The 72089-nt window shown below is 34.4% G+C and overlaps 2 protein-coding genes, 2 long non-coding RNA genes and 2 pseudogenes across 5 annotated transcripts; 2 read left to right on the top strand and 4 right to left on the bottom strand.

Annotated features, from left to right (window-relative positions):
* Positions 1 to 28413: 28413 nt before the first annotated feature.
* Positions 28414 to 29401, bottom strand: LOC120121925 (annotated as a pseudogene).
* Positions 29402 to 30715: 1314 nt separating this feature from the next.
* On the bottom strand, positions 30716 to 33372 carry LOC120121872 (pyruvate kinase isozyme A, chloroplastic-like). Its single transcript, XM_039141164.1, has 7 exons — positions 32763 to 33372; positions 32566 to 32653; positions 32285 to 32475; positions 31959 to 32077; positions 31621 to 31864; positions 31271 to 31505; positions 30716 to 31149 (listed from the first exon to the last, which is right to left on the bottom strand). The coding sequence occupies exons 1-7, from the start codon at positions 33291 to 33293 to the stop codon at positions 30818 to 30820; spliced, it is 1740 nt and encodes a 579-aa protein (XP_038997095.1). The 5' UTR covers positions 33294 to 33372; the 3' UTR covers positions 30716 to 30817.
* Positions 33373 to 34090: 718 nt separating this feature from the next.
* LOC120121833 (pseudouridine kinase-like) lies at positions 34091 to 36715 on the bottom strand. Of its 2 annotated transcripts, none has more exons than XM_039141132.1 (8): positions 36381 to 36715; positions 36206 to 36308; positions 35888 to 35935; positions 35528 to 35625; positions 35297 to 35411; positions 35102 to 35184; positions 34421 to 34973; positions 34091 to 34338 (listed from the first exon to the last, which is right to left on the bottom strand). In XM_039141132.1, the coding sequence occupies exons 1-8, from the start codon at positions 36492 to 36494 to the stop codon at positions 34172 to 34174; spliced, it is 1281 nt and encodes a 426-aa protein (XP_038997063.1). In that variant the 5' UTR covers positions 36495 to 36715; the 3' UTR covers positions 34091 to 34171. The 2 variants fall into 2 exon arrangements, with proteins under 2 accessions (XP_038997063.1, XP_038997064.1); XM_039141133.1 differs by having other exon boundaries at positions 34196 to 34315; positions 36381 to 36712.
* A 7352-nt stretch (positions 36716 to 44067) lies between these two features.
* Positions 44068 to 44750, bottom strand: LOC120121862. Its single transcript, XR_005516023.1, has 3 exons — positions 44679 to 44750; positions 44230 to 44354; positions 44068 to 44111 (listed from the first exon to the last, which is right to left on the bottom strand). It is a non-coding gene; the product is annotated as an uncharacterized LOC120121862 (long non-coding RNA).
* Positions 44751 to 46839: 2089 nt separating this feature from the next.
* On the top strand, positions 46840 to 54914 carry LOC120121923 (annotated as a pseudogene).
* Positions 54915 to 55371: 457 nt separating this feature from the next.
* Positions 55372 to 55913, top strand: LOC120121891. Its single transcript, XR_005516025.1, has 3 exons — positions 55372 to 55479; positions 55703 to 55774; positions 55890 to 55913. It is a non-coding gene; the product is annotated as an uncharacterized LOC120121891 (long non-coding RNA).
* The last annotated feature ends 16176 nt before the right edge of the window (positions 55914 to 72089 follow it).

Here is a 72089-nt window from a genome sequence, read left to right as displayed (position 1 = left end):
TGAGGTTTGATGCTTTCTCTTTGATTCTCTCTTGATTCTAGTTGCTTGATGTTTCTTATTCTTGATCAATGGCTTCTAAGCTTGCTTAAATACACCTTGAATCACTTCTGAACATTGGAGATCATTAATGAAGATAATATAGCCGTTTTAGTGTGAAATCAATTAATAAAACAGCTTGGAGCGTGGGAGGAATATATACCCCATAGGGGGAATCAGTTCCCTAAGTGTAAAATTCAAATATTTTGACCGTTGAACAGTGGGGGAATCGGTACCCCTTGGGGGGAATCGGTTCCTTCCGAGCATATTGGAATTCTCGGAGCCAAACCATTCAGGGGGAATCGGTACCCCCTTGGGGGGGAATCAGTTCCCTCTGAGCAATCTGGAATTTTTGGCTTTGAAATGGTTCGAAATATTTTGTAAAATTGTTTTGAAATTATTTTAAGATTAAAACTTAATTTTACACTTGAGTAAGGATTAAAAATGACATTTGAAAGATTTGGAGTAATATTTTGATATTCGAATAATTATATCTAATATACTTAGAAAATCTTTTTGGAAAATCTTAAAATTCATTTAACTTAATTTGTTATATCGAAATATAAAAATGTTTTCAACAATCTCCCCCTTTTTGATATAACAAAACATTTTAGCAATTTTAAGATTTTGAAATCAAAAACGACGTTTTTGAAAAACATTACTCACCCTTACTTTAACACTTCTCCCATTTAAAACATTTAACACCTTCCCCCTTTTTTTTAAATCAAAAAGACTCGTAAAAGATTTTAAACAAGGTTTTTTTTAAATCATTTAGCCAATTTGATTATAGTTGAAGCTGCTAAGATCACAATCAAGAGAAACGTTAGTCATTAGTTTCATAATCAATATTCATAAACAATGTGATATGACAAAATTGGTCATATATCTAACATGATGTAAATGATGCAATAAATTTAACTAAACCAAATATATAAATCCAAACAAATCCAAAGTCTAACAATCCACAAAATCAAACATTCCAAAATATTCAAAATGTTGAAACAATAATCTTTTAGTTCAAAGTTCTAAAGCTAAACACAGAATCAAACATCCGGATCAGGAGGAGAAAAACGAGCTCTCATAGCGGCCATCTCATGTGAGAGTGCATCAATACGTTCATTCATCGAAGCGTTGTTTGTGCGCATCTCTCGGAGGATTTCTAATTGTTGAGCTCCCATTGTGGATAAATGGGACTCTATAGAAGTAAAGCGTGAATCCATGGTAGCATATCAGAAATCGAATGTCTCCATAAAAGATTAAAAATATGGAGGCATTTGATGCATTTTTTGTGCTTGCTCCTCGGGCTGCTCAGGCTCATCTTCGGCTTCATCGATGTCTCGCATTAATTGTTCAAGCTTGGGATCATCATCACCTTCTGGTGGAGCTCGTGAAGAACTAGCTCCCTGAGTATTTTCAGATGATCGAACCCATTCACCGGTTTCCTTATACTTTATCCATTCAGCTCTCGTTAAGGAAAGAAGATTAATTTGTTTCTTTAGAGGAAAGGAGGCATCTAGACCAACTCTAAGCCCGGCTTTAGTAAAAAGATTACTCAAAATGCAACCGTAAACTAGAGATGAACAGAGTTTCTTGTTAGGAACAAGATTTACGGTTTCAACAATTTCAGCAAAAATGATCTGAGGTAGGTTTATTTTAATACTGTTTTCGAAACAATGTAACCACCAAAGATCCAAGGCTCTAAGAGTAGAATAACGACCTCCGGATGGTCGAAACCACCAAAAAATCATTAGGTGAAGAAAACGTTCATGAAGGTCTAAGACACTCGCACTATCCCTTCTTTTATAACGAGAACCTAAAATTTGTTTTTTCATTTGAAATACCATCGTTATCTAATCCTAATGCCTTGGCTATGTAAGCCGAGTTAATATGTAAGAATTGTCCTAGGAGGTAGGAACGAAATTCTATGGTCTCAGCTTGAGCTCGGTTTTTGACACAAACGACATTAGAATAAAAGATTCGAACAAGTTGATTGTAAACTATAGGTTCAAGGTCACAAAGTTTATCGAATTTCCACTCTTGTAAAAGAGGAATATATTTAAAATTAATATCTAACATAGCTTGACGAGAAGGGATACGTTCTTCTCTAATTTTGTAAGAGTCAAAATATTGATAATACCAAAAACGATGATTTCTGGGACCAGGATGATTGAAGCATGAATTTTGGATAGTTAAATTGGGATCAACTGGATTAGGATTAGGAATTGGAATTTCAGGAATAGGAGGAGGATTTGGAGGTGGATTTGGTTGACGGTGTGAGCGACTAGATGATGACCTAGCACGTTTAGGATTGGACATGGTTTAGGAAATCGGAATAGAATTGATAACCTGCAATTTAGAAAACACATGTATGCAATTCAATCAATCCCAAAACTCAATTGAGTCCTCAATATTTCAAGGTTCTCTAAATCAATCCTAATGGGCAAAGTTTTTGAAAACTATTGAAAAATAAGATTTTGAAAAACAATATATTTATAGTTTTCATAACAACAACATAATTCAATTAAAACACAATAATTTGACAAACACTTTTTTTTATTTCAAAAATTTCAAAATTTTTGGAAAAAATTCTTGTGTTTTTGACGAAATTAGTTGTAATATATAGTTTCTAATCACTAAACAATCAATGCCTTATCACTATTTCTATCTAGAACTAATTAAAACTAGTTCTATGTTCAAAATCAATGAAATAGAAAAGTTTAGAAAAATTTACCTTGAAAGATGAGATTGAGTGGATTTTGATGTTGTTTGCACGATTTTAATGATGCTATCAAGTTTAGAAGATGATATTTGAAGTGAATTCTGATTAAAATCGTTGATTCGAGGCAAAATGGAGATTTGAGAGAGTAGAGGGGAAGAACGGCGACAATGAGAGAAAGAAGAGGGTTTTAGGATTTTTGGGTGTTTTGATCGTGTTAAATTCCAGAACCCCAGGGGGTATCGATTCCCCTAGGGGGAATCGGTTCCCCTTCAAAGGGGGAATCGGTTCCCTAATGGGGGTATCGATTCCCTCTGCACCAAAATGCTAAAATCCGATTTTAAACACACAAAATGCTAAATTAATTTTCTCTAGTGGTATTGGCAACTCATATATTGAGAATTAATCGGGCAATGAAAAATTAATCATGTTCAAACAATCAAATTAATCTTTAAACTATATTTGAACATAAAGTTAATTTTCATCAAGAATCATAAACTCTCCCTAACTAATAGCAATGAATGCAATCAAAAAATTACTATTCTAAGCATTTTTCATTTAGTCTAAAAAATGCTAAAATTATTTTAAACACTAAGTGAAGATAGATTGGTCAAACCTAATTCTCTCCTAAGTGTCCAAAATCTTTCCTTGTCTAAAGGTTTTGTAAAGATATCCGCTAATTGGTGCAAAGTATCAACAAATTCTAGAACTACATCTTCCTTAGTGACATGGTCTCTAATGAAGTGATGTCTTATTTCTATGTGCTTAGTTCTAGAGTGTTGGATGGGATTTTTAGTGAGACAAATAGAACTAGTAATGTCACACTTGATAGGAATGGTACCTACTTCAATTTTATAATCAAAAAGTTGTTGTTTCATCCATAAAACTTGTGCACAACAACTACCAGCTGAATTGTATTCAGCTTTAGTGGTAGATAATGCAACACAATTTTGTTTCTTTGAAAACCAAGAAATCAGCATATTTCCAAGGAATTGGCAAGTACCGGATGTGCTTTTCCTATCTAATTTGCATCCTCCATAATCCGCATCAGAAAAGGCATGCAAGATAAAGTTAAAGTCTCTAGGATACCAAAGAAACTAGGAGTGTCCTTAAGGTATCTAAAGATTCTCTTAACAGCTAGTAAATGTGATTCCTTAGGACATGATTGAAATCTATCACATAAGCAAACACTAAACATAATGTCCGGTCTACTTGCAGTTAGATAAAGCAAAGAGCCAATCATTGACCTATATAATTTAACATCTACACATTTACCTCCTTCATCTAAGTCAAGCTTTGTTGAAGAGCTCATTGGAGTGTCATGAGGTTTCCCATTTTCCAGTCCAAACTTCTTGAGCATATCTTTGACGTACTTAGCTTGATTGATGAAGATGCCATCTTTTCTTTGCTTGATTTGGAGTCCCAAGAAAAATGAGATCTCCCCCATCATGCTCATCTCAAACTCACTTTGCATTAGCTTAGAAAATTCTTGGCAAATAACATCATTAGTAGAACCAAATATTATATCATCAACATAAATTTGAACTACTAATAAATCTTTACCTTTATGCTTTAAAAACAATGTAGTGTCAACCTTCCCTTTTGAAAAACCTTTTTCAATTAAAAAGTTTGACAATCTTTCATACCAAGCTCTTGGAGCTTGTTTTAAACCATAAAGTGCTTTTATCAATTTAAGAACATGATCCGGAAATTTTGAATCTTCAAAACCTAGAGGTTGTTCCACATACACTTATTCTTTTATAAAACCATTTAAAAATGCACTTTTAACATCCATTTGATATAATTTAAATTCATGAAAACATGCAAATGCTAATAACATTCTAATTGCTTCCATCCTAGCTACGGGAGCGTATGTTTCATCATAGTCTATGCCCTCTTCTTGAGTATACCCTTGAGCAACAAGTCTAGCCTTGTTTCTCACTATATTACCACTCTCATCAAGCTTATTCCTAAATACCCATCTAGTACCTACAATAGATTTATTACTAGGTCTTTCAACTAATGTCCATACTTTACTTCTCTCAAATTGATTTAATTCTTCTTGCATAGCCATAATCCAATGTTCATCTTTTAAAGCTTCTTTAATGTTCTTAGGCTCTATGTATGAAATAAAGGAAACATAATTACAAATATTTCTAAGAGAAGATCGAGTTGTTACCCCTTTGGATGGATCACCTATAATCTCACCATCATTGACATAGTTGTACTCTCTTGGATAAGATACTTCCCTTTCTTCAATGGTTGGATTCTCAAGAGGATCATGAGTTACCTCATCTTTTGTTTCTTCCTTTGATGATGGTTCTTTAACGTAATGTCTAACTTCATTTGTATTTATAATACCTACATCATCATTCACACAAGAATCCTTCCTCGGAAGGGAATTATCATCGAAAACAACATGTATAGACTCTTCTACAACTAAAGTTCTTTTATTAAATACTCGATAAGCTTTAGAATTTAAGGAATAACCCAGAAAAATTCCTTTATCACTTTTAGCATCAAATTTGCCAAGATTTTCTTTACCGTTGTTTAAAACAAAACATTTATATCCAAAAGGATGAAAATAGATAATGTTATGCTTTTTATTTTTGAAAATTTCATATGGAGTTTTCTTTAAAATTGGCTTAATCATTACTCGATTTACAACATAACAAGTGGTATTGTGACTTCCGCCAAAAATATTTTGGCAAAATTATTTTCACAAAGCATGGTTCTAGCCATTTCTTCTAAAGTTCGATTTTTCCTCTCAACAACTCCATTTTGTTGAGGAGTTCTAGGTGCTGAAAAATTGTGATTAATACCATTAGAATTACAAAACTCAGTAAATCCAAGATTTTCATATTCAGTGCCATGATCACTCCTAACACTAGTTATAGAGTAACCTTTATCGTTTTGGATTACTTTTGAAAATGTCATGAATTTTTCTAATGCTTCATCTTTAGTACTTAAGAATAGAACCCAAGTATATCTAGAATAGTCATCTACCAAGACAAATACATATTGTTTTCTACCCAAGCTAGTAGTCCTAGTTGGCCCAAAAAGATCTATATGGATCAATTGTAATACTCTACTAGTTGATATGTCATTAATGGATTTAAAAGAAACTCGCTTTTGTTTTCCTTTAGCACAAGCATCACAGATTTTATCATTATCAAATTTAAGCTTAGGCAACCCTCGAACTAAATCACCTTGAATTAGCCGTTGCAAAACACTCATACTAGCATGTCCTAGTCTCCTATGCCATAACCAACTATCATGTTCATCCTTAGCAACTAGGCACAAATTAGTCATATCAATAGAATCTAAATGCACCATGTATATGTTTCATATTCTATGACCAACAAGCATAATCCGATTAGATGCAATGTCAATGACTTTACAACCATTAATATCAAAGATGACATTGAATCCCTTATCACAAAATTGACTAATACTCAATAGATTATGCTTTAATCCATTCACATATAAAACATTCTTAATTTGAATGGAAGAAGTATTACCAATAGTACCAATACCTTCAATGTGGCCTTTTGAATCATCACCAAAAGTAACTTCTCCCCAATTTTTTGGCGTTAAGCTCAATTAACCGGTTTTTGTCTCCAGTCATGTGTCTTGAGCATCCACTATCAAGGTACCATGAATTTGGATTTGTTTCCCGTGCCTTTTAGCAATGCTCCTTTTCCTACAAACATAGATTAATTTCTAATTTTTTGTACCCAAATTCTTTTGGGTCCATATTCATTAGTTTCCAAAATCCTAGTCCCCTTAGGTATCTATTTGTGTAGGATATCCTTATCTTTAGTAGTAACGAGCTCTTTAGGAATCCATATACTTCTAATGATTTTTCCATTAGAGGTTCTTTGGGGACCTCTATGATTGTAGTTTTTAAAACTTTTTCTAACGAAGTTGGATTTTGAATTTTCTCCATTTTCAAAACGTTTTGTTCCAACTTTATCAAAAAAAGTTTTAAGATCATCAATTTTCTTTTGATGATCATCATTGACCTTTGAAAGTAAATTTTGCAAATCCAAAATTTTCTTTTCAAACTCTTCTAATTTGATTTGCAAATCTTTGATTTTACTTTCAAGATCGTTGTTGGTTTTGGATATGAGTTTATTTTCATTTTTCAATTTTGAAACATCATTTTTATATTTTAAAAATAATTTCTCATAATCCGAAGCCAACCCATTATATTCCTCTAATAACTCATCATAGGATAAATCATCAAAATCAGATGAGTTAGAGGTTACCTTAGAATCTTCCCCGAATGCCATCAAGCACAAGTTTGCTACTTCTTGTTCCTCTTCATCGAAACCTTCTTCATCGCTCCATGTAGCCACATGAGCCTTGTGCTTATTCTTTGATTGACCTTTTCTCTTCAATTATGGGCAATCATATTTGACATGCCTCGGCTTTTTGCATTCATAGCAAATAATCGTGTCCTTTTATTTTGGTTCATTTTTGAGGCCTTCATTTCGTTTGAATGTTCTTCCTCGGTAAGGTCTCATCATTTTTCTGAACCGTTTGGCAAACAATTCCATTTCCTCGTCATTGTCATCTTCATCCGAATCACTCTCATTTTTTGTGGATTTGAGAGCAATTCCAATGTTTTTCTTATTCTCCTTCTCCTTTGGTGTCTCTTCAATCTTATCAAGGTCCACCTCATCTTCAAGCAGCATTTCATGAGTGATGAGTGAACCAATTAGCTCTTCAAGAGTTAAGGACGTTATATCCTTAGACTCGATGATTGCCGTCTTCTTTGATTGCCACGATTTTGGGAGGGAGTAGACTAACTTCCTCACAAGCTTTTCATTTAAAATGATCTCTCCATATGATTTGAGACCATTGACAATCGTTGAGAATCTATCCGTCATAGCTTTGATATCTTTCATTTGGTTTCATCCTGAAATTTTCATAGCTATGCGTTAGAATACTAATTTTAGATTTCTTTACCTCATCGGTACCTTCATGAGTGACTTGAAGTTTGTCCCATATTTCTTTGGCGGTTGTACAAGATGAAAATCTTCCGTATTCATCTGGTCCAAGAGCACAAAATATGATATGGATGGCTTTGGAGTTGAGCTGAAACATTTTTGTCTCTCCTTCACTCCATAATCTTGGATGAGTGAGAGGCTTGAAGTATCCTTCTTCTACGACATTCCATGCTCCCATGTCACTTGGTTGAATGAAGTACATCATCCTATTTTTCCAATAGGCATAATTAGCCCCATTGAAGAAATGAGGCTTGTTGACGGGGCATCGAATCGAGACCGGAGTCGAAGTTTGAAGTAGAGGCCATTGATGACTTGGATTATCGATGTAACTCTTCCCGAATCGACTCAAGAGGCGATTAAACCTTCAAATGAGTTAGGCTTTGATGCCAATTATTGAGTTAATCGATTGACGGAATCGGCCAAGAGGGGGGTTAATTGGCAATAAAAATTTTGGTGGAAGCTTTTGCAGAAAATTGAAAGAAATTGCACAGCGATTTAGAGTGGTTCGACTTTCTCAACCAAAGTCTACGTCCACTACCTTAGCTATCCACACTAAGGATTTTCCACAAATTCACTAATTTGTCTTTCTTTTGAGGACAAAGAGTAACCTTACAAACCCTCAAGAATTATACCCCAAATTCTTGAGAACACTCTCTCCCAAAAAGAACAATACAAATTTGCAAACTTACAAGGAAATCCTCACAAGGTAGATTGTTTGCACAATTCTAGAACAAAGAAAAGAACACTCAGGAATGAATACAATTGAGCACAATAAGTGTTCTTGAAAACAAAATGAATATTGAATGAAAAATAGGCTTGAAATGCTCAAACTTGAGGTTTGATGCTTTCTCTTTGATTCTCTCTTGATTCTAGTTGCTTGATGTTTCTTATTCTTGATCAATGGCTTCTAAGCTTGCTTAAATACACCTTGAATCACTTCTGAACGTTGGGGATCATTAATGAAGATAATATAGCCGTTTTAGTGTGAAATCAATTAATAAAACAACTTGGAGCGTGGCGGGAATCGATACCCCATAGGGGGAATCAGTTCCCTAAGTGTAAAATTCAAATATTTCGACCGTTGAACAGTGGGGGGAATCAGTTCCCTCCGAGCATATTGGAATTCTCGGAGCCAAACCATTCAGGGGAGAATCGGTACCCCCTTGGGGGGGAATTGGTTCCCTCTGAGCAATCTAGAATTTTTGGCTTTGAAGTGATTCGAAATATTTTGTAAAATTGTTTTGAAATTATTTTAAGATTAAAACTTAATTTTACACTTGAGTAAGGATTAAAAATGACATTTGAAAGATTTGGAGTAATATTTTGATATTCGAATAATTATATCGAATATACTTTGAAAATCTTAAAATTAATTTAACTTAATTTGTTATATCGAAATATCAAAATGTTTTCAACAAAAACAACGCCTTATAGTCAATGGATCATTTTTAATTTTTAATAATCAAGAGACTCAACGAAGGAACAACTTATAGTCGAGGGACCATTTGTTTACTTTACCTTAAGAAAAAAATACTAATTTATATTACATAATACAAATTCAGAAACTAATGTAATAAAAAAACTCAAAAACCAATGTAAAAATATAGTTAAATTGAAGTACCAAATCAAGCTTTTTTCTCCTTTTATTTAAACAAATATTGACAAATTATGAACAATATCTCAAAGATCCTCAATGAAGGAAATTCAATATAAAATAAACAAAAATGATAAATAAAATCAAGCTCGTTTATAAGCTATCCATTAGTTGTTCGATACAATCATGATTGGATTCAATCATCTATTACACATAAGATTCGTTTTGCAGGGATAAGGGCAGGATTATGACTAGGGCTGTAAATGAGACGAGACAGATCGTGAGCTATTTGAGATCGACTCGATTAAGGCTCGATAAATACTCGGATCGAATGGACTCGACTCGAGCTCGACTCGAATTCTTAACGAGCCTAAACGAGCTACTCGATACTCGACTTGAAAAGCTCGTGAGCAGCTCAAAAAAATGTTATATTATAATTTTAGATTTTTTAAAATTACATTATTAAAAATACACTATTGATAATTATAAAATTTTAAAAATATATTAAAAATTCTATAATACAACTACCCTTAAATTTTAATTTTTTTAATTAACCACCCCTAGTCCAATTGTTACATTGTACTTACCTCATAAATCGATACCAAGTCGATTAATTAATGTCTTTGCAATGAACCTTAAACCCTAAACCCTAAACCACAAACTCTAAACCTCAAGCCCTAAGCCATAAACCCTAAACCCTAAACCCTAAACTTTAAACCCTAAACCCTTAATTTGATTATGCGATAAGGTTAAGTTATGCACATGAAGGTAACATACAAATTATGCAAAATGATGTTATGTGACTCCTAAATAAATCATTCACATACTTATACATAAACATATCAACATGCAAAATAAATATACACAACTAATTAAAAAAACAATCCTAAACATAGATTAAATTAAGAGAAACCTAAATGTGATGACTAATTTAAGCTCACCTGGAATGACTTCACTTCCAAAATCATTGGCACCTGGAAACTTATTTGAAAGAAGATCCAACATCACGTTTTTACTCACAACATTTATGCCCACACTAGCAATGAAAGGCATTTATTTTGCTTTCTTATCATCAAGTCCTAAAATTGTCGTGTCAACCTAAACACAACGCCATAAAAAATGAAAACCAGAAGCTATGAGCATAACCCAGGATACTGACCATGTGAAAATCTCATCATTCTACCTGCATAGTTTTCAGCTGATCCCCTTTGGGTTTCTCACAGAACTCAATTATACGTGTCAACACACCTTTTTCGTCCTACTAGGATTCAAACTCTCAAAAATAGGATATAATTCTGCTAGGATTCAACTCCTAAAAATAGGATAGAATTTTGCTATGTTTTAAACTCCTAAAGATAGGATCCACAAGCACTATAAATAGTCATTGTAGCTCACTATTGTAACACACGATGGGCATACGAAATTACCAGAAAAAAAATACGAGCAAATAGATTGTTTTGAAATTATTGTAAACAATTCAGGAGCAATAAAAGGTGAAAGCTTTTACCTTTCGCATTCTTTTTTCACTTGCATGTATTGTTATTCGTCTTTGTGCTTGAAAAAAAAATAGTTTTGGCCGAGGAAAAAGGGTTGTCGTTCGAAACTTTTCTTTAGATCTACACAACCCCGAGGCCGTTTTGGAAAAATACTAGAATATTTAAAACGAGGGAAGGAAAAGATTTTAAAAATCAATTTTTTTTCGAGGTTTGCCGCCAATGAACGGTCCCTTATGTATTATTTTCATATTTTTATTTATTTATTTTTGATAATTCGTATTATTAAGTATATATATATTAATTATTTTTATTCTAATATATTTTAATGTTTTTTAAAGTTATCATATATATATATTTATAACTATTATATTTATTATTATTTTACTATTAACGTATATAATATATTTTTCTCTTTTGCTACTATTATTATCATTATATGTATATTTTTTATTGTATTTATTTTTTATTTTACTTTTTTTAAACATATGCATATATATACATTTAATTATATTTTTATATTTTATACTTCTTTATTTTTTTGTTTTCATGTATTTATATTATATTACATTATTATTATTTTACTTTATTAAATTATTTTTTTCGTTATTATATTTAGAGAAAATCGCCTCAGTGACCAAAAAAAAGTTATAATATACGATTTTAACCAACTTTTTTTGGATTTGCCAAAATGACCAACAAAATCGCAACGCGAAATAAAAATCGCAACGCGATCCCCAGAATCGCAAATCAGTTTCCAAAATCGCAACGCGATTCTTGAAAATCGCAATGCGATAGTACAAATTCGCATTGCGATTTTCCAAAATCGCAACGCGAATATGAAAATCGCAACGCGAACACATAAATCGCAACGCGTATCCGTAAATCGCAACGTGTATCCGTATATCGCAACGCGTATCCGTAAATCGCAACGATAATACATAAAATCGCAACGCGTATCCGTAAATCGCAACGCGATATTTAAAGCGCCATTATAATCGCTACACGTATTTTATTTTCAAATTACAAAAACCAATATTAAGACAAAATCCCGTAATCGCAACTCATAACCTAAAACCTAAAATCACAACTCAGTCCCATCTCCATCTCTCACTCTCTACGGCGAAGAAATCCGTCCCCATCTCCGAAGATTTCTGTCCCCATCTCCGGCGAAATCCCTCACAACCATTCACGGTCAGAAATCCCTCACAATATTCAGAAATGGAAAATCAACCTCCGAGGGTTAGTTTTTTAATTATTTTTATTTTGAAATGTTTGCATTATTGTAGGTTTTTCATATTGAAACTGATGATAAGTTTACTGGTCATTTCAATAATAGATTAACCATTTCACTTAGATTTCATTTCGCGTTACGATTCTGTCGTTGCGATTTTCATTTCGCGTTGCTATTCTCTCGTTGCGATTTTCAAGTTAGTATTTGTCTTTGTCTTTGTTCTGTCTTTTGGTTGAAGTAATGCAATCCATTCAAGTTTCAATTTGCAGAAGAGTCGCAACGAGATAAATGAAAATCGCAACGAGAGAATGACTGTCGCAACGAGAGAAATGAAAATCGCAACGAGAGAATCGCAACGCGAAATGAAAATCGCAACGAGAGAATCGCAACGCGAAACCAAAATCGCATGCGATTTTCATTTCGCGTTGCGATTCTCTCGTTGCGATTTTCATTTCGCGTTGCGATTCTCTCGTTGCGATTGTCATTTCGCGTTGCGATTCTCTCGTTGCGATTTTCATTTCAACCAAAAGACAAAACAGTGTTGCAAATTTTAGTTTCAAGAATAAACTACTACTTTTTATGTTTATTGTTTTTGGTATATCTTCACAGTGTAGTTTTTGGTATATCTAACTTGGTATGTTTATTGTTTTTGTAGAAATTTTTTTCGGCTCAATTGACCTTGAGAAATAAAGTCAGCCTGGCCACTACAATTGCTTCGAAGCTTTCACCTGCTCAAAGACAATTGTTTGAGGAAACCTGCTTCGGGCCATGGTTGAGAGTACAGCATCCGGGTGGAGATGCTAATTTGACCCATTTGTGGCTTCAGACCATGACATCAAATCTACCCGACAGTATACAACGTGGTGAGGAAGAGATATGGTTTCATTTTCCACCAGCGTATACTTGTTTTGGGCGGAAGGAGTTCTGCTTAATCACTGGTCTACGATTTCGGACACGATGATGTAGGCCGGTACACTCGTCATATCGCCCGCCCATCATGGTTATCCCGGGTTTTTCCGGATGAGTCAATGGAGAAGCCGAACCTACATGTCGACGACCTGAAGAAATTGTTTAATAAGAAAGCTGGTTTCACTCGGATGGATGACGTCGATGTTGTCCGAGTATGCCTTCTACTACTTGTGTATGCCGGCTTTTTAGGCAGAGAGGCCAGACAACCTATTCATCGGGAGCTAATAATATTGGTAGAGGACCTGAATGCATGGAATCTGTTTCCGTGGGGTTCGTATATATGGAAAGCTACCTGGACTAAGTTGTCGTCTGCCTTTGATGACCGCAAAAGTTTGCGGGGCGATGGGTCCAAATACACTTTGTCAGGCTTTGTTTGGGCCTTTAAGGTAAGAATTTCTATATAATGTTTCTAAAATTATAATTAATTATTTAACAATTACTAATTTTGTTATTATATTGTTTGTAGATTTGGATATTCGAGGCTTTCCCCAGCATGCGTACATATGCAATAAAAACGTCAAATGATATTCCCAGGGCTATTTCCTGGAAGAGGAAAACTCTGTTGGATTGGGAAGACTTAATACCATATGCGACAATAAATAATGTAAGTTAACACAAATACTTTCATATAATATATAAACAAGTTATTATAGAAGACGTTTAACTTTGTTTGAGTTTTTATATTTAGGAGGCCAACATTCCATTACAAAGACTGACACCCACGGAGGAAGAGCTTGCCACTGATTGGTGGCAAGCTAGTCAGAGTTTTTTTGATGGCACGGATGATGAGCAGCATCCACTTCCTCCAATTCGAGAGCCATCACCTCACCTAGAGCCATCACCCGATCGACCCGACTATACACCTCTAGAACGAGAGCCATCACCTATCCCGTCACATCATCGAGCCTCTTCTCCACCATCACCTCATGATAGGCGACCGGCAAAGATGCCACGACTCTTATCTCCCTGTTCTCCACCTCCACCTCAACGGGATGAGTCAAGGGAGTTACGTGATGAGGTCAATGCCTTGCGTGAGGAGATCGGTACTCTACGCGATAACGATGGTGCATGGCGTGTGGAGGTGTCAACTTTACGTGGTGAGGTTGCCGCTCTACGTGAGATGATAGTATCGTTGCAGAATGAGTTCATACTCTACGCAACGAGGTAAGTTTAAGATTTTCCATATTTAACTTAATGAAAATTTACTCGTAATTTCACTTAGATTAGCCATTTTACTTAGATTGCTTAGTAAATTTGTTCGGTTGCTGCCAATTCTGCTAAACTGTGTATTCTTTAACACTGTGAAATAGTATTTGTCTTTGTTTTGTCTTTTGGTTGAAAGTAAATTTGTTCGGTTGCTGCCAATTCTGCTAACTGTGTATTCTTTAACACTGTGAAATAGTATTTGTCTTTGTTTTGTCTTTTGGTTGAAAGTAAATTTGTTCGGTTGCTGCCAATTCTGCTAAACTGTGTATTCTTTAACACTGTGAAATAGTATTTGTCTTTATTTTGTCTTTTGGTTGAAAGTAAATTTGTTCGGTTGCTGCCAATTCTGCTAAACTGTGTATTCTTTAACACTGTGAAATAGTATTTGTCTTTGTTTTGTCTTTTGGTTGAAGTAATGCAATCCATTCAAGTTTCAATTTGCAGAAGAAGAAATAGTTTACTTTCGCAACACGAAACTTAAAATCGCAACGCGAAACCAAAATCGCAACGCGAAATGAAAATCGCAACGACAGAATCGCAACGCGAAACCAAAATCGCAACGACAAGATCGCAACGCGAAACCAAATCGCATTGCGATTTTCATTTCGCGTTGCGATTCTTTCGTTGCGATTTCATTTCGCATGCGATTCTGTCGTTGCGATTTTCATTTCGCGTTGCGATTTTGGTTTCGCGTTGCGATTTTAAGTTTCGTGTTGCGAAAGTAAACTATTTCTTCTTCTGCAAATTGAAACTTGAATGGATTGCATTACTTCAACCAATAGACAAAACAAGACAAATACTAACTTCAGGGTATTAGTTTGAAACATATTTTTCTTTGTTATCTGATGCATTTTGTGAACTATGATAGAATAATGACTTGGGTGAATACAATGCAAGTTTGAAACATATTTGTCTTTGTTTTCACTGTTTAAATATCATGTCTGTTTATTTACTGATTTTTGTATTTAATTATTTAGCGGCCCGATAGAGTGGATGCTTTACGTCGGGTTATGCTTGCACGACGGAGTTCACGCATCAGACAGCGTGCACGTGCTATTAAGTCTCCGTACACCCCAATAGTGCGAAGACACCGCAAGAAGAAGCCCGACTCGCCTGTCATCCCTCAAGAGTCCACTCCTATCGTTGAAGAGGCCCCCCCTATCATTCCTCGAGAGTCCCCTCCCACCGTTCAAGAGGCCACTGTCATCATTGAAGAGGTCCCTCCCACCATTCAAGAGCCCGATTCACATGCCGTCATATGTAGGCTTCTTGAGAAACCCTCTGACGTGCCGGACATGATGGATTCAAGTTGGCTCTCGTATGAGTTACCGGCCAGTACCATACCGGTATCTGAAGAGGAGAGGGATCAACTACCGGACACAATTCTGGATAACACCCTTTGGGCTAAGACCGCTGTTGATTTTATCTACATGAGCAGAGCCAGGGGTGTTTCACTGACATATGCAAGCTCACCGATGATATCTATTTGTTGCTTGATCGGTCTTGGTGGGGCGTATTATTAGGGGTCAAGACAATGGCTATTTCGATGGGGGGGTAAGTCTTATATTTTTCTTATATTTCAATTTGATTAATTTTTTTTTTAAATTTATGTAAGTCACTAATATATGTCTTTTTTTTTGTAAAACAGCATATCGATGCGTGGTGACACGTCTTCTAATAAAAAGAAAACTTAAGAAAAAAAAAATATACGATATACAATTATGCCGACGTCTTTTCACGCCGTTCACTTGAAGAATGCACGAGATGAATCATTTGATTTGGGCAATGGACAAGCTAAACTTTATCCTGCATGGTGGGAGGTCGATAAGGTTAGTATTTATTTTAGATTGAGTTTAAAGGTTTATGAAATAAGTGCGCAAATGAATGAATTATTACTTATGATTGCAGGTGTTTATCCCTGTTTTGGAACATAAACATTGGATTCTCGTCGAGCTTCAGCTCCCATCCCTTAAGACAATAGTGTATGACAGCATGATAAATTACATATCATTGGCTGATTTAAGAGATGTTATTAAGGGATGGAGCTCTCATTTGGCTAAATTCTTGGATGCGATCAATTATTGGACTCGTTCTGGAAACAGGAAGCCAAAAGAAGCTCAATATTACAGTTTTTAGAGACGAGACCGCGCCACAACAAACGAGCGGAGCCAGAGGAGATTGTGGTCCTCTCGTATGCTTGGCGTTGGAGCGTTTGACGACGGGAAGCATCAAGTATCTACCTCCCACCGATAGAGATAGAGCTGCAGTAGGCTTGTGGTTTCGGCATTATATGGCTAAATCGATATATACGAGACGCTGCCTACCTGCATCCGCGTTATAAAATGTCCATAAACAATTGGAAGTTTATATACTTTTGGTTTGAAAATGTTTGGTTAAGTACCTAGAATTCAATAATTTGCTGTTTGTAGGTTTTAGATGTGTAGAAAGTGTTGTTTGAGCTAATGTTTGGTTTTCTGCAGGTTAATCTCAGAAGTGAACTGCGTGAAAATGATGTATGGCTGCAAAAGTTGATTCAATAGTTTAATTGATTGTTTTTGATTGTTTAATTGATTTGTAAAAGTTGATTCAATAGTAGATGATCGGAAATAAGAATTATTGCTTATTTTTTGATTGTTTAATTGATTTGTAAAAGATGATTTGTAAAAGTTGATTTGTGTAATTGATGCGAACATAATTCTTATTTGTGCTTGTTTAATTGATTGAAATGTAATGGTTGATTTTGTTGATTTCATTCTGCATTTGTTTGAAGGCAAAATTGACTATCGCAATGCGAAATGAAAATCGCAACGAGAGAATCGCAATGCGAAATGAAAATCGCAATGCGAAATGAAAATCGCAACGGGAGAATCGCAATGCGATTTTAATTTCGCATTGCGATTCTCTCGTTGCGATTTTCATTTCGCATTGCGATTTTCATTTCGCATTGCGATTCTCTCGTTGTGATTTCATTTCGCATTGCGATTTTCATTTCGCATTGCGATTTTCATTTCCGCATTGCGATTTTCATGTTGGGATTTTCATTTCGCATTGCGATTCTCTCGTTGCGATTGTAATTTCCGTGTTGCGATAGTCAAATGCATGCCTAATAGTGATAACAACTGAATAACAAGAGTTGGTTAAGTCAAAATGGTTGGCCTGAGTCATTAATTCAACTGAAAATGTTAAAAGTTCACACATAAAATCCACATAATACAACGTTTGCATTTAAAATCACCTAAGTTAACAGTCCCAAAAGGTGAAGCCAATTGTGATTTTGATGAGGATCCATATTTTGGTAGAGGAAAAGATGATTTTGATGGCACTGGTGATCCACATGTTAACCTTGTATGACCACTTTCCTTGCACCGACTACATGTCGATCTCTTCTTCTCTTCACCCTTAGACGGTATACGATCGTGACTTTTTGGTCGGCCAGGTAGCCTTCTGTCCAGGCTGGTGGCAAAACTGTTTGTAAGTCATCTGGTATGTCCCACTCAGAAGGATGTGGAATAGGGTAGACAATCTCGGCATAAGTCTGTCGATAAACTTCTGTAGTGTAGCAATCCATAGCGTATGCGCTTGAATCATCTTGGTTTAAATGAAGAGCAACTTTTATAACATGGCCACACGGATAACCAGATGTTTGCCATTTCATACAACTACACGTCTTTGCATTTAGATCGACTAGCCCATTTAAGTTATTATCCAGTACTTGAAACAAAGTGTTTGAACATGGTTCAACTCTCCATGACGTTGACTTCACAACACGTTTCGTTATCTTTTTTTCAGTCCATGGTGTAACACGATGTTCCAATGTTCCTGTAAATTTAAATAAACAATACTTAGTAAAATATATAAATATGATAAGTTACGAATTCAAAGAAATAATACCTGCATGGTTTCTTTTCTTGTAGTACCACGTTGAATAGAGGCTCGAAAAAACTCCATTAACATAGTAATGGGTAATTTCCGGGAATGACGACTTAGAGCGTTGATTGATTCTGCACTATTAGACGTCATGAAACCATATCTTGCTCCAAGTTGATGTACTCTTGACCATCTTTCAAACCCGACATCTTCTAGTGTTTGAGCACACTGAGGCAAAACATGTCTTAAACAATTTATATGCTTATTGAAATCCACTTCCCGATAAGCTTTTACAGCCTTCCAGTATGTCCATTTGTGCTTTTTTTATACCAGCAGACCTTGATTTTAGATTTCTATACAAATGAACACCACAAAGTCCATGAAAAGCATCTGGGAAACACCTTCTAACACGTTGTCAATTGAGTTTGCCCTATCGGATATGATTGTCAAATTGCTAATAGGACCTATGCAATCCCTAAGAGCCCCATAAACCATGTCCATGAATCAGAGGTTTCAGATTTGCCAACCCCGTAAGCTATTGCAATATCCCATTGTTAGCATCCATGGCTACTGCTAATAAGTTTACTCCAAGGTATCGACCTTTCAAATGTGCTCCGTCAACTATAATAACTGGGCGCATGCAAGTAATAAACGAACGAATCTACAAAATAATATACACAAGAAATAATCATTTAAATGTGAAATGCATGTAACTAACAAAAAGAGTCAACAAAATTATATTGATTTACTAACCGTAGCACCAATGGCGATAAACAGCAACTCAAAGCGTCCATCTCTATCTGTTTTTGATATGAGTTACCGACCCAGGATTTTTCAGCTTTAATTGTGACAATAAGCCAGTTGGGCAACGATGCTTCTGGCGACCCCCTCAACAATTCCTAGGCATAACATTTGGCTCTCCAAGCTTGAGAATATGATATACTAATCTTGAACCGAGCATTCATGTCATTCATAATTTCATGTCCCCGATATACCCTGCCATTCAAAAACATTAACTCAGCCAGAAAACCACCCAACACCTTTTTGTTTGCCTGTCTATGGTGAGGAAAAACTTGGGTTCTTGAACATGTATGTTTATCATAAAATCCTAACTTGAAACATTTCGCAATCTTTTATTCTCTTTGCAATCATTCGCCACATACAGTTTTTGTCAATCATACACCTTGTTTCGAAACGATCTTTGCTTGATTTGTTAACTTTTAGTTGATAGACATCTTCCACACATTTCGTACAAAGCTATCTTCAAGTCTTCCTTTGTATCAAAACAATCATCTTTCTTGATACGAATAACTTTTGTGTAACAATCACTGCTTTCTTTACCAACTCTTCTTCCGGTATCTGAAGTAATTCTGGCATATTCCAGTTATACGCCCGTGGCATTTTCTTTTCTTCGTTTTTTTCTTCTTCTTTTTCTTCTTCGGATTATATGAATTACAGAATGGATGTTCAACATGTTCATTCACAGTCGTAACTTCCTCCTCATTATCATCAACAATACATTCTTCGGCACGGCTGTTTCATCATCAAAATTCGGGTATTGACCAATATCAAAATCATTACACGCAGGGTCTGTTTCTTCTTCTGAAACATCATCAAATCCGTGTATTGACCAATATCAAAGTCCGGATATTGACCAAGACCAAATTCGAATACTGACTAGTACTCACAATTTTTTCTGTTGGCTCATCATCGTCTAACTGGTCAATACGAAAACCGGAATTGGTGCTGAAGTTGATTGGGATTTGGGATTAGAGAAAGGTTGTGGGTTTTGAGAAAAACTTAGTTGATTACTACCCGCTACTGACCAATACTACTTCTAGGTTCAACAACATACAATGTAACATCATCTTGTGAAACACTAATGTAAGCAATGAATCGTTCAACATCTTCATTGCGGTTAACAAATAAACTTTACCATTTCTCTGATAAGATAGCCTAATCCACTTAGGGGCTCTAAATTCAATTTATTTGAAACACGTAGCATTAGAGTTTCATAAGTTAACTTTTGTAAAACAATTTTAGTTGAAGATTCATGGGTAAAGGCATATATTGTAAAACACCATGAACATTATCCCATGACCCTCCAAAACACAATCTATCCAAACATGATCAACATTAGATGATTTCATGGTTGTAAATTAATTTACTAACAGACGAGCTGCGAAACTAAAACCTGTTGCCGGATTGGGAAGGATGTCGTTGGATATAGGAACGGATGTCGCCGGAGAGAGTGATAGATGGAGATGGAATGAGTTGCGATTTAGGGATTAGTTTATGATTTCAGTGTTATATACCCAAAATTTCAGTGTTGTGATTTACAGATTCTCGTTGCGATTTACGGATTATCGTTGCGATTTACAGATTCTCGTTGCGATTTACGGATTATCGTTGCGATTTACAGATTCTCGTTGCGATTTATTATCGTTGCGATTTACGGATACGCGTTGCGATATACGGATACGCATTGCGATTTACGGATACGCTTGCGATATACGGATACATGCGAATTTGTACTATCGCATTGCGATTTTCAAGAATCGCGTTGCGATTTTGGAACTGATTTGCGATGGGGATCTTGCGTTTTTATTTCGCGTTGCGATTTTGTTGGTCATTTTGGCAAATCCAAAAAAAGTTGGTTAAAATCGTATTATAACTTTTTTTGGTCACTGAGGCGATTTTCTCTTATATTTATTATATATATATATTATATCATAATGTTTTTTTTGTTTATTCATTCTTACTATATTATAGGGATACATCACACTCATTTATTAATTACGGTCCTACCCCTTATCGTCTTTTTCCTTCCCGACAGTTATACTTCACCAAACCTTGACTTTCTTTTTTTACTTTCTTTTGGTGTGATTGCGTTTTTTTTTATTTTACTACTTATTATCATTATTATTATTTTGCACTTAATAATTATATATTTTTATTCCTCTTTTAGTTTTTCATCATTTTTTTTATTTTTTCCCTTCTATTTTCTTTATTTCATTTACTCTTATTTCCTTTTTCCTTTAACGCGTTTCTCGACTTTTTAAGGGTACTCTTTCAAATTGATCGGAGGTAAGTAATTTTGGATCATATGTTACCTTTAAATTTTAACTTTCGATTTTCTTAATTAAAAACAACTGGAAATTACGTAGTACCGAAAGGGCGGTTCAAGGGTGCTAATCCTTCCTTGATCGTAACCGACTCCCGAATCTGACATATCTTTGGTAAGACGCAGATCAGGTAAGATATAAGGTATCCGATTAACCTATTTTTTTTAAATAAATAATCGGTGACGACTCCAATCACATTTTTCAAGTCGAAGCCCAATTCTGTGGCCCAACCGAAAGACGGTTACGACAATACGCCCTTCTTCATCAATCTTCATCAAAACAAATGCAGTAGCCCGTTTCTCATCCATCGAAAACAATCAGTGGAGCATATCCTTCTTCTACAATTATGGCTTCAAAACCGATCAGTGGTACCTGGAAAACTCGGCAATGCATATCGCTTGGCCCGGCTAATCTTGCTAAATCATCCGCAATTCTGTTGCATTCTCGAGGAGCATAAGCGAGCCGCACATTCCAATCTTGCTTCATCAATTCTCGAATATGGGGCAGCAAGGAGGAACCCCACCCATTGTCGGAGGCCTGCGAATCCAGATAAAGCTTCTCTACAATCACTTTCAACCAAAACACGTTGAACATTAAAATATATTAAAAATTCTATAATACAACTACCCTCAATTTAATTTTTTTTAATTAACCACCCCTAGTCCAATTGTTACATTGTATTACCTCATAAATCGATACCAAGTCGATTATTAATGTCTTTGCAATGAACCTTAAACCCTAAACCCTAAACCACAAACTCTAAACCTCAAGCCTTAAGCCATAAACCTTAAACCCTAAATCCTAAACTTTAAACCCTAAACCCTTAATTTGATTATGCTATAGGGGTTAAGTTATGCACATGAATGTAAACATACAAATATGCAAAATGATGTTATGTGACTCATAAATAATCATTCACATACGTATACATAAATATATCAACATGCAAATAAATATACACAACTAATTAAAAAACCAATCCTAAACATAGATTAAATTAAGAGAAACCTAAATGTGAGGACTAATTTAAGCTAAATATACTAATTTAGAAATACACAGCCCTCACCAATAACATTGTCTGTAACATCAGCATCCAGTATCTTGGATGGAGACAAATAAGAGGTTGTGTGTAGATTGAAGATGACGGTCATAGAAACTGGGAACAATATAAGTATCTAAGTTATTCCATCAAGCTGGTAAAATGATAATGCAGTGAGGAATCCATTAAAATATCTAAATCTGCACTGGTTTTTGGTGATTCCCAGATTTGCGTTGTAAAATGCCTCTATCGTACAATGTCGTCCCGGTAGCCCTCATACAAGTAAGCTTGTACGTACATGTATTAACAAACTACTTGATTGAATGATAAAGGTAACATCCATGCATGCATGCATGAAGTGAATGCTTACCCTCATCCCAATAGAAGTAGCACCTGGAATGACTTCACTTCCAAAATCATTGGCACCTGGAAACTTATTTGAAAGAATATCCACATCACGTTTTTTACTCACAACAATATGCCCACACTAGCAATGAAAGGCATTTCTTTGCTTTCTTATCATCAAGTCCTAAAATTGTCGTGTCAACCTAAACACAACGCCATAAAAAATGAAACCAGAAGCTATGAGCATAACCCAGGATACTGACCATGTGAAAATCTCATCATTCTACCTGCATAGTTTTCAGCTGATCCCCTTTGGGTTTCTCACAGAACTCAATTATACGCCCTTCTTCATCAATCTTCATCAAAACAAATGCAGTAGCCGTTCTCATTCATCGGAAACAATCAGTGGAGCATATCCTTCTTCTACAATTATGGCTTCAAAACCGATCAGTGGTACCTGGAAAACTCGGCAATGCATATCGCTTGGTCCGGTTAATCTTGCTAAAATCATCCGCAATTCTGTTGCATTCTCGTGGAGCATAAGCGAGCCGCACATTCCAATCTTACTTCATCAATTCTCGAATATGGGGCAGCAAGGAGGAACCCCACCCATTGTCGGAGGCCTGCGAATCCAAGATAAGCTTCTCTACAATCACTTTCAACCAAAACACGTTGAACATTCAAAGACCGAGCCATCTTCAATCCCTATAAAATACCCCATAATTCAGCATCAATGGTTGAACAACAGACTCCAATAGCTTTGGAGAAACCCAGTATCCAATTGCCAAGATGATCCCGGAGCACTCCGCCACAAGTAGAAGTGGGATCAAAACCAGAAGCCAAAGAAGGTTTTCACCCACTATCTCTTTATCCTTTTTACTGCAACCTGGTTTTTAGGGAATAAAAGGTAAAGAGAGTGTATAAAAGGGTGATGGGTTTCAACAATTAAAAATTAACCCGTTTTTGAGATTGAATCGAGTTTAAAGTCGAGCTTGAATTGAGCTCAAAGTCAAGCTTGAATCGAGCTCAAACTCGAATAGTGAGGCTAAGTTCACGTTAGAGAAGAAGGGAATAAGAGCAAGATATTAGAGTGATACTTTTGTGATGGGTCATCATTTGAAAAGTCACCTTGTGACATCATCAAGAGAATAGATTATCCAAAATGAGAAATAACCAAACTTGGTATAATTACAGATGTCAAAGCTGCCAAGCCAGAAAGGAGATGTGATATCGTTGCAAGTACTAAAGCAGCCAAGCCTGGACCGAAAAGAGGTATGATTGCGAGTGTTAAAGTAGTGGAACTCAAAGAGAGACCCCAACACGATTGCAAATGTCAATACTGTTAGGCCAAGAAAGAGATTTAGTGCGCTACATATTCCAAAGTAGCCTAGTTAAGAAAGATACCTGGTGTGATAGTGTATGATAAAATTGTCAAGCCGAGGAAAAAGAGGAACCAATTAAACTGCTACCAATGTAAATGGCCACATAAGTTGCGGAGATGCCCATATCGATTCAAACAGTCCAAAAGAAATGACAAGGTTGAGAGTAGTAAGCTTGCAAGGTTTGATTCGATGGTGCTTGATTATGCTAAGGATAGGGATGACCGGGAGCATAAAGTATTATCCAAGGTAGAGGAAACCAAGGAGCTTGGCAATGATGTTTGTGAGTTGAACAACATCACTTTGGAAGCTAGAGTTGGCAGAGGTCCAAGTGTGTCTGAACCGTTAAAGGAGCATTTTTAATCAGTATTTACTGAGTCGGAGGCATGGTCTAAGTTGCACCATCTCAAGTATAAGGGAAAATTGAAAGAGTATGTGAGTCGATTCAGAGAACTCATGCTTAAATCCCAAGTTTGACTACTGAAGATGGGTTCTTTACCTTTATGAATGAGCTGAAGCCATTGGAAAAGAAAGTGTTAGAGCCAAGGGGAGTCAATGAGCTTTTTAAAGCCTTGACAACTGCCAAGTCCATCAAAAAATTTGGAGTTGAGGAGATCAAGACTTTCAAGCCAAAGGCCAAGTGTAATGTCGAGGAATCATTAATGAAGGACATTAACAGTTAAGGATATAGTTTCTCGAGTAGCGATGGGAGCCTAATCAGTGATGATCCATATGATGATTCTAAAGAAGATGTGTGTGAACTTGACTCAAGTGTAAGTGTCGAGGACGCTAATCCGAGGGTAAGCATTAAGCAAATTGAGAGTCGCCAAGATAAAGGGCCGTAGATGTTGCAAAGTTGCCCGAGTGAAGTTGAGTCATCCAAGGAGATAGATGAGCCCAGGATCGAGTTTTTCAAGGAAAATGATGAACTCAATATTGATTAGACGTGATACTTGGCTATATAAAGTTTACTTCTGTCGAGGTAAAGGGATGCCAAAAGCAAAAAAAGGTAGCCATGTTTCAGGAAGTTGTCGAAAAGTTTGCCGAGGATGTTCGTGTTGAGAACATCACTTCAGAGACCATCATGAGAGAAATGTCAAAGAAGGTCGAGCCATTGAGGGACAAGGCAACTATAGAGAACCCATCGATTGTCAAGGTGGGCAATGAGCAACGAACTTCAAGTAAGAAGTGCCAGTGCAAGAATGAGCACGAGATTTCAGAAATGAAGAACATGTGCGAGCTCCAAACTTCAAATTAGAATGGAGGAGGCGACAAGGTGTATTGAACTTTAAGTGAAAAGGCTGATGTGTGATGATGCTGCGAACTTCAATGAACAAGTATCGATATGAGGGGTGCCAAACTTAATTGAAGAAGGAGGGTTGGCATGTTTTAGAGTAAATGTAGGCGAAGTCAAACTGAGGGAAATACATATCAAACACATTCTTAGTTTTTTTAGTCTAATTTACATTCTTTGATGAATAAAGGTCTTGTTGGACCTTACTATCCGTAAGGAGCAGCCAAAAGTTGGAGCCTTTGCGAATGATTGAGGGGATATGTGTCGAGGCAAATATAGACGAGTAGAAAAAGAGGTTCCTACAGAAGAGATGTATGTGATGATGCGATGGATTGTTTATAACATGACGAAGAAAGCCAAGGTGAACAATTCATAGGGGTAACCGCAGCAAGCCGATAAATCGAGGAGCGTTCAAAGAGATCAAATTCCAATTTGTTTGAGTGGTGCGACGAGGGCGTCATAAGTTTTAGTGGGGGAGAATGTCACGATCACACATTTGGGTCTGTGATTTGTGTGCAGAAGCCCACAGAAGAGATTCTTTGCGTAGAATTGGGCTTGACAGGGCAAGCTTTTGGCCTAGTTGTTGGACAATCCTAATTCCGTGAAAGATTAAGTCCGAAGGCGTCCGAGACATGTGTACAATTATCCGTAGAAGAGTTGTACGGGTTGTTGGCTTTGCCTAGAACCACAAGACCTGACTCGTTCCTTGGAAGATTCTAGAAGGATGAGATTAACACTTAATTTAAGAAGATAAATACTTAAATTAAATATATAGTATTTGATTTAAATTTAAAATATCTTGATAGGATTTCAATTCAATTTAAGACGCTGATGTAATTCAATCTAGACCATTAGATCTAAGGTAGCTCAACTATAAATAGGAGCACCCCCTTGTCATTTGTAATCATTCAATTCTTCTTTCTCTTCAAAGTAATACAACTCAGAATTTACTTTAAGTTTTCTCTCTCGTCGCTTTGTCGTTTTATTTCTTTTTACTTAGCTTTTATAAGCTTTTGTTCCTTTGTTTCTTAGCTTTTCAACTTTGGATCTCTTTTATTCTTAAGCTATTGAGTTTTGTTGTCTATATTTGCGGCTTCGTTATCCACGACAGTGTTAATATTTCTACAAAGTAGTTTAAGGCTTGCGGGTGTGTTTAGCTCTAAGTGTGTTAAGCTTTATCTTTGTTAACCCTAATGTTTGATCACGCTTAGTGAGTTCAAGTTCTCACAAGGACGTGGTTAAGGTTGACTTAGGCGTTAATTCATTTCAGAAAGTGTACAAGATCGCACGATCGACTAATCGACACTCTAGTCTTGTGACACAAGTTACACTATAGCAGTAATAAACCACAATTCCTTCATTTGACTGATGAAAAAAAAACATCCCTTCCAAATGTGTATAAGTTGGATTTTATTATCCATTTATTGTATTCTACTTTTCAAAATAGGCAAAATGAGATAAAATTTGTGATCGAAGAAAATTAATCAAGAAAATATGAATCAAACAAAAATTATTTAAAAATTATTACGAACGTTTAGTAATCGGTAAAGTTGTTGATAGTTGTCAATGATTTTGTTATTTTTTTATATTTTAAAATTGAATTGTAAAAAATTAAAAGTATAGGGATCAAATAAAATTTTAAATTATTCAATTATATTGGTGTTTGAATTATATATATAGTCTAAAACTTTAAAATATCATAATTTTATGTACCATTGTCCGATTGAGGTGATCTTTTTTAATTTATATAAATTTTCAAGATATACTCGGTGGTTAGTGGGATGATAATTAATCCAAATCAACGGATTTTGACCAACACAATCTAATAGGGTCAAAATTAAAATAAATTAGACTCGGTTCAAGTCGAATGTATTAAAGGAATGAAGTCGGGTCGGGTTCGGTTAGAGGATAAAAAACTCCGACCCTATCCGACCTAGGGGTAATAATATAATTTCTTCAAATAAATTTATAGATAAATCCTATAATATCCATCTATCTATTATATTTTTTAATTAAGTCTTTATTTTATATCGGATCAGGTCGGATCAAATTTATATTCTAAAATTGCGGATTGGGTCGGAGTAGGATGAAAGACTTATATTTTTCGAATCGGGTCGAGTGGAAGATATATATTTTTCGGATCAGATCAAATTCGGATGAAAGATATATATTTCTCGAGTCGGATTAATAAAAAGTCGACCCTACCCGACGGTTGTCATCCCTAATGGTTACGTGCCTTGTCTCCGTTTTCTTTCATAAAAATATCGTTTTTACATTTAATTTTGAATTCTTAAATTTTTATCAGTAGTTTAAATCTTTAACTTTATTTTTTTTGTAATTTGTATGACTTAAAATTTTAGTGATATGTTGCTATTTATAAAGACTTGATACGTGAAAATTTACTGTAAAATTTCTAAAATTTTCATTTTGATCTTTATAATTTTGTTTTTTTAATTTGATCCTTGTGGTTCAAAAAAATTATAACTAAATTAAAGTTGTTGACAACTGTAACTGACTCTGACTTAACAGATGTCATCGACTCCGACATTATCACAGTTAAAGGGAATGAAGTCAAAAATTTAAAATCTCTAATCGATACGAAGATATTCAACATTACACGTACAGTTTCATGCTTTCTAAATTTTTATTTGATCTATGTAATTCTGAATATTTTAATATTTTTAATGTTATGGTTAAAGTTTAAATCAGTACTCCAACTTCATAAAAGATTCAACCTAGTCCTTAGATTTTCTGAAAAGATAATTATATTTTTATGTCATGTTATCGTTCACATTAATATAGTGTGAACCACCAGATCAATATTATAACGATCGAGAATAGTTCATAGGTGAAGGGCATTGTTTAAACTCAGTCTTCATAAGATGAATAAATGTAATGGAATGGCTTGATCTCAAGTTTCGAGAGGAAGCATAAGCTTCTTAAGGTTGGCTCGGGTACTACCAGCAACAAAGTAATAAGAACCATCTCTGTTTGAAGCCAATTTGGCGAAGAAATTGGATGTCCAGAACAGTATGAATTGGATTGAAAAGTTCATTCGATCATTTTACAAAGAAAATTAAGTCACATGACAAACCTGTAATTTGTAAGCCTAAGAAACTTGATATCGTATGGTGTTGTTCAATTTAAAGGAGAGGGTGTTCCAGAAATCCTTTCATCCTCCAGAAGTGCATAAGGGTCTTTGTATTGGGGTGGGGAAGCAGGTGTCTTACTTCCATCATGAATGAACGACGATCCAAAATACTGCAACGTAAATTTATCAGAATTCGGATCGAACTCTAGCGATAACCAACAAACCCAAAGCTACACGGTTAATGGAAAGGGGACTTACAAAGTAGAGAGCAGAGAAGAATGCGATGGTTGAAAGGATCAAAGGCCAAAACCCAAGGAAGAAAGTTCCTCCAAGGGTTAGCAACAGTTTTGCCCGAGGAAACAGCCCCTGAACCATGAAATAAATTACTTAATCAACCGGGGATGTACTAAAGGAAGGTGGCGAGGAGAGTCGCCTCTTAAAAACTTCTAAAATCACGTATAATATATACATATATATATATTTCTCTCTAAAATTATGTATCATCACGAACCTCAAGAATATTACAAAATGTACCAACCTCGAGAATATTATGAGTGCAAAATCATAATATGAAAATGTATCAACCTCAAGGCCTTCACTATTCAAATCCATGGAGCGCTGCCTTTGATTAGATAAGCTTTTCTCATAATCAGTTGAGACAGCATTACTTGTAGAGAAACCGGTGGTTTCTTCCCCAATTTTCATTTCATAATTGGCTTTTTTTGGCATCCTCCAGCAGTGAAGCGGGAGTGGTCCCCCTTCTCTTCAACTCCTTCATAAACAGCGACTCGGGGGGTCTCCTCACCTACTCAACAAAGATATCCAAGCAAAAACAAACGAATCCCATTACGAAATGTTTCATCCTTTTCCAATGCATTCTCGAAGCTTTTTAATTGGGAAAGTAGAATGAAAGATGCGATTGAAGAAGTTGAAGAAAATACCATTGGTTTTGTTGTCACCTTCCTGAGTGGCAGCACAAATTCTACATCTTTGGGCATGCAAGCTTCTTCTACAAGTGTTGAAGTTGAGAATCTTCCTCGTCGAATGAAATCTCGAAATGGAACACAAAACGGGGCTCATCATCTTTAGAGAAGCCATCCTGTCTTCGCTTTATTTCTCAGCATTAAACTCGTTAAAAAGGAAGGGTATTCTTTCAGTTGCTAATATGCACGGGGTGGTTTGTTGAATTTTGTGGCTATCAGTTGTGGTTTCTGAATATTCATGAAGTCGGCCCACACCACACAATCTCAAAAAAGATTCAAGAAATTCTAAAACTATCCCTTTGTAACATCAAATAATCTATTTTTATATCAATTTTTCTCCTACGCTACTCAATTGCGCGCCGAAAATGAGTCGAGTTTGAATATTATCGAGTTCGAGTCAACTTAAAAACTCATAAGTTTAATATTATCAAGTACTTCGATTTAAACTTAAAATTAAAATTAAAGTTCAACTCGATTTGAAAGCCTGTTAGCTTACTATCTTCAAGTTCAATTCGAAATAAAAAAAAATTGAAGCTCGAGCTAAAAAAATTTGAATTCGAAACATACTCAGATTAGCTCGATTGAAGCTCGAACTCAAGTTCGGTTCAAGTTCAAACTCGAATTCGAACCTGAACTTTAAGTATATAAAAGCCTTATACTATAATTATTTTAAAAAATTACCTATAAATGTTAATAGTATTAATAATAAATTAAACATTTAATATATTATTGTTTCAAGTTGTTCGTGAGTTTTTTAGTCAAATATCAAATAGTTCATTTCGACTTGTTAAATATTAGAGCCGAGTCTTCGAGTCAAATGTTAAATCGAATTTTGACTTAATCAAACTCAATTAACTCACAATTTATCTCATCTCATTTTACTATCCTAATTCTTATACCAGTTGATAAGTTAATAGCAATGTCTTATTAATTATGTTTAAATTAGGGATGAGTGGCAATGTGTCGTGTAGGATATTTTTGCTCATTTAAACTCAATAAAAAAATTAAATATTTTTTATTTGCAGTTGGCTCAAATCGGGATTTAAAAGAGTTATACCCGATCTGAAATTTGATCTTTTTTTTGGGTCAAAATCCGCATTAAGCTTGACCTATATAATTTATTTTTATTAGATAAAATAATGATTTAATTAGAAATAAATATTATTACGATTATACCTAAATATATAAGAGATAATAATTTTTTCATCATAAATTTGACCCGACTCAATCACGTTCTTAGAAATATGATCTTACCCAATCAAAATTTTCAAAATAAAAATGATCTGACTGAGTCAGATTGGATCGAACCTCGTCAGGTCAGGTGAAATACTCATCCCTAGTTTAATATCTATCATTCTTGGTTTCTTTTTACTAATAAACTTGGTTCAAAATGGATCATAACCCACAGTCTGAAGCCTAATATTTCTTCCCCTACACAACTGTCTTCACTTGGATGGACTGAAACGCACTGCAATTTGTATGGTTGGGAGCTAAATCCGACACCACCATCACAACATCTCCGTGTTTCAACATCCCTTTTCTTCTTATCAGCTCCATGGTCGTCGAGACGTTTCCCTCCATGTCATCGTCCGACAGATCAACGAGGACAGGAATGACTCCCCATTGAAGATTCAGAGCCATACGTGTGCCACTCTCACTTGTGAAAGCAAATATGGGAGGGTATGGGCGGTTGCGAGACAGGAGAGATGCCATTCGTCCATGCTTCGTGTACACGAAGATGGCATCCACGCCAAGATTATTGGCTGCAGGGAACGAATGTGCACGATCAGAATCGGGCATGACATGAATAACCATCTATGCAACACAAATGTATCTCTGTGACAGCATAAAATGGCTTAAGGTAAAGCTAATGAGGATATGTACCCATTTCCACAGCACAATTGCAGATCTGCTCGGCAATGCGATCGGGCAACGAGACTCCAAGTGGGCGCTGATGAAAAATACTTTGCCGGTTTTCCTCCCGGCTCCATAGTTCCATTCGACTACTAGCCATCTGTAAGACAGAGAGAGCCTTCTGCCCGTGCAATCCAATAGCTGACTCACCGGATAACATTAACGCGTCTGCATTTTGCCGAACTGCTTCTGAAACATCTGCAACCTGAATACAGCACAAAAGAAAATAAACAAAAAAATTCACCTAAATGCCAGTTTCCTAAGATGTTTTTCTCACAACCAAATATCAACAATAAAATCATCTTCGAGTATGATATTACCTCAGCTCGTGTTGGGGTCGGGTATTCAACCATTGACTCAAGAAGTTGAGAGGCTACAATTACCGGCTTGTTAAGTTCTCGGCAGACGCAAGTTATTTCCTCTTGAACTGTTGGAATCTGTTCGTAAGGGATTTCGACTCCGAGGTCACCTCGAGCCACCATGATCCCGTCACAAGCCTCTACAATCTCTTCCATATTCTTTAGTGATTCCAAGCTCTCAATCTTTGCCAATACCCTTGTCGATCTGCGCACGGAAAAAGAAAATTTACTGCTTTTCTTATTCCATAAAATCAGGCGGTGGTAATATACAGACCACAATGATCACTGAAAACGTTTACCTGGATGACCTCATGTATAGATAGTTCTTCAACTGCCTGACAGAATCAGCATCATTGACGAAAGAGAGGGCGATAAAGTCGACGCCTTCGGAAACTCCAAACTCGATGTCAGCCCAATCCTGTAGATTTGATGATATACGATACATGTTTACGAGCACTAGAAAGAAATATATTGCTTTTGATATCAATGAAGTTGGATTGGCTAAATTGAAGCAAAGCACTATGTCCACACCAATTCAATGACTCAAAAGTGACAACACTATCTGCTATGGTATCTAAGAACAATTCCAAAATCAAGCCTGCAAACCAATCATAATGAATCGAACCTTTTTCGATAGAGTAGGAAGCTCAGAATTCCTTGCTACAAGCTTTCCATCTCTCCAAAAGCTAAATTTGGCACGAGGAAGAAACAGACCGGAGTCCGAACACCGACAACACAGATCATTTCCGACTTTCTCAGTTACTTCAAAGCTAGCCATACCACCATCAATGACAAGTACATCACCCACTTCAATACCTGTCATCCATACAACATAAGAATTAATCTTAAATAAGAATCTCACCATTAATACTTGGATGAATTGATCATGGCACCAATCAAAGGTACCTTCCGAAAAACCGTCATAGCTTGCTTGAACTGTAAATGGAGGGTAATCCTCAAGCTTCTGAGTAGTAAATAACCAGATGGAACCTTCCTGGAATACCAACAGGAAATCAAAAGGACTCCAAATATTCATGTAAACTGCATAAACCATAATGGATTCCATGGCCATGGAAAATAAAAGAAGGGGGTGAAAGGGATACCTCTGCTTTGACAGAAGAAGGAGCACCATGATCGAGCACATGGATCTGACTACCTTCGGTGTCGATCATGATTGAAATACAGAAACCCTTTTCTTCATTCAACTTTTTGATATTCTTAATCACATCAAGGTGCCAATCCCTTGTGTTGTGACACATGTTAAGCCTGGCCACATTCATTCCACCCAACGCCAGCTTCTCCAAATCCTCCGGTGAAGAACAAGCCGGCCCTATGGTGCAAACAAGCTTTGTTTTCCTCATCCCCAAGAAACCCTTTTCTCTCAACTCCCCCTCCGATACTGCATCCAAACCCAATTCTTGTTTTGCTTCCTTTACTTGCTCTAAACCACCGATCTGCACTGCTGCTGCTGCTTTGACTTCAACCCTAAACTTGCCCTTCGTTTTACCTTCACTGCCTATAGTCCTCCAAGGTACAACCTTTGCTCCTGGAACTTCATTTTTCAGACCGAATTGTGTGACCCTGTTGGTTGAAAGACCGCGACAAAGAACTGAATTGCTGGTCACTGATGCCATGGCTTGAAATGACAAAAACCAAGATCGAGATCGCAGTAATTCCAATGGGTTTGTAAATTAAAGCTGGATCAATGTAGCGTAAAAAATTGATTAGTTGGATTCTAAAGACGTGTAAATCACCGGTGATTGGTTATTGGTTTTATTTTATTTCATCGACTCAGATGAAATATGTGTCTTTGGTTTGATAAATAAGCGGACTTTACAAAGGCGAATGTTTCAACTTTCGAAACAGGAAATGGTATATTTAATGAAAGAGATACGACAAATGAAAAAACAGTGAACTGTTGGACGCATTCAATTATTTGAAAAAAGAAAAGCTTGGCAAATGGCAATAGCAATAGCAATAGCAGCAGACGAAAACGGTCAATTACCAGGTGAAAGGGCCCTAACAGCGCAGCACATGTAGTCACTTCTCTGCAGAGAAAGTTGGGGTAAAGCTATTGAAGCATCGGGCTTTGGTGACCGGCTCGGTTTATCATTTAAGAAAAGGATCTAATCACGATTTTCAGAGGGCTGATTTTCTCTCTTTGTTTCTTCTGTTGCAAATAATATACGGACAGTTACGTACGCCAGCAAACATGAAGTGAAATACTGATATTACCACAACACAGGAGAAGAGAACAGAGACGATGCCATTGCATGTGCCAGAAACGGGAAACTTGTGGATTGCGCAAAGTTTTTTTTGGAGCTTTCAATCGCACAAAGTTAGAAGGTTGTTACTTGGCTGCAATTACTGTTGAAGAATATCTTTAAAGACAAACAGTCAACCGGAAGTACAAACAAAATCCAACAAAAATGTTAATAACTCTATCAACCAAAAGAGAGCCACTCCGATTCCTTGCCACAACAAAAAATATATGTTCTCTTTGAATAACATGTTAATTTCCATGTATACTGAGAAAACTGGATATGGTCACAGCTAAAAAATTTAAGCTTGCGTCCCTTTTTCCTCTTTCTTGACCATTATAGCTTAGATTGGTGTTGCATAACTTTGGCAGCTGAATATACAATCTTGGCATCACCTGCAGGATTGAATGGCCATTTACTTCCACGTTTAAATAAATATCCAAGTTGCAGATTAATGCTTAAAAATACCCAAAGCAGTAATGACGTAAAATCAAGGATACCTGTAATTGTTTCCAAACTAAATTGAGAAGGTACATTGCTGTCCACCTCAACCGAAGCTTTGGCTGCAGCAATACCAATTGCTACACTCTGCATCACATCTAAACCTGCAGAAAGGGATGCAAGCATTCCACCAACTAGGCAATCACCGGCTCCCGTAAGCCTTACTACCGAGGCGGAGAGTGCAGGAAAATGCACAGCTAAGAAATTCGGGCTTCTCTCGAGAACCTTAGAGTCAGTGCACCAATTTGAAGGACTGCTGGATGTCATAGTTTCAAATAACTGTTGACTAAATCCATGTCGATGTGATTTTTCCAAACCAATTCTCCAGGAGTTTGGTTCCCCTTTAGTGCATAAAATTACACCCTCTGAACCAATAGTCAAAACAAGAACTTTGACACCTTTCTGAAGCAAAAGCCAGATTGCTGGTTTTAGCATCTGGAACAAAGTATCCGTAGAACATTTATTCTTTTCAATTGGACAAAATAAGTTTTCAGAAGATAAAGCATTTGCCATTGCAATTAGTTCATCTTCATTAGGTGAAGCAAAAGTTATCTGCAAAAAAACTCTTGATTAGTGAGCAACAAATTGCAAGAGAGTGATAACTGCAAGGAAAGCACTCAACTGTAACTTACACAATGTATCAATGATTAATACAAACCACACAAAATGAGTGCACTTACATACTCCACAATCGGAGCAATTCTTTTAGATTTTGCAATTGATACAGGTTCAAACCACACTGGGATATTTGACTCTGCTGCTACTGCAGAAAAAAGCCAAACGAAAAAGTGATAAACAAAAGCTGTAATAGTTAACAGAAACCAAAAGACCAACCCAAAGGAGGAGAAAATCTAAAGTGGTGTTTTAAAAAGTACGTCGGCAAGAAGCTTCCAAAGCAGGACGACTCAAATTTGCATCAACCATCAATATAGGAGCAGAACGTATCATGTGCTTAAATTGTTGAATCCACTCAGGTGTAAGAAACTTTTCCTGCATTAAGTGAAAACACACAAACAGATACCTTTAAATCTCAGGTGTAGTTCTTAAAACATACAAGTTACTGCTTTTAGTCATGTATAAAACAAACAACTTCAAACTCTACTTACAACAGCTTCCACACTGGCAACACCAGCTGCCACCTCGCCAGTAACATCAAGAATATGACAGACGGTGGGAGTCTTAATATCCTGATGCCTCCTAATGCCTTCTTGAAAATCAAAATCAATGAAGAATATGTAGCAGAATTAACATGTCTCAAACAGAAAACTTAAAATCGTACGATGCCATAGAAATCCAATTAAAGTGGCTTGTCACATTAGACTATTTCTTTAGAAAAACACAAGAAGTTCCATCAAGCATATTGTATTATTTATTAGTGTAGCACGATTAAGATGATCATGCAATTGATGCAGATCAACATAGCCATCATAAATCAATAACTAATGACTTTCAATAGGAACGCTGACCTTCTGTAGGTAGCTTTGCAGATTTCCAATATTCCAACAACAAAGTTCCTAGTAAAAAACGAAGAGAAATTAATCTCAAGTAATGGTGGAGAGAATAGGCCAAATCCGGAGGTCAAAACACATAATTTGAAGTAAACAACAGTGGGATAGATAAGTATATATATTTGTGTCTCAGTGAGCAAAACTAAATGTTTCTTAATGTTCCTGCACCAAGATTCCATATAATTCAGATAATTACATGATTTTCAGGACTACCAAAGAAGCATTTTCCTTAGGAAATCAAAAGGCTGCATTAGAGGAAGTTATAAAGAAAATGACCTGCCATGTCAAATCCCGAAACACTAATGAAAAAAGGGCCAGTTCCAAGCTTCCCCATGCATTCAGCTATGTTCCTTGCCACACCTCCTTGTACATAATGTACCTAAACAATTATTCATTACTTTAATAACTCAACAAGGAGAAAAATTGGGGGGGGGGGAGACGGTAGACAGACCTGGCCGGGACAAGTGGTCCTTGGATGAGGAGGAATTGAAGAAGTGGCTTGAATGTCCAGAACCATCCCCCCTATGACTACTGGGACTGCCTCTCCATATTTCCCTTGCTTCATTTTTTTCTCCCCTTACTTTCCACCAGCGTTGATCACTGATCAGAATTCCCGTTGACGTCTGATATGCTTTTGGGGTTCCAGAAAAGGGGGGAGGGGAATCTTTGACCCAAAACTAGGGCTTCAAGCTCAACAGTGAAAGAAAAAAAAAAGTCACGTTTGATCTCATTTTTCAGAGTTTTGCCATTGAATCTGTAAAGCGTGAAAGAATCTAAAGACATGACATGAATTCAAACCTTTTAAACAAGATGGAGCCTCTTTATACACAAACAAGCAACGAGACAAATAAAAAATAATCTAAAACGCACGGAAGAGCAGTAATGAAACTCAGCAAAAGAGCAGGAAATTAGGGAAAATGAAAAACAAAATAACAACACTTAGTGTTTGAATCCAGCGATGAAAGGAGGAAGTTGCCTTTCCGGTTGAAAGCCCCGGGTAGATTTTGGGCCATAGTAAATTCCATAATAAATGAGTTCTCAGCTTTCCAAGTTTTACTTTTCCTCCCAAAATAAACATTTATAACTTTTGAATGTTTCTATTTTGATCTTATAAAATTTTTATTTTGGACACCAAACTTTTGATTTTTTTTAATTCATCACTCTACTAATTCTTTAACATAATTTTATGCAAAAATTAGTGAAACTTTTTCTTTGTAAATTTATGTAAAAAAACCTTTAAACATTAATTTCCCTGAATTTCTTTTTAGACTCATGCATTTGATTTAATAATCCCTGTTGACTATTACGTGAATAACAAATAAGTTGTTATTTGATTGTTAGGGATAGTATGCTAGCAAGGCAAGTCTGGTATAACCGTATAGATTGTTCTAGCAGGTTTTTGTGAAAGCCATATATACGTGGCTCTTGGTAAATGAAAATATAAGGCATTTGTGCTAATCAAAATTCAATATGGTATCAGTAGCCTTGAGATCCGAAGGGTTTCGTCTTCTATAGCAATGTCTTTATTTGGTTTTCTCGTATGGTCTTCTTCGTGCCATGGGTGATCGGGAAACTTCCTCGACATTTCTCCAGAAGGCGTTCACCAACAAAAGAATCAGTGCAGTCTTAGATGATCGTAACTTCTTGTTACGAAAGCATCAAATGCTTCTAGCTGTAAGAGCCATAGAATAGAGAAGTTCCTTATCAGTGCGTTCACTACTCCTCCAGCGGTGGTGGCTTTATAGGATGGGACGGTTGTTGAGAATGAAGCTTATGAAGTGTTTGTAGCCCAGAATAATGTTCTTGCCTCTTGGCTCTTGTCCACGATGTCTCCCTCGATTCTGTCGCACATAGTTGGTGCTGACACCGCCGCACAAGTTTGGTCCACTGTTACTAAATTATTTGCGAGTAAGTCTACGACAACGATAATGACATGCATTATCAGTTGGAAGCTATAAAAAAGGGGGAGTTGATTATGCGTAACTTCATATCCTAGGTTAAAGAACTGTGTGACGCTATTGCGGCCTGTAGAAGTCTGGTTTCAGAGTATGAACAAGTAGCGATGATATTTAATGGGTTGTCATCCGAATATCATCTGTTTATTGTCGTTATCACTGGGAGCAGGGAGTCGTTCACCTTATATGGAGTTGTTTCAATTCTGGTTGATGCAGAGGTTTAACAGTGTGGTTTTGAGGAAGATGACAGTTTCTCTATCAGTGCTAATATGGCAAAACTATCGATGAGTTATTATCCAGGGAAGGGGATGGTCAAAGCATCTGGGTTCTTCTGTTTCGTATCAGGGAGGTCATGGTCGTGGTAAACCCCGGGTTCAATGTCAGTTGTATGGAAAGGTTGGCCACTTAGTCGACATGTACTGGTATCAATTTAACCAAAGCTTTCGTGGGGTTTCTGCTACTTACAGTAAGGCCTGGGCACCTGTCAATCCCCCGTCTGCTAACGTATATACGGTTACCTCTATTCATGGGTGTGGTTGTGTTCACCAAGGATCTTGGGATGGTATTGTTTCTTCTATGATGGTTGAGTGTAGACAAAAATCTAGCCCTGGAGGTTTTGGGGGTTTTCGCTCATCCGAGAAATGGTTTGTAGATTCCTGGGCTTCTCATCATGTAACCTTGAACGCGACTAATATTGTTACGGGTGAAGAGTATACTAGCACGAGTAAGCTCCTCGTGGGCAATGGTAATAGTTTATCTATTTCTAAGGTCGGCCAATCTAGTTTTGTTACTTCTACTCGCTCTTTACGATTAAATAACTTACTCTTTGTTCCTCGTACATGTGTGATTTCGGACGAGGATATGAGGGTGGTGTTTACGTGTCATCAGTGGGAAGGGTGGCCTAACTGTCTATGCCATAAACCAAAATCAACTACTCCATGAAAAACATTACACTGAGTAGACATATTATTATGAAACAAAGCATTTACGTGTGTTTGGTTATAGGTGTTTTCCGTGCTTTTTTTTTGTTTCAATCTCATAAATTTGATTATCGCTTACATGCTTGTACATTCCTTGGATATAGTGTTCAACATGAGGGTTATCTTTGTCTTTAACCTGGAGGTCGAATCTATATTTCTCGGTATATGCATTTTGATGAGCATGTTTTCCCATTTACAGGTCAAGTTGTTGCCACTCATCCTTATCCTACAAATGGTTTCCAACCGTTTTCCACCATTGATGTAGTGCATGGCATCAATAGGGTGCTAAGTAATCAAGCAGTCACAACATACTCAACATCGTGCCATAGTGAATCTGGGTCGTCTCCTAATCATACTAGTAGCTCCTACCATAGAGTGTCAACTCCGATGTCTTCTGCTAGAGTTACGTCTAGTGATAATATGGACGGATCCATGAGTCACACAGTCCCTCCCAGAAAAATTGACGTTTTTGGTTCCTGTTCACTCAACTGTTGCTGTAGATTTAGCTCCTCAAGTGACTTCCCTCAATAGTTCGGATATAGTTGCTACAACTGTTCTTCCTGGTTGCTATTATCGTCATTCTTCTTCAAATATTTATTATATGGTCATTAGAAACAAGGTTGGGATCTTTAAACCCAAATCCTTCTCGATTCAAGCTATTCTTGATGGTGAAGAATCGATCTCTATTAAACAAGATTTATTATCCCCTGCGTGGAAAAAGGCTGTCATGATTGAATATAATGCTCTAATTGATAGGGTACATGGTAGTTGGCGTCGCTACCTCCTGGTCGAACGACAACCGGTGTAAGTGGTTATTATGGATCAAGAAAAATATCGATGGGTCTGTTGCAAGGTATAAGGCTCGTTTAGTGGCAAAAGGTTTCGCTCAAGTTTCAGGACATGACTTTAATGATACGTTCAACCCAATTATCAAACCCTCCACGATAAAGGGTTTCTTATCCTTAGTTGTCATGAATGAGTGGAAATTACGACATGTTGACGTGAATAATGCATTCCTCAATGGGGACTTACGTAAAGAGGTGTTCATGGTGCAACCTCCCGGGTTTGAATAGATTGCTGCTGATGGCTCGCGACTTGTTTGCAAACTTGAAAAGGCATTGTATGGACTTAAGCAAGCACCACAACATTGGTATACGAGGTTATATACGTTTCTTGATCAAATTGGGTTTCATGGGACATAAGTTGATGCCTCATTTTTCATTCATTGCTTAGGAAAATGTTTCACTTATTTTTTCATTTATGTTGATGATATCATAATTACGAGGCAATATGAGACTGAAATTGAAAGCGTTGTATCGTAATTGAGTGAATAATTATCTCTAAAATATTTGAGGGACTTAAACTATTTTCTGGGCCTTGAAGTTCAGTGGATTACTCATTCTCTCATTTTACAACAAAAGAAGTTTATTCTTGAGTTATTAGAATGAACTGGAATGCGTGATGCTCATCCAGTTCCAACACCGATGGTCGTTTCTCTGAAGCTTAGCGAAGATGAAGGGATCCCATTACAAGATGTTTAATTATATAGGAGTGTTGTTGAAGCTCTTCTATATTTAAATCACATGCAACCCGATATTGCATATATTGTCAACCGTGTCGCTCAATACATACATGCACCTTGCACTCAACATTGGGTGGTCGTGAAACATATCTTGAGTTACTTGTGTGGGACACTTGATTATGGTTTAGTATTTCACAAGGCTGGATTAGGCTTACACTTGTAAGCTTTTACGGATGCTGATTGGGCAAGCAATGTCGATGATCATCGTTTAATATCAAGATTATGTGTCTTTCTTGGAGGTAATCTTGTGTCTTAGGGTTCCAAGCGTCAACGATCGATCTCTCGGTAGACTACTGAGGCTGAATATGGTATGTTGGCTGATGTTGTGGCCGATGTTGTTTGGATTCAAGCCTTGTTAACAGATATGGGGATTTCATCCTCAAGCACTCCCATTATTTGGAGTGATAATACGAGTGCAATAGCTATGAGTACCAATCCTATTATGCATTCTCATTCGAAACATGTTGAATTAGACCTTCATTTCATTCAGGAGAAGGTTACTACTGATAGTGTTCATGTTAATTATATTCCCGCTCAACATCAAAAAGTTGATGAATTCACTAAGCCTTTGTCCCAGGCTTATTTTTCTTTGTTTCGCTGCAATCTCAATGTCTATTGTGAAGTTCTGGAGTCCATGGACAGTAGGGAGAATGTTAACTATTACGTGAATAACAAATAAGTTGTTATTTGATTGTTAAGGATAATATGCCAGCAAGGCAAGTATGGTATAGATGCATGGAATGTTCTAGCAGGTTTTTGTAAAAGCCATATATACGTGGCTCTTGGTAAATAAAAAGACAAGGCATTTGTGCTAATCAAAATTCAATAATCCAAACACTTTCTTTTAAATTCTAATAATGAGGAAGTGTAGAAGGAATACAAAAGTAATATATCTCAATTATATGACAATCAAACTATAAAGATTGCAGATCATATTCATTTTCCTTTGATTTTTGGCTAAAATTCATGAGTTCTAAAGATATTTTTATGAAATTAAAATCATATAGTTGTAAAAAATGTTGAGACGAGATGCCTAAATCTGGTAGAGAAAATGTCATTGGATGGCAATTCCGCTGGTGGCGTAACATGGGAAACAAAACTTCAAAGTTTTTATTTTGTGGGAAAGTTGATGAAATGATAAAAAAATAAATTCCAAACCAAGTCATTTTTGGCATCAATTGACTTTAAAAATAATTTTTGAAAGTATAGTGTCCAAATTGGTTTTTTGTGTATGACTAAAACAAGAAATATGATGAAAGTTGAGTGATTAAATAAATGACTTACCCTCTTCAATGTAATCCTAAAGTAATAGTAAACATATATAAGGTATACTGGTAAAAAGGCCATCAACATTTGTCACTTTTTTCGGTTGCACCCTTAAAGTTTAGCAATATAAACCCTAGAAGTTTTTTTCAAATAAATCCTTTTTGGATAATCATCTTTTTGATGAGTTTACAGTTAACACTTTTGTTGACGTGGCATAACAATATTAACGACATAACTGGAAAATAAAGAAACCATTGAGGGGGCGTTTGTTTCACGGTTTTTTGCAATCTTGGGAGGAATATTTTTTTCCGGGTTAAGATACCCACGTTTAGATGGGCCATGTTCCCAAGTGAGGGTAAAAGGTCAATACCAACAGTATTTTTTGGGTTTGTATTACTGGGAATATTATTCCCACATCTCACCTAGGTATTTATTTATTCCCGTGCTTAATGGGCTAAAATACCCTTCTCCCCGTTAGCTTGCTTCTGCGAAAGAAAAAATTCATCTTCTTCGATTTGGAGAGAGAAACTCACAGAGTGTAATTCCGCTTCCGATTTCAAAGATCACATTGTTCGTACATTTCTCTGTAATTTGTTTCTTTGCAAAGAAACCCTAGTCCATTATGCTATTTTTCCACTCGAAACGAATTCATTTCTTCACTTATTTTTTTATTATTAATGAACATTCTGTGTTTTTCTTTGTTTAAATTACAGGAAACTTGCTTTAGAGTTTTACGGATAGAGTTGTTGCATTCTTCTTCTTTGATATCCCTTTTCTATCAGGAAAAACAGAGGAAATAAGTGACTTTTTGAGGTTTGGGTCTTTTTTTCTCATGTTGAATTTCAATAAAGTTTGAAACTTCTTATTGCTAGTTTAATTCTAGCATGCAATTAGTTCCAAAACTGTATTTCGTTGTTAATTAAGCTAAATAAATTATTTTTCTCCTTTTACTTTTGAGAATTCTTGACGCCAGACAGAATAGTGATTATCCTGCAAGCGCTCCAACAGATGATTCACAAGAGAAAATTCGCCCAAAAAAAATCCAGAGAAAAAAAAGTCTCTAGGGTTTAATAAAATATTATCAAATCAAACAATGCCAAAATCAGTCCACAAGCCGGACTGTTATAGCCAAAAATCGTCTTTATTCGAATTTTGCCAAAAATAGCAAAATCCCGAAAATCACTCTAAATTGAAATTCGAAATAAAATAAGCAATCTCCAAAAAATTCGGCCTAAATCGGATTTAAATTGACTTCCTAATTGACAATCGAAATATTACCATAAATAGTAAAAAATATCTAAATCTAGTGATTCGGAGGGGAAAACGGCAGAATTTGAGGTTGAAAAAAGGCCACATGGAGCGTAGCACAATGTGGAGAGCGTACGCGTCGAAAAGAGCTTTCCGGATTGGGGTCTTATGCGCGATTCTGACACCTGTAGCCAAAGTTATGGCCAAAAGACTGAAACATACTCAAAACGACCCCAATGAGGAACATGTCACAATCAATTCCCGCCTTTGCGCTGATCTGCCAATTCATGGTATCTCAGCGCCATCAAGGTGCAATCTGACAGCTCAGCATCATCTGTCTCGGATCCCCCTGCATCAATTCTTATCTGAATTTGTTGGATGTTTGAGTTTTTTGTTAATTATTTTTTAATTATTAGTCTTAATTTGTGCTTGAGATTTGAATGAATTCAAAACTTATTAAGTTGCTATTTGAAGTGGTTTACAATCGTGTTATGTTATGTATAATCCAAGAAGTCTCGGTTTTACGGGTGTGAAGAACATAGGCTTTTCAATTTGTTTTTATCTAAATGAAAAATAATTTAGTGCTCTTATCGAAGTTAGATTTGTAAAGCTTACCATTGATTATCGAATGAGAGTTTAGTTAATTCATGAGAGTTTAATTATAAAGTGGCACTAATCTAACAGAGAAATACATTATAAACTGTAAAATTATAAATTGTTTTAGTTCTGGCATGGTTTAGGGTTCATGAGATATCTTATAGTTGGTATAAAATCGGGAATTGATTGTTTTAGGCTTTGGAGTGGATGTGTTAGGTTTTCTATTTCACTAACAAAGAAATAAAATTATAAACTGACACTAACCTAACAGAGAAATACAATTATAAATTGTATAGGGTTCATGAGAGTTTAACTATAAACTGGCACTAACCTAACAGAGAAATACAATTATAAACTGTAAAATTATAAATTATTTTAGTTCTGGCATGGTTTAGGGTTCATGACAGTTTAATCTTTTGTTTGGCACTAACCTAACAGAGAAATACAATTATAAACTGTAAAATTAGGGTCTTTTTGTTCTGCTTACCTTTAGTTAGTTTAGTAGTTGGCGTAAACTCATTATCTCTGCTGGGACTTCTCGTAGCTGTATCCATCTGTCAAGCCAGCACAGAGGTAGGACAAACAACAATCGTTGCATAAATACATGGAAAATTGTGCATATGCTTGTGAGTATGTATTCTAGATATATCTCATTAGTTTTGATGAACTAACCTCAAATAAAGCTCCTTCAATTGTGGTAAGCTGGAAAATGTAGGATTCTCGGGTAATGAACCTGCATTACCACTTATGTCTAATATCTGGAGCATACAAATTGCTTGGAATCCACCGGATGGAATCTATGTCTACAAATTGCTCGTACATATTAAAACGGAACATGCATGTGTTAGGATACAAAAACATTTATAGGCAATAGCTAAGTATGTCCTTATATTGCACTGAATATAAACTGTATATCAAATCTTGCTAGTAGAAAGGTCTTGAAATGCACAACCTTTACATTGATGATCCATTATTGATGAAACAAAGTAGACATAACGAACTTGGCATATTTAATTTGCTACATATCTAGGAGGCAATCATGAGTTTGATTATTTTGTGCATGTACAAGCATGCATTTCTCTCCCAACAGTTGCAGATTAAAATGACGGTAACCTTGTTACCTATCTTAGGGGATTATTATCCAACTTCAAACAAAAGAGATTCGGAAGTGACTTCAAAATTGCAAGTGGCCAATCCTTAATATTGTTCCTAGATAAAACCAAATTCTGCAATTTTAAATATGAGTCAATAATGATATAGTCTGAAAATTTAAATACGAGTCAATAATAATTTAAGAAAGCAAAAAAAAAAAAAAAAATCAGCTATAATACATTAGCCACGAGCTTTAAACTTCACAAGTCTACCATTAGTTGCTCTTAGATTTTCTATAATTTTCTAAGCTTATGTTAAACTCTTGATTTCTGTTTTTAATTACTTCATAACTGTTAAATTAGTTTTCATTTATTTTTATTGTAATGAAACACAATTGTTCTTGTTCAATATTATTATGTTCTAATATTAAAATGTTTGTTAGTAATAACAGTTATGGCTCGTTTACCAATGCGAAAGAAGACACATATCGCCACAATTCTTATTTTACAACTGCAAATGATGGACATTGTGTGTCATATGCTTGTGGTTATTTCAGTTATTCTTAGAAAATATAAAAACAGACCTACAATAGGTTATGCACATGAAAGACTTCATGGACATAATATTAGATCACTTAATTTACATAAATTTGTATTTGAAAATGATAGACAAAGTGTTGATAATTGCCGAATGGATATGAGAGCATTTATCAAATTGTGTCACCTATTACAAAGTCAAGGTGGGTTAAAAGAGAGTCGATCTATGTCTATAGAAGAAATGGTTATTACTTTCCTTCATATTATATCCCACCATATTAATAATAGCGTTCTAAAACGTCAAACAGTAAGATCTGGTAAAACAATTAGTAGAGTTCTCTATACAGTGTCAGCTTCAGTCTTGAAACTGCATCTGATTCTTTTTAAAAAACCATAACCGATACAAGATAATTCAACAGACGATAGATGGAAATGGTTTAAGGTATTGTAACATAATTCTGAAATTACTTTTAAGTTAATCAGTAATGCTTAATACATAAATGGATACTAATAATGTAATTTAAATTTATTTGATAAATATAGGGATGTTTGGTTTCTCTAGATGGAACATATATTAAGGTTAATATTGCTTCAATCCATAAACCTAGGTACAGAACAAGAAAAAAATGAAATTGCGACAAATGTACTTGGTGTTTACACACCAAACAATTCATTTATGTTTTACCTGGGTAGAAGGTTCTGCAGCTGATGGTAGAATACTCAGAGATGCCATTAGTAGAATAAATGGTTTAAAAGTTCCACAAGGTCAATGCTTAGGTCATTAATACATATATATAAAAGAATGTAAACTTCTTACAAGTTTTGTATATTAATTCACTTTTTAAATTAAAATAATATAGGGTGTTACAACTTATGTGATGTTGGATACACAAATGGAGAGTGGTTTCTTGCACCATATAGAGGTTAAAGATACCACTTGAATGATTAGAGAGAAGGACACCAACCTACCAACCCTCAAGAATATTTCAACATGAAACATTCTCAAGCTAGGAATTGCATTGAGAGATGTTTTGACATATTGAAAGAGAGATTGACAATTTTAAGGGAAAATCATTTTATCCAGTGAAAACACAATGTAGACTCGTTTCCTCTTTTTGTTTTCTCTATAATTTCATAAGATCTGAGATTCCAATTGATCCTATTGAATCTGACTATACTAAAGATAATAGGCATGTTGAAGAGATTAATGAGGTAGAAATGATCAGACATTGTGAGCCAAGCAGTGTTTGGAGTGAGTGGAGAGACAAATTAGCACAATATATGTTTACTAGTTAGTTGGCGTCACATACTTTAGGATAGATGTTATTTTATGTTATGTATGGACTGCCTCCTTGTATTTTATCTAATGTTAGTGGTCATTACTTTCATGTATTTGACATCTTTATATTTTATGCCATAAACTTTATTAAAATTTTATGTATTTCTCTTCTATAAAATTTGAATTTTATTTGTTATGGACATTCATTACATATTATGTCATTCACTACATTTGATTTCTATTATGTTACTATTTTAAATTTTATTTATGATTATTATTGACAATGATGACATGTTTTATGTTATACATTTTTTATATATATTTTCTTAGATTGTTTTGAAGAGCAATATGTCAACATCAAATATGAAATCTCAAATGGGGAAACGGATAGCTGGAAATGTTAAGTCTATAGTTACTAAAAGGATGTGGACTAAACATGAGGATGTTGCACTTGTTGAATGCTTACATATTTTGGCAGAAGACCCACATTGGAAAGCTGATAATGGAACATTTAGATCAAGTTATCTATCTCATATTGAAAAGATGTTAGAAATAAAGCTTCCGACATCACAAATTAGGGCCCATCCATATATTGACTCTAGAGTGAAGCTACTCAAAAGATAATACAATGCTTTATCAGAAATGTTGAATATTGAAAGTGTATTTGGTTGGAATAAAGAAGAAAAATGTTTGACTGCACCAAAGGATGTGTTTGATGATTGGGTTAGAGTAAGTATTTTAATTGAATTTATCTTATTTCTGTACTCTTTGTTATCTACATAGGTAATTGTAAGATTTATTAAATATAAGATTTTATTATATTGTAGAGTCATCCAACTGCTGCTGGATTGAGAAACAAGTTATTTCCATTCTTTGACGATTTTGTTCAAATATTTGGAAAAGAAAGAGCAATAGGAACAGTAGTTGATGCAGTGGAACATCTTGATGTTGAAGACAATGTATTTATATATGCATCTGTTAAAGAGAGATATTGAATCAAGAGAAGATGTTGGTGCTTCAACTTGCCAAACATCTGATGCTACTGCCTCTACACCTGCAATGAAAAAAGTAGCTAGCAAGAAAAGGTCTCGAAGTGATGATGGGTTAACCGAGCTTGTACATGAGATAAGTAAGTTTGGTGCTGCATACCGAGAAACTGCCAAAGAAATTAAGGATATTATTACTTTATTGAAAAAGGAGGCAGAAAGAAATGATTGAAGAATGTCGATTTTCACAGAAATAATAAAAATTGAAGGCTTCTCCAATGATGAAATGCTAACTACAGGAGAGTATATTAGAAAAGATGAGCACAAGGTAGATTTCTTCTTTTATTTTCCAAAAGAATTCAAAAAGAGATTATGTGATTAAGCAATTAGTTAAATGCCATCATTTTAGACCATCATTTTGACCGTGGTCCTTCTACAATTATGTCGATCTCTTTTTTATTTTGACTTTAGAATATGGTCCCAACTTTTTTGTGTAGCTTCACCAAGTATATGTCAAGCTTTTGACTTGGAGAATTTTTTGTGTATATAATATAGCCAACATATATGATTAAATTTAGAATGTCATGGCTATTATATTTTGTAAGTCTGAATATTGCTCAAACTTTTGATGGTTAATGTTATACTTTTAAGTTATTGTTCAAGTCACCAATGGGATTCTCAAATAACACACTGAAGATAAATGTGCCCCAGAGAACTCATATCTGTTTAGCACTGATTGGAACCCGAACAGGTCTTAACCTTGGTAGCAAATCTACTGTAAGTTTGTAATAATGGATGCTCAACCAAAGCTTTTGAATTTTAAAGGATACAATAATTTATAATTGTTCATGTCACGATTATATGCTGTGAAACTTTGCTGAAATAGACGCAGGTGCCTCCGAGATCACTTAGATGCATTAAGCACTTCCGATAATACAAATTTTGGTAAGAGAGAAAAGTGGAAGGTCTTTGTTTTGTGGACTCTCGCTGGTCATGATTGGCACTATATCTTTGTCAAACATTAAAACATAAATTTGCATTACTGGTATTTAGAAGCTAATATATTGATGCATCATCAATAAAACCTAGCTCATGCAACAGCATCCTCATTGGATTTATGATCGTATACAAGCTTAATTACCGTTCATAAGTCCTTTTGATCCAAGGCAACTAGGTACCTTACTAGATACATACAATATTTCTTTTGTTATTTCCAATGCAAATGTTTTAAGGTGTATTCATGACTTTTTATTTTTCTCGAGTAGAGGTATCATCTTTGTTCTGGCTATAGTTATGATTCAAGACTTTTATGTGACCATAAGCCTATAAAGTTGAACTTTTAGTTCAGATTCTAGAACTGTTTCAACTCAAACAGAGGTTTACTTGGTGCTTTGGGTGTTGGTTTTGAGTTATATCAAGGTTGAGATGTTAGACCATGGATTTTGACTTTGGGTAGCAAGCAAGGGCCATTTTGGACTCCAAACAAAGAAAATTGAATTTGATGGAAAATTGTAGGACGAGTTGTTTTTAACTTGTAGTATGTAGAGTTTATCAAATTCTATGTACTTTTGACATCTTCAAGTAATTAGATGGCAAGTGAGGCTAGAAAAACAATGCATAACCTACTAGAAATAGGGGCCTTAATTTTTTTCCATATTGATGGCTTGATTACAGCGGAAGAAGAAAATTAAGATGTTAAATTATCTAAGAATCACTTGAATCAAATTTTGATTTTTTTGGATAATTATTAAAATTACACATTAATTTTGTTAAATGCGTAAGTAATAAATAAATATTAATTATGTACCAAAAGAAATATAGAAATATTAATTTATAATTTTATATAATATATATAATTTTGATTTTTGTTTAATTGTATATATAAAATTTTAATTTAATTATACACATTTAAAAAGTAAATGCATTCATTTATAATAAAGTCATATTTGTACATTTTGGTAGGAGTAAAATGGTTCATCTATTAAAATGTTCATATGCTTATTTAGTTAAATGTTTATGTAAAATTTTAATATATTGTTATATAAATTATGTAAAATTTAATATTAATTAAAATAAAAATAATATATGACATATTTACTCTTTTATTCTACTAATTTATCTTTTAAATTTTATAAAAAAATTTATATATAAATTTTATTAAAAAGTATATATATATTTATATTAAAAATAATAAAGTAATATATTCTCGATGAATTTTTATATAAATATTTTCATTTAAATATTTAGAATTCCACTAGTTAAAAAATATAGAACAAGGATAATTTCGTAAAATATACATTTCAGCAATCTTTTATTCCTTCAACCAAACATTGTAATCTTACATTCCTGTCAAACAAACCAAACATAGAAATGTAACATTCCCAGTAATGTGTTAGGTAATGTTACATTCCGGTAATCCTATTCCCGAAGGTAATCGTACATTCCGTGAACCAAACGCACCATGAGGGTTTTTCGTTATTACCTTACACGTTGAATAAATTTATTAAATTGAAATATTTTATATTAATGTCATTGAGGGTTTTTTTATTCATAATCTAGTGGGATGAGACATTAGATCCCTTAAATAAGGTCAAAGTTTCGAATCCTGCTGAAAACTGGATTGCGAATAGAGCAAACTGGGTTGGGAGGGTCACCATTGTTTCTGTAATACCCGATCCGAAATAATCAATCAATAAATCGGATACCGGTAGTTACAAAAAAATAACATAATTAAAAAATTATTTAATGATCGAACACATGATTAACAAGTTTATATACATATTTTTTATCGCTTTATGATGTGATCACTCATTGCAATGGTGGATCCAGATATTTAGAAATGGGTTCAAAATTTTAATTTTTTAAAATAATGAGTATGCAATTTTTTTTTCTTTTCCACTTAAAATATTATACTAAATTTAATTATTTTCCCAAAATAAGCTTAGTGCATATGCCCCTGACTCATTGAATAAATTTTTATGAGTATATTTATAATATAAAATATTTTCACTTATATTATGAATGCAATAAAATCTAATAGTTGCTATTTTTAAATTCATACGTTGTAATGATTTAATTTTTTTGGAGGAGACAGACTCTGAACTGTGATTGAACGAATCATATCAACGGCGGCAGATTTCTCTGTGATAAGTGCGATATTGTGTGAAGTAAAGAAACGGGCGTTAGATTTTCATGCATGGTCATTTCATTTCGTCCCAAGGTGTAATAACACAGTGGCTCACCTGTTGGTAACGGACCAGAGATGGGACAGGACAAACAGATACTGGGTTGAAGAGGTACCGGACGCCGTTGAAGCTCAAGCGGCCCAGGACAGGAGACGGATAGATTCACCGTAGCTGGAGCGAAGAGGGCTGCGTTCAGACAACGTTGATGATCGATTCTAGATGTGTTTTTCATTGCTGAAGCATCTCACCGATTTGTTTGGCAATATTATATTAACCCCTCAATTATTTTTTTAACAGTAACCCCAAAATAGATTTATTGAAAAATACTCTTCAAACTGCACACGTCACTACAAGAAAATATACTTTTTAATGACACACGAACAATGATACACGCTAATTTATGACTTGCAAAAACTGTGTCATAAAAAAAAGGTTATGTTTCTTAAAATATGAACGATTTTTTACTTACAATAATGTGTGTCATATTTAATAGTCATAATCCAAAAAATTTACAAAACACGGAGTACACTTTTTAAATGTGTGTCATCTATAAAAGTCGTCTTTTAATTTTCCTCCCATTATTTTCATCCTTTCCTGCTTCTTCCCCCTCGATAATTATCAGTTCACTCCGCATGCTTCCCCTTTTTCTCTTTTTCCCTTTTTCCTTTTGTCCAAAACACCATCTTCTCGAAGGGATTATGTTATCTTTTTGTTGCAGTGATTTTGCATACAACTACCTCGAAGGGACCATTCCAAGTGAATGTGTTTCAATGAATTTGACTTTTGCATCCACTGTCACGTACGATAGCCGAGCAATTGTCATTGGCGGGAAACGCCGCGTTTTGGTATCCGACTCCATTCACTACCCTCACAGCACCCCTGATGTAAGCTTGAATTTTCTGTCATTTTCCCCTCGTTTTCCCTTTACATGTTTTTGGAAGAGGAAAAAATGTGTATCATGTTTTCAGATGTGGCCAGACCTTATACAAAAATCCAAAGACGGAGGATTAGATATGATCGAAACTTACGTTTTCTAGAATCTGCACGAACCAATTCGAAACCAGGTTTTGCCTTTTTTTTCCTCTTCAGTTGCTGTGCTAAAACTGTTCTGAACTTATGCACTAAAAATTAATCCCATTGATTATTTCCCTGAGTTTTGATTATCGATGTTTACAGTATAATTTCGAAGGAAGAAATGATTTGGTTAAATTTGTGAAGTTAGTTGCAGCAACTGATCTTTATGTTCATCTGCGCATCGGACCATATGTTTGTGTTGAATGGAATTATGGGTAAAATTTTATTTATTTATTTATTTATTTGTTTTTGGGTATGTTTAATTTTCTTTTATTTGTTGATAAAATATTTGCAGTGGATTTCCTCTTTGGTTACATTTTATACTCGGGATCAAGTTCCGAACTGATAACGAACCATTTAAGGTAATATATTTATCCATAAAATATTATTAATTTATTATTTATATAAATTAATCTCTTCTTTATTCATCATTCTCTTCTGTTTCGTAAAGTTCACTGAAATTGTTGGAAGGACTGTTAGCTAAAATGATTAAAAACAAGTGTAAAAATGTTTTTTAGGCAGAAATGCAGAGGTTTACGGCCAAAATTGTGGACATGATGAAGCAAGAGAAATTGTATGCATCACAAGGAGGACCCATTATTTTGTCACAGGTATAAGTTTTGTCTTTGCTCTTTTCTTCTCTAACTTTCTTATGAACAATTCATGTTGTTGTTTTCGGTGCTATAATATTTCCCCTAATGGTTTTCTGGGTTTTCTTATACAGATTGAAAATGAATATGGAAACATTGATTCAGCATACGAGGTAGGTACAAAACCATATATTAAATGGGCAGCTGATATGGCTGTCTCATTGGATACTGGAGTTCCCTGGGTCATGTGCCAGCAATTTGATGCTCTTTGCCCCATTGTAAGTTTGGGGTTTCAAGATTTAGGTTTTTTACTTGCAATTTTGATCATAGTTAATCGTTTCGCTTGGAATTTTCATGTTTTAGTCAAAAGAGGTTTCAATATGTTTCTTGTTTGTTTTGAAAATCAGGGCATTGGTTGGTTTTTGATACATAATTTCTTCTTTTATCTTGGCAATGACAGATTAACACCTGTAATGGATTTTACTGTGATCAATTCACTCCAAATTCTAATAAGAAACCAAAAAGTGGACCGAGAATTGGTTTGGATGATATGGTGTCCAAGTCCAACTCGTCAATATAATTTACAATCTGACTTCTACTTAGTAGCTATTTTGGTGATATGGATTAAATGTCTCCATCATAATTTTGATTGCTTCCTTCTCTTATTCAACGTTTTATCAAAAAGTATTTCTTCTTCATTACTTCCCAATATATTTCAAATGCTAGGTTCCTTTCATTTGGTGGTGTCGTTCCCTAAATACTTGTAGAAGACCTAGCATTTGCGGTTGCATGGTTTTACCAAAGAGGTGGAACTTTCCAAAACTATTATATGGTAATCATAATTGGAGTTTCAAATGTGTTTGTACATTGGCTTTTATAGTAATAAAATTCAATCCTAGAACCTAGTATGCAGTCTCGTTTCGAATGAAACTTACAGGTCAATTTTTTTTGGTTTCTCTTAAAACAGTATCATGGTGGAACAAACTTTGGCAGGACTACAGGTGGACCCTTCATTGCTACTAGTTATGATTATGATGCTCTGATCGATGAGTACGGTATGTCTTCAGTCAATCTAATAAAAATTGTTAGCACTTCTAAGCATCTACTTGGCCTCCTATAACATACTTGAGGTTATCATCTTGTATGCAACTTGACTCATATCGATGGTTTTTACAATAGAATGAGTAATGTAAAACCATGATTATTCGGTTTATAATTTCATAAACGACATCTTCTAAGTTTCACTTGTATTCCAATTCACTGTTTTTTTTTTCAGGACTTGTTAGACAACCTAAGTGGGGTCACCTAAGAGATGTTCATAAGGCTATAAAGCTTTGTGAAGAAGCACTGATAGCCACTGATCCTACCATTTCCTCCTTGGGTCCAAACTTGGAGGTATTTTCCATATTTATTCTCTTCATTTCTCATTTTAAAAGAGAACCTTACTTCTTTGCTTCTATGTTGGTTATGAATAAGAACTCAAGGAGGGCTGCCTCTTTATTACTTCTTTGTCTGATTGGTGAGCAAGGGTCCCGTTGAAATCTCAAGGATCATAATATTTTATACACATAAATGACAAAAGATAAATCACTTTTTTATGATCATAAACTCTTCTTAAGACTTTTCTCGAGAACAAAATATACTCAGGCTATTATTGAAAGATATAGTTGAAAATCAATTAACAATGGCCCAACAGTTTCTTCTACCATATCTTGTTCAAATTAATCTGTTCATCGACGTATTTCCTTCTTCTTCCCAGGCTGCTGTATATAAAACAAGATCATTATGTTATGCTTTTCTTGCCAATGTGGACACTAAATCTGATGCAACTATTAAATTCAATGGTAATTCATATCTTTTGCCTGCGTGGTCTGTCAGTATCTTATCAGACTGCAAGAATGTGGTTTTGAACACTGCCAAGGTATGCTTCATTAGCAAATTCTCCACCCACTTCAAGTTTTGTTTAGCTTCATTAGCAGCTTAACCATCTTGCTTCTTGTTCTAGATTTTCATGCCATAACTAGTCAAGATTCTTTATGACAAGTTTCTTTGAAACATTGGAATGAATAACATAAATCATGTAAAACTAGCTTTTTTATCTTCTCTTACAAAAGGATCATAGCTGAAAATTCAAGTTGTCATTATTTTTGGGTTCATATAACCTAACTCTGCAAAAGAGACTGTCTGAAAACCTCCCTCGCAGTTGTACAATGTATTTCTTCCTCGGATTAGGTCAGTCTTTTAGGATCTCAATCGGCTTTTACCTTTGATCAAATGAAATGGGGGGATACATATTTAACAAGCTAACTGCAATAAACCTTCCATATCGGTTGTTAAGTATAATGTGATGAGTTTATGATTATTTTCACTTTAGAACACTAATCGGATCATTTCTGTAGATTGTGTCTGCTTCATCTGTCATGGATTGCTTGCATTTATATTTACTTAATTATGTCAATTTGTTCTTTCAAGTAACTCATATAGTTTTATTCTTCAAATGACATATTAACTCTCAGACTGTGATTCCTAGCTTCATGCATGAATCTTTGAATACTAATGCCAACTCAACTGACTCAAGTGATTTCTCTGAATTTTCTTTAAAGTTGCACACATAGAGATTGAATGTAGTAAATATACCCTCTACTTATTGTATAAATTTACTTGTTTGAAAAGTCCCCCAAAATATACGCTTCTCGTAGTTGTCATGGATACCAGGAAAATGTTGGTCGTCTGGATCGTTGCAATGTTTTGCTTTAGCTTGCTTAGATTTGCTGAGTCTAAGGAGGCCAAAGAATAAGGTGAGTCAACGTTCAAGATCTGATTTTTATTTATGGTAGTTTCATTTTGTTTATGAGATTGTGGGGGAAAACGAGCGTAAGAGCTCTTGAAATGATTTGCTATGATGATTCTACATACTAATTGTAATCGTGAGCAGTAGTATTTAACTGCTTTATGTTATCTTTTTGTTGTAGTGATTTTACATACAACTACCTCGAAGGGACCATTGCAAGTGAATGTGCTTCAATGAATTTGATTTTTATGTAAGTTTTTAGAACTCCTAACATAAGTTTATTCTCTTAAAATATCAACCTGAAAGTTTTTGTGCAGCTCTCTTCTAGTAAATCACTTGTCAGGAGAAATTCCGAAGTACCTGGGAAAATTTACCAGTCTCACATATCAGTATGTTCTGAACCTTTGTTATTATAGTTATTCAGTTAGATTTTTCAGGGTGCGATAACGATTGACTTCCTAGAAAAATTTGCATTGCAAAATCAAAACATCAAACTCTATTAGTTTGATTTTTATTAGATGTTGTAGGTGCTAGAAAATTATAGACTTTTCATATTCCTTTTTTCACTCGGAAGGAAATTTATTAAGGATGTTGGATGCTTATCTTTATCAGGAATCTTGAAGCAAACCAATTTTCGGGCCCTGTACCACCTGCACTTGGGGATTTAGTGAACTTGGAAACTTTGTAAGGAAAAACTCAGTACATTCTTCTTCTTTGTTTAATATTTTATGATTCTCTTAATTTCTTGTTAAATTGGCCTTGATCAAATGATTTGTTTTCATGCTCATTGAAATTTCAGGATGCTCTCCTTCAATCAGTTAACTCAGAATTTTCCAGTGACGTTTAGTTTACTAAGAAATCTAACTGACTTGTAAGTTTCTTCAAATTTTCCTCTATTTTAAACCACGTATCTAGACACGTTCATAGGATCAACACTGATGTGTTTGCAAATATTGCATTTATCCGTTGTGCAGGAGGATTAGTGATATAAATGGGCCAAGTCAGGATTTTCTTGTGCTCAGAAACATGAAACGCCTACTGACATTGTATGTTTTGTGCTCAAATTATTAAATATTTTGAAGGTTCCATCTATATATTATTCATTTTGACAGAACATAATCCCGTTATATTTGTATAGGGTTTAAAGGAATCTTATGTGACAAACTTTATTAAGTCGTGATATTTTGTATCGACATATGATTACAATATTTTGTATCAATTAATGTGAATATATTGTATGTAAATGGATTGCTTATATATAATATGATATATATATATTTAGTATTATGAGGCATTAAATGTGATTTAGTTTGATTATTTTTAAATCTACAATATATATATATATATATATATATATATATATATATATATAATTTACGACATACAATCACGACACATGAATGTGTGTCATCTTTTCTAATGACGTGTGCTTCAATGACATGTAATGTAAGTCATAAATGCGTGTCATAAATTTATGACACACAAATGTGTGTCGTCTTCATTTATGATGGGGGCTTCAATGACGCGCAATGAGCATCATAAATACGTGTCATAAATGCGTGTCATAAATTTATGATGCACAATTGCGTGTCATTTGAGATTTATGTCGGTGGCTTCAACGACAGGCATTTGTGTGTCATCCGCACCCATAGATGACGTGCAATGCGTGTCATTAAAGGGGTTTTTTCTAGTAGTGCGTAAGACTATCTCACGTCCTATCCAGTGCGAGAACATTTCTCGTAATCCATAAGGCACGAAGAATGTCTGACGTGGATGACCTTTTCAGATGACATAATTTATTTAATATCTCGCATTTTGCGTAAAGCGAGGTTCTCGAGAAAATGAACCCCTGTGAAGAATTTATCGTGAGTGATATTCAAGGTACCTCGCGTTTTCCAAAATGTGAGGTCTTTTAGAATTAATTTAATCATTTTATTTTTATTGCATTGTATTTAATAAAGTTACATAACCTCTACATTTTATTTTGATTACGTAATATTTGGTGTAATAACATTTTAAAAAAGTAGATTCTCATACAAATAGACACTAATAACGCCAATAATATTAAACATGTAGATTGTTATATAAATAGAAACTAATAATATTGAACATGATAGTCATGTACATCTTGACGAAACAAACTTGCTTAATTATTCCAAAAATAAGAACTATAACAAGTACATAGAATGTCATAATATCCGCACCAACGTTGGAGGTCTTTTTACGCACACAGTTGGTAGAACAACTGTAGTCTTTGATTTGTTCTGTAAAGGCAACGTGATGACGATGCCACGACTGTAAATGTTGAAACAGATTTTTCTCCAGACGAAGAACAAGTAAACTTTCAAAAGATCAAGAGCTCTCACAATTTGAAGTCCCTCATCCCTCGATTTTCCCCCATAACAAAATAGAATAAGGCCATAGACATATATGGCGTTGATGTTACCTCCATCGGCTGCTTGCTTCAATAAAAGAAGACCGACGTCCGAATTGTTTCCACTAAAAAATAAACATGTCATCTCTATATAAAGCTTCAAGATTGTTAGCATGAAGACATCTTTGGTGAATCGTCTTCTTGGGTTGAAACCATGGCAGGATGCTAATATTTTTCATGGAAACATTATTGAAAATGTAATCCTGATATGCAGCTTTATGAAAACTCTTTCAACTCAACTCCGCATTGACGAAATTAAGGATGGAGTTAGAAGCAACATGAAGTAGAATTTTTGTTAAGACTTCTCTCGAAAATTCGACAATATTAAAAAACTTTTTTTGTCATTTTACTTGAAACCGGGTTAAGAAACCTTCCAACATGGGTACTTATTTATAACAAGCCTCACACTCGTCCCGAAGTGAGGATTACATGGACCTCACTTTTCCCAGGACGCGAGATACATATTGGAAAGGCACAAAATCGAATAAAATCCAATAGATCAGATGTAACTCGCGTTCCACAAGATACGAGGTATTAATTAATGAAAAAAACCTAAAATCAATAAATTTGTACTAAATATATATTTATTATTTTTTTTAAAACCCCGAAGCTAAAAAATAGGTTGATAAAAATTTTCATTGAGTAATCTTTGATGTTAAACGAAACTATGAAAATGTTTGAGGTTATAAGTGTAGTTTTGCAACATATATTTCAATTGAAACTGATGTGAACACATATAAGAACTTATAAACAAGGAACGATTTATGTAAATAACTTAAGCGATTTTTACATTTTAATTTTAGCACACAATAGGCAAAATGAGAAATAGATGTTGCCTCCCATAATAAACGGATACCGCCACACCAGAGAAACTTAAGAAAAACTTTGTCTTCTTTATTCGTGCAGTTGTTATTGAGCAGAAAGGAAAAAGCTCAGAAGGGTTTCTCAAAAGGTGTTCACCTGGACCTAATTCTTGGAGGAAGAGTTTGGAAGGCCCAAACGGAAATCTAGATGCCACCAGAAAAGAATGCCTTAACATTGTTCTTGGTATATTCGGTATAAAATAAAAGGAAAAAATGCAGCACTGTTTTGAGAAGTATACAAAGAAAATCCAGATCCCTCCAAAAGTGGATGCATTTTTTAAACTAGAAGTATTTTTAGCAGGTTTCGAGGAGATGGTTTGGTTCAGTGGAACAAAAGGAATATAAGTAGGCATTAGTCGGGAATATTTACTACTGAGATTCAGGAATATGATCAGAAACTCGTGTTGTGTAAGACGCGAGGTACACATCAAACCACCATATCAAATCAGATGCTCTTACGTTAGGAATATTAGGAACTCACACTTTACAAAATGCGAGGTTTATTATCTGCAGTCCGCCCAAGTCCCTTCCACATCTAGTCAATCAGCTATTCTATTAAAAAAACAAGACTTCTATTCCAATCCGTTTTTCAAGCAAATAGTGGCGAAGAAACAAACTACACAAAAAAGTTAAAGAAAAAAAGAAAATTGATCAGGTGCATATTTTATTATTCTCTTTGCATGATCGTATATATTTTCAAAACATGTCGAGGAGAGGAACTGTTACAGATTTGGTATACTATGATGGTAGAATTATGTGCAATGATTATCTTGGCATCGTCTTTCAGTCTTCATATACTGTGATGATGACCTTGCTGACAAAATTAACTCATAAACAGTTGACGAAATAAGTGAAAAATGTTGTTTGACATGGTAGCAGGAAAAACTGAGCACGTTGAAGTATCGACTACCGACGTCGTTAGAACCACTAAGGTACTCAATATGAAGTGTTGATAATTATGGTGATGTGGACATTATGATCGATTTCCACATGCAATATTCACTAGGAGAGCCACTTGGGTTGTTTACATATTTCTCATATGATAATAATGTTATTGTTGTCCCAAATTAGAGACAAGCTAATTTTGACTTTGATCCTAATGTCCATAGTCCGACATCTAATTTATATAGCGATATGAACATATTGAGTGTTACTGCTTGGGGCAATAGCTTTATTGAATCATCTTCTTCGATGCCAAGGCGTTCTTGCATCGCTAGCTTGGACTTTGACTTGAATTTGTAACCTAAAACATATAATCCATACTGCAGTGGCGTGGGTACATTATCTTCTCAGCGGGAAATGAGGTTGCAAGATTATAAAGAATTTAACCTATTCGAAGATTTGGCAACATTTATGGGGGGACATTCCTATGTTGGTGCCGTCGACTTTGATCTTCGTAGTACAGTTCGTGAGCGATCTCATGATCGATGTACAGGTGTTACTCATATTTTCCTCGTAGCTGACAATGCTGAAATATTTTGGTTTGATGGGGAAACCTTCGACGAAGAACCATTAAGGGAGATTGATCCAGATGGTGACAATGTGGGCCCCTTTAATGAATAACCAAACGACCTTGACATGCTAGAAAGAGGGAATGATGATGAAATTCAACATGTCGTGCCTCTTGTTTCTTATTACCAATCATCATCCCACTTCATAACAATTGAGTGGAACCTTTAAACGTTCTCGACTTTCCTAAATTCTCGCAACTTGAGCAATACAATGAACATGGTGATGGTGAACTCTATGTTAGAATGACATTCAGAAAAAAAAGAACTCACCGTTGCTGCAATTAAGAACTAAAATATACACCGGTCGGTTATGTCAACTGTGAGAAAAATAGACTCGGATAAGTACATCACTAAATGTGTCCACAAGTCCAATGAATGTAATTGGAGGGTTTGTGTATCATTCTTGAAGAGGCTGAAAAACTTATAGAAGCTAACAAAATACAAACAACCTCATACATGCGCTTCCAGCAGGCTTACTCAGGGTCATCCAAACTTAGATGTTCACGTGCCTTGTGATGCCTTCATACCACTGGTCAAAGCAAATCCACGTATTACGATTTCCAGTTGTATTGTTTCAATCACATCGTAGTATGACTTCATTGTTAACTACCATAAAGAATGGTACGCTAGGTATCATGCTCAACAAAAAGTGTATGGACAATGAGAAGAATCGTACAAAGAGTTACGACCATAGCTGAAACTGCTGAAGAAATACAAACTGGGCATGGTCGTCAAACTGGAAATTGTGCTGGCATACGAAAATGACCATGTCGAACAAGGTACGTGCCTTGAGTTTTTTCACTTTTAAATAAGAATATCTTTCCTTGTGACACACTTTTCTTTTCTCTTGTAGAACGCTTTTTCTCTGCTCTTGTGGCGCGTTTCTTATGTTTTTGGTAAGTTTTTTGCATACTTCTGCAGACGTGTTGGTGCTTCTATAAAGATTCTCGTGACATTTGTTTCTGATTGGCTTGTCGGTGGTCACGTATTGTCAGATCCCCTCTTTTGTAAATGATCGTTTGCCGATATAATCAAAATTGTGTAGCGAAGCAGTGTGCCAAATTGTTTAGTTCGCTCACCACTCCTTTATCACATCGTGAAGCGTCTCGTTTGACAGAGACATGAATTTTTTGAAGATTACTGGATTATTTTGATGTTTGGAAGGTTTCATTCTCTTCGTATCTTTGGGTTTAATATTTTAATTTTATGTATGAGTTTTTAGTGATTACTGCCTTCAATTTTTCTCTTTAGATGCGTTGTAATTTTGAGTTTTTTAATGAAATTCATTTAACATTGTTAAAAAAAATAGAATAATTATACCATTGAAGAAAATTATGACTAATTTTATTTGATTTCCTTTTGTCTTCCATGGGATTAGGGGAAGTTAGTATTAGCTCGCTCATTCTTTTATTCATCTTTCTCTCATTTCTCTTATTTTTCAAAATTTTCTCAAGCAAAATTCTAATTCTAGATTCAAAGACTAAATTTATCATCTAAATCAACCATTCCTAATTAAAGAGGATAAGATTATTCTAAGATGGTGAGAAGTAAGGTTGAGATTTTGAGAGGGTCTAAGTCAATGAGATTATTCCAAAACTCATCCATGGCATTTTTATGATTATAGATTTCATCATATTATCAGGACCATTTGGTTCATGGAATGTAATATTACTTTTGGGAATTAGATTACCAAAATATTACATTACTTAACATATTACCTTGTTTCATTTGTTTGGCAGGAATGTAAGATTACAGTGTTTGGTTGAAGGAATGTAAGATTACAGTGTTTGGTTGAAGGAATATAAGATATGAAAAATGTATGTTTTACCAAATTATCCTTGAGATATATTTTCTTTTTTAATAAATTAAATTCTTAATATTAAAATTAAAATATTTTCACATGAAAGTTCATAGAAAATATAGTTTTCTATTATTTATAATTTTAATATTTTTAATAAATTTTGTACACAAATAACTTAGTATATATTTTTTATTTTAATTATTTATTTCTTTAAAAATATAGAAACATATTTACACCAACATAATTATGTGTTTCTTTTGAGGTACTAAAATATTGGGAGATGTACATACTTACACCGGTGTAAGTATGTGTTTATTTTTTATTACACTTTTGTAAGTATGTGCTAATGACTACACTTTTTTATTTATGCTACATGTATGAGTTGTACAACAAAATATCATATCAAATTATATGAAAAAATTAATAAAATATATTAAAAATATAATATGAAACCCGTTTATGAGAACTAATCCTAAACAATACATGTAATAACACATATAAAAGATAAAATTTGAATCAAATACATACATAAAAATAATCAAAATAAAATAAAATTTTGATATATTCTTATTTTACTTTTATTTTATATGTATCATAATAATTTATAATAAGTGTTAAAAAAAATTCTAAGCCATTAAAAATAAATTTATATTCATGTAATTATATACAAAAAGAAGGATAATTTTGAAATAATTCTATTATTTCAGGGGTATTATTGTCTAAAGGGGAGATAATTGTCTAATACCTAAGAAAAAAAGGAATGTAATTCCTGGGAATGTAAGGTAAAAAAAACATTGTAGGTAATATTTCAGTATCTCCTGGTGGGAATGCTTTTGAATCAAACGTAGGTATGTAATTTAGGAAAAGATTATTGTCCTTTGTAATAATCTTTTCCTTTATCCAAACGCATAATGTCTTTAATTTTTTGGTTTGGTTTGCATTTTGTTTGGCGCTTGTTCAATTAGTAAAAGAGGTGGGAGAACCCTATAATATAAGAGGGAATAAGAAGGTTGGATCCTTAAAGGGAGATGGTCAAATAGATTCCTCTTACGTTTTGAATTAATGTTGAATACAATAATAATATTAATTGTGAGAAAAAAATTAATATTATTATTTTAAAAAGATTATAATAATTTATTTAAAATTATTTATTTCAATATTATTATTAAAATTATTGTTTTTAAATATTAAGATTATTTTATTTTATAAAAATAAAATATTATAAATTTTATTCATTGTTTATTAAAATAAGAATAATATATTATTAATTATATTAATTACTTATTAAAATAATACTATTATAATAATATTAAAAATAAGAATATTTTATTTTATTTAAAAAATTATTAATAAATATATTTTAAATATTCAATAATATTATTTTTATGAAGTTAATAAATAATACTTGTTTTATTAATAATATATTACATATCATTCAAATATAAAATATAATATTATATACTATAATAATATAATTAAATATATTATTATAACATTTAAAAATATAATATTATAATATTAAAATTATTAATAAATATAATTTAATAATTAATATATTCATTAAAATTATATTAAAATATGATATTAATATTTATATATAAAATATTTTAAGTATTTATATTATAAGTGAAAAGTTCGAAAAATCAGACCGTAAGTCATTTTTTTAGAATATGTAAAGAAAATTTTATCAACCAGAAAAATGAATTACATTGACCATATGTTTTCTTCAACCAAACAATGAAAAATAAAGAAAATATTTTATGAAAATCTATAATGCATCGAATTATGGGTTGACCCGAGTGGGTCGTTGATAAACCCATAAGTCTATTAAGAAGCATTGGGCCAAGTTTGAGCTTGCTTTAGGCTAGAACTGAGCCAAAAAGTTATAGAAAGGATATTTTTTTTATTTGAGATCAGAGTATGATGAACCAAAGGAGTATTTGTAAGACTAAATTTTTTGTTGTTTAATTTTTTTTGGAGACAAGGATCGGCATGTTATTAAAAGCAAAACCAGTTGTGTCCCAAATAAAAGCCAAAAAAACACGTGGCAAACTAACAATCATCCAAAAAAAAACTAAAAGAAAAAGAGCAAAAGTAAAGAAAACAAGTCGATCATGCTTTTCTTTTTAACAAGTAAAACGTCGAACAAGCACCAAATAGAACCTGTCAACAGCAAAGGCGAAACGGAAAGAGCTACGGAGGATCTAGAAACCAGCAATCCTAGGACGCTTGAAGAGTTACTTGACATGGGGCTTCCTCCACCCAAAAGTGGTCTCCATCTCCAACCGATGAATCACTAAGGAGTAGATGCACTGCCCGATTACAATCTCTTGGGGCATAACAAAAGTCCGACGAGCGGAGAAGACACGAGATGCCTTTCGCTTCACTGATCTATCCACTGATCTCCGATAAATCAAGCTCATTGGACGAAATTTTAAGAATTACTGATCGACAATCTCCCTCAAACACTGAATCACTGATCGACAATCTCCCTCAAACACTGCATGCATGAAACCCAAGTCCACCGTGAGCTGCACCACATGAACCATGGCCACCGCTTCCGCTCTAAAAGCTGAGGTAACACGATTAACTTTTCTTCGACATGCTCCCAAAATATGACCCCTATAATCTCGAATAATCACACCTGGCCACGAGCTACTTTCTGCTGGCTTAAAATGGGCGTTAAAATTGACTTTGACAAATATGCAATGGGAGGAGTACAACAAATTCTCGTAATTTTGGGCGGTTCAAAAATTTGTACATTGGCTGATCCAAAATTCACACACTGAGATTTGATGAAGGTAACGATATCCGTCACTTTTATTCTCTGTCCTTCATGGTAATGTTTGTTGTGTGCATACCAAATTTCCAGATAGCTATTAGAATTGGCTCATGCGTTATACTAGGATTATTTGCAAACATCCAAGTCATCCAGTCATAACAAGTCCATTGATCATCGATATTAGGTAGTTGTAATTGTAGAGATTACCAAATTGCAAGCGTAAAATTACATCCATATAATACATGTAGAGTTGATTCAGGATATAAAAAACATATCGGGCATGCAGGATCTTGGCTGATGCGTTTACTGTATAGGTTCTGCCGAGTAGGAACCTAGTTCGTAGCAAACTTCCAGCCCTGAATTCTCATTTTTAGTTGGCAATCACTAGCCCCCAGACTTTTAAAAACATTACCCTTATGATATAGAAGAAAACGGTAACCACTGCGAACACTGTAATGGCCAGTCTTTTCGCCACACCACACGTGTATCAATCTGGTCAAAATGAGACAGAGGTATGCTTAAAATCATTTTCGCATCATTCTCGGTAAATAAATTCCGGATCATTTCCTCATTCCAACCCCAAACCTTTCTATCAATTAAATCAGAGACCCGAGTAATAGAATCATCTGAAGGACTAAAAATTTTATGCGGTGGAGAGCTAGGTAACCAATAGTCAATCTACTAACTAGAGATGCTGGGTGCAAAAACAATCTCCAACCCTGCTTCTCTAGTAAGGCAATATTCAAATTTCCTTTAATGTACTCAATTTTGCCCACGAGCACCAATGGATCCCTCTTCTATTATCAAATTTTTGCTACCACAAGCGTGCCATGAGCCCTTCCAATTTAGCACAAAAAACTTTGGGAAGAAGAAATCAATTCATCAAGTAGAGTGGTAGAGCTTGCAAGACCGATTTAACAAAAACTTCTTTGCCTCTTTGAGAGAGAAATCTATTTCTCCACGATTGAATACGGGATACAAATTTTTCCTTCAGATACTGGAACTCCCGCCTCTTGTTACCCTTAATAATCGCTGGAAGACCGAGATATTTTTCAAGACAATAACTATTGGAGACCTCTAGGATTCGTCTCACATCTTGCCTTCTCCCATCAATTACATTGGAGCTAAAGAATAACCCCGATTTATCAAAATTCCCCATTTGACTCGAATTTCGACTGTACGTGTCAATAATGCCTTTTAGAACCATAGCTACACGAGCATCTACTTCACCGAAAAGAATGTAATCATCTGCAAAAAGCAAATGAGAAATGATTGGGGCATACCTGTTAATTCTGACACCCTTCAAACATCCCAATCTAATAGCTCTTCGAATGAGAGAAGAGAGGCCTTCACTACAGAAAAAAAAGATAGGGACTAAGAGGGTCCCCTTATCTCAAACCCCTCAATGGGAAAAAAGTTTCTTCTGCCTTACCATTAACGATAACAACATAAGAGAATGAGCAAACACAAGATTAAATTAATTAATTAATATTTAAATTAGTTTAGATTATTTTTCAGTTAAATTATTTTTGTTAAAATTAATGTTTAGGTTAGGTATTGATTTCTTTACTAATTAAATTAATTATTAATTAATTTAAAAAATATAATTTTCTATAGATTTGTTCAAATGGAAGAAGAAGATCAATTGCTGAGACTAGATAATCAATATTTTTCTACTTATTTGGAAATAATGGTATTATTTTTAATAATATATTTTATTTGAAAACAAATTATTATTATATGTTAGAAGTTTATTTTATGGTTAATTGATTAATTTCATGAATTAATTAATTGTAGGAAGATGAGCAACAAGTCTTCCACCATCGACTCAACATTTCTGATAAGCCACACATTCTTATTGCTATAACTTGTAAAGAAGCTGGATTTTAAATTGTAACATTTGTTCGAGAGTACAAGTTGGTCCCCGATTTAATCAGTGTGTTGATTGAACGGTGGAGACATGAAACACATATATTTCATTTTTCGTGTAAAGAATGCACAATCATTCTAGAGGATGTGCTTTTGCAATTTGGGGTCCCAACAAATGGGATGCCAGTGGTGCAAAAAAAATGATTATAACGTGGGTCAACTTTGCAATGTGTTTCTTTGGAAGACGCCAGTAAAACCAAATTTAAATGGGTGGCGTTTGAGATTATCATGGTTGGAGAATGAATTTCGCTCGATAGAAATAGTATCAAGCAAAAAAATTTATATGCAACTCGAGTATATATTTTGGAATTATTTGGAGGAGTTTTGATACCTGATAAATAGGATATTCTAGTTCATACACGATATCTCTCATTTTTTTTAAAAATTGAGAATATTCATCAATATTTTTGGGGATCAACGATATTAGTGTTCTTATGCTGTGAGATATGCAAGGCGTCATTAATTGTAAATAATATTAATTCAATGGAAATCGAAGGATGTTTGATGTTACTACAATCATGGCCTTAACACATACTTTCATTTTTAATATTGATTACTCAAACTATAGTTGGCTTTCCTCTTGTCGAAAGGAACTATTTCTATTTTAATTTAAAATCTTAATTAAAATTTTATTTATATTGATTAAAATTTAACGAATATTAGTTTTTTAATTGATATACAAATGGAGGCATAAAAATAGAAAGAACATGGTTGGTGCATAATAATATTAAAGAATTTTGGTTGAAGAGCGACATTAAAAGCAAAAATGAGGTATATATAATTTGATCTTTATATTATTAAGTTGAGTTGAATTAAATTTTATTATATATATATATATATATATATATATATATATAATTTATATAATTTTTTATTTTATTGTAACACCCATAACCCGTATACCTTTTCGTACACGAAATACAGATGTCACATCACTTTTAAAATGTTTTCTCTTTTAAAAACCCGTAAAATTTTGTTTCCAAATTTCCTTCAAACATAATATTTTTAATATAAATCCAAACATTATTTGAAATATGATAAGAGATTCTACTTAAATACAATTCAGAGCATTTTTCATACTTTAATTACATGCCAACTAAAGTTTTCCAAAACAAACCAGATTCTCCTATAGTTATTGACGAGTCAATCCTAATTGATGATATTCGTTGCTACTGTTGCACTCCTTATTTGAGTTGTCTATTCTTTTACCTACGCGTGGAAGCAACATATGTTAAGTATTTACTTAGTGAGGCACAATATTATAAGTAATCTTTATGTATATATAAGTGTGTCATATTTATTTAGTTCGTACTAAATTGTATACTCTTTAAGGATCCTATAATCCTCCTCAGTTAAATCGTATTCCATTCACAATTTTCTTAATTATTTTTGTATGCCTAGCATACCTATCTTTCTTTATATTTTTATTTTTCCATTTATCTTTATTTTCATTGAGAACATCCATTCATGCTTATAATGCACCATTATGCATTTTCATTTATGGTAACCGTTAATGCCTTTTTACACACTATTATACATTTCATTTATGGCAACCTTTCATGCCTTTTATACACTATTATACATTTCATTTATGGCATCCTTTCATTCCTTTTATACACAATTATATATTTCATTTATGACATCCTTTCATGCCTTTTATACAATATTATACATTGTTATACATCTAGTCTTTTACTCAAAGACATTTAACCTTTCATCTAACTAACATGATTGACACCTTTTTGTCAAATGCACAACTAGACCATTAATCTTTTACTCAAAGGTATTTAACCTTTTATCTAACTGGCATGAGTGACACCTTTCTGTCAAGTGCAAAACTAGGCCATTAATCTTTTACTTAAAGGTATTTAACCTTTCATCTAACTAGCATGATTGACAAAATTCTGTCAAATGCACAGTTAGGCCTCAAAGGCACTTAGCCTTTCATCTTACTAGCATGATTGACACCTTTATGTCAAATGCACAGTTAGGCCTCAAAGGCACTTAGCCTTTCATCTAACTAGCATAATTGACACCTTTCTGTCAAATACACAGTTAGACCATTAATATTTTATTTTAGAACAATTTCTACTATATTAATTATTCATAATATCAATTAATTCTTTCAAATCATTATACACTCTATGGTTTATGTTGAGTTAATCGATCGACGGAATAGGCCAAGAGGGGGTGAATTGGCAATAAAAATTTTGGTTGAAGCTTTTGCAGAAAATTGAAAATATTTGCACAACGATTTAGAGTGGTTCGACTTTCTCAACCAAAGTCTACGTCCACTACCTTAGCTATCCACACTAAGGATTTTCCACAAATTCACTAATTTGTCTTTCTTTTGAGGACAAAGAGTAACCTTGCAACTCCCTAAAGAATTATACCCCAAATTCTTGAGAACACTCTCTCCCAAAGAGAAAAATACAAATTTTACAAACTTACAAAAATCCTCACAAGGAAAGATGTTTGCATAATTCTAGAACAAGAAAAGAACACTTAAGAATGAATACAATTGAGTACAAATGGTGTTCTTGAAAGCAAAATGAATATTGAAGGAAAACTGGCTTGAATTGCACAAACTTAGTGTTTGATGCTTTTCTCTTATTTCTCAATGATTTCTTATTTCTTGTTGTTGATCAATGGCTTCTAAGCTTGTTTAAATACTCCTTCAATTGATTCTGAACGCTGGGGATCATTAGTGGAGTCAATGGAGCCGTTATTGTGTGAAAACAATTAATAAAACAGCTTGGAGCGTGGGGGGAATCGGTACCCCCTCATAAGGGATTGGTTCCTGCAGTTTAAAATTCAAATATTTCGACCGTTACACAGGGGGAATCGGTACCCCCTGGCGGGGGTATATGTACCTTCTGGATATTCTATTTTTTCGGAGTTTAAACATGCATGGGGGTATCTGTACCCTCTGGGAAATCTGGTTTTTCTTGAAACCCTTTTAAAAAGAAAATATTTTTGGCTCGATTAAGGCTCGAAATACTTTGTAAAATTTGTTTAAAAAATAGTTTAAGTATAAAACACAATTTTACACTTTAGTAAGGATTAAGATGAACTTTGAAAGACTTTGAGTAATATTTTGATATTCGAATAATTATATCGAATATACTTAGAAAATCTTTTGTAAAATCTTAAAATTCATTTAATTTAATTTGTTATATCGAAACATCAAAATGTTTTCAACAATCTCCCCCTTTTTGATATAACAAAACATTTGAGTAATTTTAATATTTTAAAAAAATCATTTTGAAATCAAATTTGAAATTACTACTCCTCCTTACTATAATACATCTTCTCTCCCTTTTTGTTAAATCAAAAAGACTCTAAGACGTTTTTAAACAAGATTTTTGAAATTGAAACCAATTGGTTCTAAAATTTAAGCTGTTAAGATCGAAATCAAGAGAAAGATTAGCCATTAGTTCTATAAGCAATATTCATAAATAAATGTGTAATGGAAATTGGTCATATATTCTAAATGAAGCAAAATTAATGAGACCTTAATAAAACCAAATTCAAACAATCAAACCCAATATATATAAATAAACATTCAAGTTCAAACATCCATATAATCCAAAACAAGAAAAATGTTTTAACAATTATTAGTTCGAAATCATCCTAAGAGAAAACTAAGCAAGAAACAAGGCCTAATCGTCCATCGGTGGATCAGGAGGTGATAAATGTGCCCATTTGTTGGTCACATCACGTGTAAGCGCAATGATCCTCTCGTCCATAGCGTCGAAAAGATGATTCATTACTTTGTTGTTAACAATTAGATGCGACTCAATGGATAGAAACCTCATGTCAAGAGTCTCCATAAGCGATCTGAAGTATAGAGGCACTTGACTTTCTTACGGTGCCGGCTCGTGATCGTCGATATCTTGAAATTAGTCTTGTATTTCAGGATTGTCGTCCGCTGCCGGTGTTGGAAAAGCTTGTGAAAAGCTAGCTCCTAGTGTTTTCTCGGTGACTCGAACCCATTGGTCCTTTTCCCCGGTCCATCCCGATTTCTTCAAGGTTGTAAGATTGATTGGGTTCTTCAGAGGGATGGCCACATCAAGATCGACCTTAAGGTTGGATTCGATAAAAAGGTTACTTAGAAAAACAACCATAAACTAGAGTTTCAACAAGTTTTTTATTAGGAACATGGTTTATGGTTTCTATTAACTCATCAAAGACGATTTGTGGAAGAATTATTTTTCTTGTTATGTTTGATACAATGTATCCACCATAAATCTAAAGCTCTAAGTCTGGAGTATCTACCTCCGGATAGTCTAAACCACCAAGAGATCACCAGATGAAGAAAATGATCATGATGATAGATTAAAGTGCTCACACTAGACTTAGGCTTATAACTGGTAGCCACTATGTCTTTTTCATTATCTTCACCTACGTTATCAAGACCAAAAGTTGTAGCGATTGTGTCGGAATCTATATGAATGAATTGGCCTAAAAGATAAGACCGAATAGAAACAGTGGCAGTATGAGACTCATTTTGGACACAAACCGTATTGGAATAAAAAATGTGGACTAATTGGTGATCAACGATAGGTCTAAGCTTAAATAATTTATCAAATTTCCAATTTTGGAGGGCCGGAAGATATTTAAAGTCTATTTCTAACATAGCTTGAAGTGAGGGGATTCGTTCTTCCCGGATTTTGTATGGCTAAATAATTAGAATACCTATAGTAGAGATCTTGTCTATGACCAGGTTCGTTAAAGCACAAATTACGTATAATCATAACCGGTTCGATTTGGTTTGGATTTTAAGGTGAAATAGGAGAAGGGTTTGAAGGTCGATTTGAACGACTAGTAGATGACCTAGGGCATTTGTGAGACATGATTAACAGATCGGAATGGATAGATAACCTGCAATTTTAAAATACATATGTGCAATATAATCAATTTCCAAAACTCAAATGAGTCATCAATATTTCAAGGTTCTTTAAAATAGTCCTAATGGGCAATTTTGAAAACTATGTTCGAAAACAAGGTTTGAAAATCAATATATGTATAGTTTTCATGAAAACAACATAATTAAATCAAAACACAACAAGTTGAAAATCAATTTTTTTTATTTCGAAAAGTTTCAAATAATTTTGAAAAATCTTGTGTTTTTGATGAAATTAGTTGTAGATTCTTATTCTAAACCAAAATATATGTAATGCCCGATCACTATTTCACCCTAGAACTAATTAAAACTAGTCCTATGTTCAAAATAAAATAGTGGGTTTAGAAAAATTATCGTGAAAAATGAAGATTGAATGGATTTTGATGTTGTTTGCACGAAATTAATGATACTAGCATATTTAAGAGTTGAAAACTGAGTAAAATCCGACTTGAACCCGTTGTTTTTAGGTAATATAGAGATTAGGGATGAGAGAATGAGTGAACGGAGAGAGAGAGATAAGGAGAGGGTTTTGAAAAATAAGGTTATTTTAGGTGTTAATAACCAGAACCCGTGGAGGGTATCGGTTCCCATACAAGGGGGTATCGATTCCTAGCGCCAGAAAAAAAAATTAAAAAATATGTATTTTAAACACTCAAAATGCTAAATTAATTTGCTCTAGTGGTATTGGCAACTCATATTATGAAGATTAACTATGTTCAAACAATTAATTCTATCCTTAAACATAATTTGAACATATAATTAATTTTCACCAA

Source organism: Hibiscus syriacus, unplaced genomic scaffold, assembly GCF_006381635.1.
Source record: "Hibiscus syriacus cultivar Baekdansim isolate YM2019G1 unplaced genomic scaffold, ASM638163v2 tig00110383_pilon, whole genome shotgun sequence".
NCBI lineage: Eukaryota > Viridiplantae > Streptophyta > Magnoliopsida > Malvales > Malvaceae > Hibiscus > Hibiscus syriacus.
Note: the sequence above shows the minus strand (reverse complement) of the source record. Positions and strands in the feature narration are given on the sequence as shown.

Bases quoted from the DNA above. Each gene is read 5' to 3' on its own strand.
- LOC120121872 (XM_039141164.1), bottom strand. From the start codon at position 33,293: ATGGCATCAGTGACCAGCAATTCAGTTCTTTGTCGCGGTCTTTCAACC. The intron at 32,476-32,565 runs GTACCTTTGATT...TATGGATGACAG, and splicing joins CTATGACGGTTTTTCGGAAG to GTATTGAAGTGGGTGATGTA. The intron at 31,506-31,620 runs GTAATATCATAC...TGCTGTATTCAG, and splicing joins CGACCCCAACACGAGCTGAG to GTTGCAGATGTTTCAGAAGC.
- LOC120121833 (XM_039141132.1), bottom strand. From the start codon at position 36,494: ATGAAGCAAGGGAAATATGGAGAGGCAGTCCCAGTAGTCATAGGGGGG. The intron at 35,936-36,205 runs GTCATTTTCTTT...GTTTTTTACTAG, and splicing joins TTCGGGATTTGACATGGCAG to GAACTTTGTTGTTGGAATAT. The intron at 35,626-35,887 runs GTCAGCGTTCCT...ATTTTCAAGAAG, and splicing joins TGCAAAGCTACCTACAGAAG to GCATTAGGAGGCATCAGGAT.